Source organism: Fusarium redolens, assembly GCF_020744475.1.
Source record: "Fusarium redolens strain MPI-CAGE-AT-0023 chromosome Unknown BKA55scaffold_10, whole genome shotgun sequence".
Classification (NCBI taxonomy): domain Eukaryota; kingdom Fungi; phylum Ascomycota; class Sordariomycetes; order Hypocreales; family Nectriaceae; genus Fusarium; species Fusarium redolens.
The window spans coordinates 975,823-1,044,123 of record NW_025763673.1 but is presented as its reverse complement, the minus strand read 5'-3'; the positions used below and the strand labels follow the sequence as shown (position 1 = coordinate 1,044,123).

The 68,301-nt window shown below is 47.9% G+C and overlaps 15 protein-coding genes across 15 annotated transcripts; 3 read left to right on the top strand and 12 right to left on the bottom strand.

Moving 5' to 3' along the window:
• Window positions 1–4,787: 4,787 nt before the first annotated feature.
• Window positions 4,788–6,762, bottom strand: BKA55DRAFT_540773 (uncharacterized protein; the record flags this gene model as incomplete). Its single annotated transcript, XM_046190299.1, has 3 exons — window positions 4,788–5,002; window positions 5,069–5,205; window positions 5,300–6,762. 3 exons carry the CDS (start codon window positions 6,760–6,762, stop codon window positions 4,788–4,790), a joined length of 1,815 nt encoding a protein of 604 aa, XP_046048077.1.
• Window positions 6,763–10,245: 3,483 nt separating this feature from the next.
• On the top strand, window positions 10,246–11,199 carry BKA55DRAFT_514042 (uncharacterized protein; the record flags this gene model as incomplete). The annotated part of the gene is made up of 2 exons (XM_046187947.1): window positions 10,246–10,377; window positions 10,627–11,199. Coding segments are annotated over 2 exons (705 nt in total), but the record flags the coding sequence as incomplete, so codon positions are not given.
• A 479-nt stretch (window positions 11,200–11,678) lies between these two features.
• BKA55DRAFT_540770 (uncharacterized protein) lies at window positions 11,679–12,081 on the bottom strand (the record flags this gene model as incomplete). Its single annotated transcript, XM_046190298.1, has 2 exons — window positions 11,679–12,007; window positions 12,063–12,081. The coding sequence occupies 2 exons, from the start codon at window positions 12,079–12,081 to the stop codon at window positions 11,679–11,681; spliced, it is 348 nt and encodes a 115-aa protein (XP_046048075.1).
• Window positions 12,082–13,735: 1,654 nt separating this feature from the next.
• Window positions 13,736–16,327, bottom strand: BKA55DRAFT_67739 (uncharacterized protein). The gene has a single exon (XM_046198115.1). The coding sequence runs from the start codon at window positions 16,242–16,244 to the stop codon at window positions 13,833–13,835; it is 2,412 nt and encodes an 803-aa protein (XP_046048074.1). The 5' UTR covers window positions 16,245–16,327; the 3' UTR covers window positions 13,736–13,832.
• A 1,371-nt stretch (window positions 16,328–17,698) lies between these two features.
• BKA55DRAFT_572003 (uncharacterized protein) lies at window positions 17,699–20,266 on the bottom strand. The gene is made up of 3 exons (XM_046193112.1): window positions 19,242–20,266; window positions 18,458–19,111; window positions 17,699–18,395 (listed from the first exon to the last, which is right to left on the bottom strand). Exons 1-3 carry the CDS (start codon window positions 20,031–20,033, stop codon window positions 17,859–17,861), a joined length of 1,983 nt encoding a protein of 660 aa, XP_046048073.1. The 5' UTR covers window positions 20,034–20,266; the 3' UTR covers window positions 17,699–17,858.
• Window positions 20,267–21,629: 1,363 nt separating this feature from the next.
• On the bottom strand, window positions 21,630–22,307 carry BKA55DRAFT_486792 (uncharacterized protein; the record flags this gene model as incomplete). The annotated part of the gene is made up of 1 exon (XM_046186230.1): window positions 21,630–22,307. A coding segment is annotated over one exon (678 nt), but the record flags the coding sequence as incomplete, so codon positions are not given.
• A 4,367-nt stretch (window positions 22,308–26,674) lies between these two features.
• Window positions 26,675–27,570, top strand: BKA55DRAFT_572001 (uncharacterized protein). Its single transcript, XM_046193111.1, has one exon. It carries the CDS (start codon window positions 27,132–27,134, stop codon window positions 27,312–27,314), a length of 183 nt encoding a protein of 60 aa, XP_046048071.1. The 5' UTR covers window positions 26,675–27,131; the 3' UTR covers window positions 27,315–27,570.
• A 4,318-nt stretch (window positions 27,571–31,888) lies between these two features.
• Window positions 31,889–32,823, top strand: BKA55DRAFT_691575 (aquaporin-like protein; the record flags this gene model as incomplete). The annotated part of the gene is made up of 3 exons (XM_046199656.1): window positions 31,889–32,255; window positions 32,324–32,563; window positions 32,621–32,823. The coding sequence occupies 3 exons, from the start codon at window positions 31,889–31,891 to the stop codon at window positions 32,821–32,823; spliced, it is 810 nt and encodes a 269-aa protein (XP_046048070.1).
• A 282-nt stretch (window positions 32,824–33,105) lies between these two features.
• BKA55DRAFT_514049 (uncharacterized protein) lies at window positions 33,106–34,888 on the bottom strand (the record flags this gene model as incomplete). The annotated part of the gene is made up of 2 exons (XM_046187949.1): window positions 33,106–34,629; window positions 34,682–34,888. The coding sequence occupies 2 exons, from the start codon at window positions 34,886–34,888 to the stop codon at window positions 33,106–33,108; spliced, it is 1,731 nt and encodes a 576-aa protein (XP_046048069.1).
• Window positions 34,889–40,025: 5,137 nt separating this feature from the next.
• Window positions 40,026–42,179, bottom strand: BKA55DRAFT_691571 (uncharacterized protein; the record flags this gene model as incomplete). The annotated part of the gene is made up of 1 exon (XM_046199655.1): window positions 40,026–42,179. One exon carries the CDS (start codon window positions 42,177–42,179, stop codon window positions 40,026–40,028), a length of 2,154 nt encoding a protein of 717 aa, XP_046048068.1.
• A 1,100-nt stretch (window positions 42,180–43,279) lies between these two features.
• BKA55DRAFT_571984 (uncharacterized protein) lies at window positions 43,280–45,136 on the bottom strand. Its single transcript, XM_046193110.1, has one exon. It carries the CDS (start codon window positions 45,074–45,076, stop codon window positions 43,400–43,402), a length of 1,677 nt encoding a protein of 558 aa, XP_046048067.1. The 5' UTR covers window positions 45,077–45,136; the 3' UTR covers window positions 43,280–43,399.
• On the bottom strand, window positions 45,030–47,114 carry BKA55DRAFT_513956 (uncharacterized protein; the record flags this gene model as incomplete). Its single annotated transcript, XM_046187942.1, has 3 exons — window positions 45,030–45,056; window positions 45,128–46,924; window positions 47,049–47,114. 3 exons carry the CDS (start codon window positions 47,112–47,114, stop codon window positions 45,030–45,032), a joined length of 1,890 nt encoding a protein of 629 aa, XP_046048066.1.
• A 1,945-nt stretch (window positions 47,115–49,059) lies between these two features.
• Window positions 49,060–52,770, bottom strand: BKA55DRAFT_540763 (ankyrin repeat protein; the record flags this gene model as incomplete). The annotated part of the gene is made up of 7 exons (XM_046190297.1): window positions 49,060–50,902; window positions 50,953–51,525; window positions 51,581–51,605; window positions 51,652–51,825; window positions 51,875–52,144; window positions 52,198–52,390; window positions 52,438–52,770. The coding sequence occupies 7 exons, from the start codon at window positions 52,768–52,770 to the stop codon at window positions 49,060–49,062; spliced, it is 3,411 nt and encodes a 1,136-aa protein (XP_046048065.1).
• A 2,882-nt stretch (window positions 52,771–55,652) lies between these two features.
• BKA55DRAFT_464707 (heterokaryon incompatibility protein-domain-containing protein) lies at window positions 55,653–57,064 on the bottom strand (the record flags this gene model as incomplete). The annotated part of the gene is made up of 3 exons (XM_046186107.1): window positions 55,653–56,775; window positions 56,810–56,838; window positions 56,879–57,064. Coding segments are annotated over 3 exons (1,338 nt in total), but the record flags the coding sequence as incomplete, so codon positions are not given.
• Window positions 57,065–58,032: 968 nt separating this feature from the next.
• On the bottom strand, window positions 58,033–59,559 carry BKA55DRAFT_571972 (uncharacterized protein). Its single transcript, XM_046193109.1, has 2 exons — window positions 58,698–59,559; window positions 58,033–58,640 (listed from the first exon to the last, which is right to left on the bottom strand). Exons 1-2 carry the CDS (start codon window positions 59,487–59,489, stop codon window positions 58,230–58,232), a joined length of 1,203 nt encoding a protein of 400 aa, XP_046048063.1. The 5' UTR covers window positions 59,490–59,559; the 3' UTR covers window positions 58,033–58,229.
• Between the last annotated feature and the right edge of the window lie 8,742 nt (window positions 59,560–68,301).

The window sequence follows — 68,301 nt, the reverse complement described above, 5'->3', positions numbered from 1 at the left end:
ATCTTGGCCGCCAATCGAACACATCAACTGTTCTCAACTAGATTTGAATCCCCAGAGCAGGCCACGTTCTTCCCAGTTCTGATGTTTCTCGGGGACTACGCAACTCTGTCGTTGCCAGGTAAACAATACAGCCTCTCGTTCAGCGCGGTAAATACAGAATCCAGAGCTTTTGACATCCCTTGGGCTCTGGGTCGAGCCTGGGGTGCGCCTCCTGATTTGCTGCCCAAGACGAGCACAAGTACGCTCTATCGCTTTATGTGTCGCGTCCTACGACGCACCCCGGGGATAATCACAAGCTCTCTTTGAATCTAGAAAGGGACCCACGAAAATCCTTCGAACCCTTGAATTGCGGAATCCAGATGACGTTCTTCACACAGCTCCACCACTTCACCATGATACAGAATCATGGTGGGGAATCTATCTATCGATGTAGACAAAATGTAGATAGACGCCAAGATGAAGACGGAAAGGAGAGGGACTTTTTTTTAGCTGCGCAATTCCCTTCTAAAGCAAGGTACCGGTACTCCCACCTATTACCATCCAGGACCACCTAATGCATAACCAAAGTTTCGCTCCTCCCATACAACATCCAAATTTTGATGTCTACAAAAATAGGTCCCATTCTCAATTAATAAATTAGGGTTTGGAGAAAGTTTCTAGAAAACTTTTCAAATTTTACTGTCTGCGTGGTTTTTAACCTCCCAATCGCTCCGTGTGGCGCTGCCAGTGCTTTGTTACGACCATAAAGTCATCACTTTCGTCCTCTGATCCGACACCCACCTCAATCACCGACTCGACCTCCTCGTCTACATCCACCTCTATTTCTGCCTCCTTTGAATCAGGAAGAGCTTCTCCAGCCGCCGGAGTCTCTGCTAGAGTCATGAATCGTCGGTTCGGGTTCGGTACCGCCTTCCTTTTACTACCTCGCCGCACCTGGGCCATCTGCTCTTCGAGGCCAGCAATCCGCTCATTCTGAACGCCCACCTTCATCTCTGAAGCTTCTAAGCCCTTTGTGATCTTACTGTGCTTCCACCTGGTCGGTCGACTTCGGTGTTTGGCCATATCCCTCACTTGCCGGCTCGTTTTCGGCGTATCATCTGAGTGCAGTGGAGGAGGGCTCGGCGTCTGGAACTGTTCCTGCAGTTTTTCTTTGTCCGGTTGAATTTCCGGATGTATTAAAGCTTTGTGACGGTTTAGAGGCGAATTTACAGTATATCTCCAGCCGGATAAGGTAATCTCCTTCCTCATGGCCGCCTCCCTGGCTTTCGCGTATGCCCGAACAAAGTTGACTTTGTCAACCGGCGCAGAAGCGGTCAAACTAGTCAGCTTTTGGAGTTCTTTCCGATACGCACCTTTGATGACATTAAAAATTCCATTGTATAAGGGTTGTAAACCATGGGAACAATGTGCTGATAGGTAACAACAGTAGACGTTGTTCAGAAAGCACGTAGCCATCCATTCATCCTGGATGCTTGTCAGCGATCTTATAGCGGGAGTCTTTGCTGTTGGAACACCAAAGGTCTCACCTGCGCATGGTTCCCGTGAACGTCAAGTCTCGCATCCGATGCATCACGAGGCTCCGTTTGAGGTATATAAACGTCCTTCAACCACTCGAGAGCTATGTGTTGTCGGTCCAGCCGTTCAGGGATGTGACGTAGTGCCAGTCCGTTATTAATTCGAACTCGTAAAGGAACCACTGCTTCTGCAGCTCTTTTCCTTTAAAGATAATTCTCAGTTTCAAAGCACGGCCAGTTGTCGTGACAGCGTCGATAAACGAAGTCCAGGTGCGCGACTGGACGACTTTTAATAACGCCTTCTACTTCGAGTCGGAACTCCTAATTACGAGGTTGTCCAAGCCTTATGGACAACCAATTAGTTATGGCGTACAAAAACCCATAGGGAACTAATAGAGGACTTACCGACACCCGCCATTATGCCTCCCTCGTCCACGTTAACCGTATTCTCAGGCTTGGTCCAGCCATACTCGTTCTCCCGGATATCGAAGTACCAATTGACCGCCTTCGGGGTAAACCCGTCAAATCTGGCAGCTTCCTGGCATTTTTCAAGCTTTGTAGATAGTTTTGAATGACGCTTGATGAACTTGGTAGTCCGGTTTTTACCCAACGGCTTGTTATCTCCCCGTTGACGGAAGAGGGCTTCGACGCAGCTTCGAAGTTGGCTATGTGTGAGAGCGTAGCCCAAGGATTCCTGCCGCAGAAGCCAACGAACAAAACGGCCCTCCTGACTCGAAAAAACACGTTGGTGAGGGTGGTAGACTCTTTCCTGCTCTTCTGACTGGAAAGTCTTCTGGACAGGACTGGTTGAGGCACCCCGTACTTATCGGAGGCCTGATATTGTGATGGAGAACCTTCAGTAATATTGAATATAGCATCAATAACGCCTTTTTCGGTATAAACATAGCGATCCATTCTGGAGATATTTTACGCGCGTAAACTACGTAGAGTGTCTTGTTAACTTTACGAGAGTCGAAGGATGAGAAAGCGAGAAATGCACCTTTTTCAATATCTTGAAACCTCCATGATCCACAAAGTCAGAAGAAAATTGGCCCAGGATAAGACACCATGTAAAAAACAATACACTACAGTTTTTTTTTCTCGAATGGCTTCATTATGCCAAAATGCGGTGCAAATAAAATGGTAGGATTTGTATGGAGCGGTGATTTTTTGTACTGTGCCTTAAGTGGTGGGGAATGGTAATGTAAAGTCAACTCTACACCCTGGCAATAATCACCCCTACTAGGTTTAAAGTGGGTCGGTAAAGGCGGTCAATAGGCGGACGGGTACCCGTCCTTCTAAAATTGGACGGGTCCCGTCCCTGTTTCCATATTTGGTATAGTTTTCTCCGCTATCGGACTACCTTACGCCTTTACGTTCCACTGCCTCAGGTAGTTTAACAAGTCCCATTTACCAGCTATTTCCATGAACCACTAGCTTGAGGTGAAATAGCCACGACATATCTGAGTTCCAGAATTACTCCAATTCTACTAGAGCTAGAGCTGTACCAAAATACAGCTTTCTTCCTCTTCCACGGCCCGAGTACAAGGCTTGTTCATCGATATCCTGCTGGGCTATTTCCCAAAGCTCACCCATGCCTCTTCTGCTTGTGAACAGCCGCCCGTTCTCGGTCTCTCGAGCTACTTTTGCTTCGATGCGATTAGTCTCTTCTTTGCCACAGTCTAAATAAGCCATCATCTCTTCTTTGGTCCATTCTCTTAGGCTCGTTGAGGTTGCGCAGCACCTCCCCATCTGCTTATAATCAAGACACCAGCTGTAGATTGCTTTTGGATTTCCTAAAGGCAGGCCCATTGCTCTTCTATACTGGCGGTTACCCAGTGAGGTTCTCGGTGGCTGGGCCTTGTACCAATTATCTCTTGACGGGACGTATCTGTGGTGGATCATCGTACCTCAGATGCGTAGTTGAATCTGGAACTGGATCTTGCAAGTGTAAGGGTGATGATACCGACGATCCGACAGCGGAGAAAACTATACCAAATATGGAAACAGGGACGGGACCCGTCCAATTTTAGAAGGACGGGTACCCGTCCGCCTATTGACCGCCGTCGGTAAAATCAGCTTTAGTAGAGTTGATTTAGGAAGCGGGGCCATTCTGTGACTCGAGGCCATTGGGATTGATGTCTAGGGTCGGAAGAAAGAAGGTTTATGCCAAAAACAGACTGGTTTGATATCGCTGAGTCCTCCTTTTCTTGCCGGGTAAGCTGAAGGTTTATAATGTCCTCGAGTCCAGTTTGGGCAAAGGCAGGGCTGATATTGGTCGCGTTACTTCCTGCATCAAATCCAGAAGGGCTTTCCTCCAAGTCCTCGTGAACTTTGCGGGCCTCGACGATGAAGTACCTACATCGTAGGCCGTGAAAAAGAGTTTGACAAGAGACTGGAGTCAGACCGGCCTGGGCAAACCCTTGATCCCTCCAACCTCTCCCTTTCGTCGGCGCCCCGGCTGGCGCAATGGTTGTTTATGAACTTTTTTGAGATGATCTTCTATTGCTGTGGGACCTCGGCAGACATACCGGTCTCGATCATCTTGACAAAGGAGACAGCAAATCCCATGGTGGAAAATACCAAGGAACTGAATTGGATGGGCGGTCGGCAGCGGTCGCACCCTCCTGAATATCTCATCGGCGTCTCGTATAAGAGGTAGATGGTCAAAACTTCGCTCAAATAGCTTGATAGCAGCAACCTTGAAGGCACGCATCGCATTGTGGTGCTGTCGGACATGCTGGGCGATGTTGGTTTGCTGTACAACGCTACACTGTTTGCAAACAATGATATGCCAAGAAGGATCGTAGTAAAAGAGATCTTCAAGTTCCATTGTGGAAGGCGGCTATACTCTACGAGCCATTCGATGACACGAGCTCGTAAAGAGCGTTGGAAAGAAACCTCAGATTGAAATTACAGTAAAGAGGATAACGTATGAAAGCTAAAGTACGCGTTCACACGCGTGTGACGCGCGTGTAGATCGTCGACCGAAATGGGACAAATCAGTCACCATAGTATGGGTTGAAAGGGAATAAACCGGATATAGATGGGTACTTGAGAAATGGACAGGGGTACGCGACAATTAGGGGTACACGACAATTAGGAATAGAAGAGTAGGGCAGCTAATAAAGCTGTAAGCACTTTCTGAACTAGAGATATCGTCTTTGATCTTTGACAAGTCGACGTGTGGATGTACGCCAAACATCAACTAATCGCACAGCGCTTCTGCCTGTGTAATAAAATGGTTTGCGAGTTTGCGGAAGTTATTCATTATTATTTAAAGGTGGCATGAGATACCGTCTCACTATCGTTGCTCCAGTGGAAAAGCATAGATGGTGGTTCAGTGCGTGCAATGTTGCGTCCGAAATCTCGAAGGCTTATCAGCTCTGCCAATGGGTATTGTGAACCCAGAACCATATACTTGGCTCGGATTTGATTAAAGCACTCGAATTGCCCAGCGTCTGGCCGTTGTGGGATACCGATAGACCCTATATTCGCGTAGAGGCAATGCTCGCTCCAGGAATAATATACGCCGTATATAGATCATTGCTGACAGTTTTGAGCAGTACTGTCCAGCGAGTTGGAATCTCTGACAGTCTGAGGAAAATCCAAGGATGCCGCTGAAATATATGAGCAGTGTAAAGCTTGGTTGCCCATCGAGATAACTTTCGGTGCTGAGCGTAACACAAAGCTGAAACAAAAGTTCAAGGAATTGGTCAAATGCAGATGCAGCAGAATCACCTGATATCCCTGAGGATATATGCTGGTGAGTTCCAGCCGCATACTCATCAAAGTCGTTGTAATGTCCAGAATCGTCATAATCGCTCTCGCCATCCTCGTCATCTTCGTCATCATCAAGCTCCCAAGCCTCAACATTCTCGTCATCTGTCTCGCTGTCCTCGGTGCCGTTTTCCGCATCTGACCCCTGACAAGGTCGATTATTAAGAGAACTACTAATACATTGGCCGCCTATGAGACTAGAGCATGTTCCTGCCAGGGGACTTCTCTGCCTCTCTATAACTGGCCAAGTCCCTTTCGCTAGGTCAAAGTAGTTCCAAATGCTATGCTCCCAAATGCGATCTAACTGGGTAATAATGCCAGGCTTCATCTTCACGTTGACCATTTCTCGAAGAGAGTCATCCGGCATTCGGTAGATTCGCAGGACAAAAGCCAAGAATTGCTTCTGAGTCCTTCGGTATCTAATCTCGCTACTCCTCTCTACAACAAGCTTGAAACCAAACTCCCGACGGCTCTGGAGTCTTGAGCTAAGCAGCCAGCAGAGAAAATTGCGACTAGTAGCGCAAACCGTATCCTCACAACGGTTTATCACAGAGCCAAGTGCTTTCATAATGAATGAAACCTTCTGTTCATCCTTTCGTGGACTTATGAGGTCCTGCGCACTGTCCAAGATGCCCTGTCCCAGAATATAGTCGTCGTCAAGGGAGTGACGGTCAGGTGATCTGGTTAACGCTCGCAGAACATCTCGACGGGAACCTCGATAGATCGACGGCCATTGTGTCCTGTCTAGCCACAGGCTTGTAGCAGGGAATGTATTGGTGCCTGCGTCATCTACGGTTGCTCGTGGCTGCTGACTCAAAGCTTCCCGATATTGAGTGTCCCGCTCTATGACTTGTTGTAGATGTATAGATGCCTCAGATGTTAGGGCCTGGAGCGTTCCTTGTGGCTTCTTGGCACTAGGTTTTGCTCCTGGTCTGTTCGCCTGTTCCTTTATCCGTATGTTGACCTGGAACCATTTGCTACCTTCACGAGAAGGAAAGAATCGTTGACACGCGACATGTTCCTCCCATGGTAGCTCGTAAGCGGATACGTGGCAATTCGGTGCTGGTCTTCCCCTGCCTCGTGGGTTCATCCATTGATGCTTTTCAGCGCAATGTTTTTGTATCTTTTCGACTCGACGAACAATATGGCCGCAAGCACGACATTTCAAACCATCTGGTTTTGGCGGCGCAAGATACGGGATGGGTTGAATTGTATCCGTTGGGTACTGTAAATAGTGACGTAGGTCGTCCCGACTGTGGAGAATATTCGGGATCTGTTTTATCTTCACTGCCAGCTCCTGACGACGCTCTGGCTGTATATCGCGATGTCGTGTTCTCAAATGCGTAGCAACCTCATCGGCTACAGAGGCGATCGCACAAACCTGGCACAAGAGAAGACGGTATGTGGACAGAAGAGCATAGGGATAAATTGCACTGCATGGTTCAGATTGCAAGTTTGAAGCTGTCATAGTGACTCGGTGACTAGTAGTAAGATCTGAATAATGATAGTGCTTTGATCAACAACGAGACTGTCTATAGCACTTTACGCGAAAGGACGTGTCGCGTTCTGTGGCAAACCCCTGACAAACCCCTGTTCTGATCAGCACTACTATTCCTATATGTAGAACAATGTCAAATCAACTCTACACCCTGGCAATAATCAACCCTACTAGGTTTAAAGTGGGTCAATAAAATCAACTCTACTAGAGTTGATTTTGGACTGTAGAGCATTTCCTCTTCCGATGTGTAAAATGGATGGCACAGCGCAAGGAGATGATGCTTCAATGTGTAGAGGAAAAGCGCGGCAACCTCTCCTTTCATTTAGGGGGCAAAGCTGCATCAGACGGACAAAAGTGGACACCGAACATGGAAGCAGTACGAGCCACAATCCGTTTCGCGATCGCCACAGGTCGCCTGGAACAGAGATGACAACAACATCACTACTAACCTATCGGCCATAAACTTATACTTACTAACGACTGCCCCGTGCAACCAGAAGCAGGCACCGCTTCAGCCGCCGAAGATAGGAAACTGAACACTTGGAGGAATTGGGCTTCAAGTTGACCTGCTATTACTAACAATTACGGGGACCAAGGAGACAAGCGATGACCAGGCTGGAAAGAACAAGACAAGAACCACATGGGCTTAGCGAGATCAAGGCAACAACTAGCGAGATGTATGTATTTTTAACTCATAGAGCCCTTTGGGCAATGGCCTACCGGGCGTAATAGACTTGTGTGTGTGTGTGTGTGTGTGTGTAGTACTAGGTTTGTCCGATTGTTCTTAATGGCGCTGGATAGGGTATCGATGTCTTCGCAGCGTGGGCCTCTCCAGCGAAAGGATTTAAGGTTTTTGAAATTATCCAGATGGATGGTAGATCCTTGATTGTAAGCGTGGGGGCACCATGTAATTGTGCTGTCGTCATCGATGAAGCAACGACGATCGGTCGTGAGAGATATGTTCTCGACTGAATCCTGCCGCAAAGTGATGATCCCGCTCGGCCCTAGGATTGTTTCTGGGATGCAGGTCCCTAAGTCCCAACTAAGGAACGTTCGTTAGGATATCTCTTCGGATTGGTGGGTTTCTGTCGGACGCACCTGAAGCTTCGGAGTTGTCTATGAGAGAGTCCATTGACAACAATCCCGCTGGCAAAACTGAGGTAATCGAGATTTCGAGAGTGCGTGCCCCAATCTACTCCATTGAGATAGTCTAGTTCGTCATCCTCTGAATTGCCATCATCTAGATCGTATAAGTCATCGTCATCCAAATCGTATACCACCAGATCTGCCTTGCGGGGTCCGTTGGAATGAGGACATTGATAAAACCGCCAACAGACTCCTAGTCTTTCTCGGAAATGCAGGTGTTTGATGTACTTCGAAGATACCGGGGACAGATAGAGTAGTGGTAAGCCGGGGAGGTCTGTATAGTGTGAGATTCCTTTAGGTCTAATCTCGACGGACTGCCAAAAAATTGGTAGACAAACGCTCCGGATTCTTTTCGAGACTTCAGTCGCTGATTTAAGGTCTCTGATCGAGGTGACCTAAGTTCTGTATCAGTGGAACCTTATTAGATAACCTTCTGTCCCGCTAGTACCGTTGACGATGCACTAACAAAAGGAGATAAATTGGGGGAGTACCCAACATTTTCCATAATGATTCGTAGAATCTCGTTTGGCAGTTGCGAGATTATGTCTGACATCTTCTTTTCGGTTCAGATAAGGCTCCTCGCGTCTTTTGGCAGCTCAAGCAATGAACAGGAATCAGGCTCTGTGTTGGGCCGGTTTTGAAAGCCAGAATGCGGTGTGTCGATCCAGGGTGGCCGGCGGTGTCGGCATTTATCCACGGCGAGCAGTTATGATAGATCTCTGATATTTAGGAATCGAGTGCTTAATTCATAATGAAAATATGTGGGAGGTTGGAGCACAAAAGAAAATTTATAATGAGATTTGAAGATATCCGTTATGTAAATAGGGATAGGGCTGGAATGGCCGTAAACGTCTTTGTCAAATTTCAATGCTGGCCAAAAAATGACAATCAAAATGCGTCCAAAATCGACGATAGTAGAAGATGCGGATAAATAAGGCGTAAGGGTAGGCCAAAGCGTGAGGAATCTGCTGATATGCATCAATGCCATTTTAATGCTCGTTTGCGTATTGCATCCTACTTTCTTTAGCATATTTCACAGTCGCGTTCCAGCCCAGGCTATCAGCGATGGGATTGCCGCTAATTGAGCCATCAGTGAGAGTCTTGCTAATTGGAAAGGCAGCTGAATTCCCGTGACTGAAGCTTCTCGAACAGATAGGACAGTGTATTAGGACTAAAGGTTAATGGGAGTAAGAGTTGGGCCAGGCGAGCCTTCGAGAGGGGTGTGTGGGTTCGAAGGGAGGAGCGTGACCTTTCCGAATGGGAGGCCGAGCTCAAGACGAATTACAATGACACTGGATTGAAAAAGTGGCTGATGAAAAAGGAATCTCTATGTTATTTTGTTGGGTTTGCGGATTAATCATGGAAAGATGTCCAGACTTCTGGGAGGTATATGAGGCCCTCGGCCGACTTGTCTCAACCAGCCGCCGTGCTGAGATTGCAATGGGCGATCACCCGTAGTCCGTGTGCTCTAAATAAATTTTTACTTTTCTCTCTGTGTTCGCAAAAAAAAAAAAAAAAAACCATATCCTTCTGCCCTTCGTAGACTGCATTATTGTCATATAACGGACAAACTTACCCCGACACTGACGGCAATTGCGAACTGCTTCTGTAGATAAGCGTCATACAGAAAAGTTTAGTCCACTCTTCTCTGTGACTACCCTATACCAAATCTTGTTCCCCAAGGCTCATTTGGCAAGCGGTTTGCGGCTTCTGTAAAGCTACTCAACTTACCTAATATGAACTCTAAAGGTTGGGCTCTCGTGTAAGAAACGCGCTGCATTTTGGGTTTCTGTTAAACGCGCCCAAACTGGAAGTGCGACGCATTTCCACTCTATGTGCTTGGGTAGGTGCACAAGTCTCCCTCGGGCCGTATGATATCGGAAATGCACCGCACTGACCCTTCGGATGACTTACTCGATAAGCGCGCCTTGCCAATAACGAGAGCCATTCGCTAAACCATGGAGGAAAGAGAGGATGCAAGGCCCCAGCGACTAGCCCATGACCTGTCCAACGTCCAGGCTGTGACTCGGAACTTCTCCCCGGCAGCCCGGACCCACGGCCCCCTCGTTAGCGCTCAAACAAACCCACCGACACAACCGCTTTTAGAAGGTAGGTGTGGGTGACCTTATCGTAGCTCTAAATGCTAATTCTTGTCACGAATACTCGCCCGCATGTTGCTTCGAGCACATCTGAGGATCCCCGTGCTTTAGTTATTGATATTGATAATTGAATAGATGTCTTTCAGGATTGAGCAATGTTTCAGGTAGTTGTGGCTTAGATCTCTCGGGTCTGTTGGTTCTTGCAAGAAGGCACCGCCCTGATAAGAGCGGGGGGCACAGTTTCCCTTTGTTCGACCCAACGATTACGTACGACGATGCTGCTACTACTACGTTCTGTTGGTTCTCCCCTGCTCGTCGTCGGTTGGCGAAGACATTGTTGGTGATTAGTGGGTCTTGTGTGATTTCTCATACGACAGGTAGCCAGTAACTAACAGCATCCCTTGTTGATCAACTAAAGAGCGCGCAATTGAATTTCGCGCCCACTGAAACAGAGTCGCCATGAAATTTCGAAAGGTCCTAATCAATAGCTTTTAGGTTGAGTAGATAAGCAAAGAGCCCCAGCAGCCAGGCCCAAAAAAACGCCCATTCCGGGCCAAAATCTTTTTCTGTTTCACTTTACCTCACTCAGTTTTTCACGATGTGTTACTTCGACCAGGTTGTTTGGGCTTGCGGCAACTGGAGGTGGGGCAAGTTTCGCGAACAATGCAACAAAGAGCACCGCATCGGAGAGACCTGCGGATTGAAGCTTGTATATGAGCGGCAAGACGAAGCCAAAAACTGCAAAGTATGCGATCAAGTGACGAAGAAGGAAAACTGGATTAGAAGGACGACCGAAAGAATGGCTCGGCTTCGTGAATGGAAGCATTTGGCCAGCCTTGAAAGATGTGAAGAAGAGGTGGCCTCCTTGAAGGGTGAAATTCTGAGACTGCGCGAGCAACACAACACAAACATGTCTGGAGGAGCCAGCTTTGGCCTCAAGTCCGGAAGCCCATTCGAACTCCGTACTAGCATTGGCGGCCCATTATCTTGCACGTCGATTCCCATCGGCCTTACGGAAAGACAAGATGACCTACCATCAAAAATGCTCTTCGAAATCTATGCAGCTAGGCGTCAGACGCGACCTAAAGATAACAACAATCATCTATTACGTCTCTCAAAAACCTCAGCTGGAGTCAAAAAGCATCGGAAAACTTTGGCTTAAACTTCCTTGTCAGTCAAGGATTGGCTCAACGCAGCCGCTGGTACTGGCTACTCTCCCAAGTTCATGGAGAGGAGGAAGCTGGGGAATTGTAACGGACCCAGAGGCAACGCTGAAGATGCCGATATGATGTCTTGTTGAGCGAGTACATTAGATTTTCATCTATCGAACTATAGGTTTTTCACGCTTACATAGTGAAGTACGAATATGCTATTGGCGCTAGGGAAACAATAAGAGCTTACCACCATGCTCTCCATATTCTCGCGTTTACACTTCGGAACAGATCAGCCTACGGCTTTGCGGACTTTCGATGGCGACCTGTCATCGACTTCATCCATGTTGATAGACATCTCCTACACACTGGAATGATATGGTGCTTCCAGTTTGATGTGCAGATTTGCATAAAGCGTGTATGATGAAAGGGCCTGGAACAACAGGTTTCAATGTGGAGTCGACCGGAACTGATTAAGAACCCGACCAACTTAGATTTCGCCTACAGAATACTGCCTCTCTAACTGGCGCAGGATCTTTCCAACCACCTCTTCCGCCAGTTTGTCAATATCCTGAGCATCAAATCCTTTCTTGAAAATGACGTTCTCCCAACGGACGTTGCTCCCGTCACTATCCTGGAGAGAGTATTGGTCTTTATTCACAAAGTGCAGGTACACACGTCCGCCGGGATCGCCTGCAGATATTGATTGGCTTGAAGTCTTCAGAGTTCCAACTACACATCGCTCGTTCTTCAACTGCAGTCGACGACTGCGCTGTTTGGTTATTCTATGCTCTGAGCGTCGTGAGCGAGCCCGTTGTGCTTTTATAACGTAAGTTTGGATGTCCATTTTCAGGTTATGACTTTGGAAACTCACTGAGTCGATAGCGAGCCATCTTCGTAGGGTACTTAGTTGCGGTTCCAGACATACATACATTCGAAAGACGTGTCGTCAAGGTCAGACTCAAGCAGCTGCTGTAAAGATGGTGGTGCGATGCGGGGTTTCCCAAACGACCCGCGACGCAATGGGTAGCGTGGCACAGACCATCTGCCGCAGGCATTTTTTTCACAGCCTTAGGAAACACCTGCTTTAGTAATCTAGCTGTATACTGTAAGTAACTCTGCGGAATGGAATACCTTTCACGAAAAACAACAACAACAACAACAACCAATAGCAATCAATCAACACATTTGCTACTGCTCATCACATTCACTTTAATTCTTTAAGCAAGCTCAATGCGATACCATCTCCCTTGATAAACATTCACGTAAGAGTGGGCAGGGGCAAACGACAGTCTAGGATACATTATGTTATGTTATGTTATGTATATTTTTCGTCCGGGGGGCCAAAGGCCCCGAAAAGTCTCCTACTGGAGCACAGGACGTGCTGAGCTAAACTATCTACAATTGCTGTCGCGCTGGACTCCTCCTAGAATACCCGCCATGTCCACTCGCATCAACGGAGAGCCTCTCGAGCTCCTTCCCCCGAGGGCACCTTCCTACTCGTAGCCAGCCCTACGGTAGGTTCAAGCACATCATCTTGGATGTCAAAGCAGGTGATTCAGGACATATCCCCATGCAACTGCGATTCCGTCTAGTTCATCCAGCATATCATCGGCACGAAGGCGCATTACTTTCAAGAGGTCATCCCGTCAGCGGGATCTATTCCTCTCCAGCCTAGAATTCTCTTGCACAGATAGATCAAGTAGCTTTCCATACCCAAAGGCAGGAGAACCATAACCCCTAAGATCGCCAGTAGCTGTAACCCTAGAACTATGCATCCTTAGGGAAACCCCTCGCAGGGGAAAAACCCAAGGTGGCCAGAACGCTGCTCTGTAGACGAGGCAATTGCCCCCTTCCACGGTCTCCAGGTAAGCTCTGTACCATTTTGACCCAGCGGTTTGTGTCTAGTAGTCTCATCCAGTGAGACATATCGTCGAGGCCCGGTTGTGTTCCGGGCAGCAGCCGAGGCTGCAGAAAGAAAGAGGTCTCTGGGCAGTATGCGTACTGCAGAGGTCGGTCATGCAGCGTTTGAGCTACGAAAAGGGCAGCGAGCCATTTGAGGCCCGTGCGTCGAAGTTGGGGGCAACTGAGGGCCCAGAAAGTCGCGCAGCTGACGGCTGCTGGTCTTGTTTGGCAGCCGAAGCCACAAAGGTCGGTCGAGGCAGCGTTGGGCTGCAGGTGAGGATGTGGGTGAGGATGCGATGACCCTCAAGTGTCGAGCGGTAGAATGCCGCAAGTGTCGTCTGGGCAGCCGAGGCTGCAGATGTCGGTTGTGCGGGAAATCGAAGGGGCGCAGAGCCCGGAATGTCGAAGGCTCGCGAAGCCGTAATGTCGAGGTAGGAAGAAGCCGCAGATATCACAAAGGAAATGGTGCCCGAAGGCGATGTCAAGAGCTCGCGGAGCTCAGTGTCGTTGGAGACACATGTCACGAAGAAAGGTCAACTCTCTGAATCCCTTTCTTCAGGCAGCTGTTAGGGTCCCGCTAAGCCCACAGCTGTCTTTGCTGCCATTTTGGCCTGCAAAACCTTTCTGCCCTAGCAGCGCGCTAACAGCGGGTGCCAAGGAAAATTTTTACAGGAGAGAGTTGGTCTAGGATACATGACGATTTATAAATAGAAGTGTAGGGTGATTGGCTGTAGATTTACTAGCAAGGCGCTCTCGCGACTTGTGTCCATGGGTCAGCATTCCACTCTAAGAACGCCGTCTTTGCCAACCAAATATCCTCTGAAAAGCTTTGACTTGGCCGACTTCGCTTGCTTGAATCACCAATTACCTTCTTGGCATCCATCGTCTCCGACTTCCACGCTCGCTTGTTCGGCACCAGCTGCGCCAACGGACGTCGAGGCGGGTTGAGTAGCAAAGCCCGTTCAAAGTCGATCACCATAACCCCGCTGGTCTCAGGATTGAATAACATGTTTGCAAGCCTCACATCTTTGTGGACCACGCCCTCTCGATGCATGGCTCTCAAGGACCGAATGGCCTCGTCTTCGAGCGACCTGTCCATGTCGCCAATTCTCTGTGCTCTGTCGATGCTGCAGCCTCCCCAGGACAAAAATGACATGTGCACCACGTAGACCCGGTGGTCATAGTAGTAAGTCTTGTTCATCGACCGAAGGTCAACCGCACCCAGGAAAACAGGCACGTGGACGCCTTGGATTGGTTTGAGACGCTCGTAGACAGCAGCCTCGTGCTCGAGATCTTTGATGAAAGCCCGCACCGTGCCCTTGCTGACAAAGGTGTAGCCATGCGCAAGTAGGGTCACTTGGAAAAGCACACCCCGCGCACCACCTTCCCCCAAAGGCCTGATCCCGTCGTCGAGAGACTGTTTCAGCTGCTTCCTGAGTAGGCGAAGCCATTCCTCGTGATTGACAGGATGACGTGCGCGGGCGGGAGCGCAGCTCTTGCAGTGAAGTGCCACGTTCGGGCACTTTGGGTCAAGAAAACCACCCTTGGCCATCCCGAGAAGACATTTCTGCGTACAGTACTGCCGACCCTGCTCGCCGCCTCCTCCGCGCGGCCGTAACGCCAGTCGCTGGCTCCGCCTAGTTCCTTGTCTTATGTTTCGTCCGGTTGGCGTAGGCGTGTCCGGTGGCCTGGATGCCGACTCGTCATCAGATGGTTCCTGCCTGTCGTCCTTCGTCAACGACCCCTCGCCAATCTGGCACACAGCAGTTCGACGTGTCCTTTTGCGGGGCAAGGCCGGCGACCGATCGACATCCTTGTAGGTGGTAGGTTCATGACCAGGTGAGTAGTCTGATGACGCCGATCGTTCATTTTCTGGGATAGAACGCAATGTCGATTCGAAGTCCTCAGCCCACGTCTTCAAGTTCTTCATAGCTTTTAGACGTTCCTCCTGCCTAATCTCCCGTCGTTCTCCAGGCGAACCGAGAGCGATGAGGGTGAACGCTAGATATTGACCGACAGCCGTGCATATATGGAGGTTGTTTGGATGTGCCGACACCTCCGGACCAGGCTCTGCTAGATGATAGTACAGAGTCTCAGGTTCGTCCCAGTCAACTTTGAGAAACACAATAGCCTCGCCAGTAGTAAGAAGACCATATTCAAGGCCACTTTCGATCATGTAATGATATGTCTGCGTGATGGCAGATGCCGTCAGCTTCTCCGCGTGGTACTGGAAACGCGTATCAGGGTCTACAGAAGTTGGGATCGTCCTTCGGTTCACAACTTCCCTGTGGATGTCCATGGCGCGGAGACCGAGACGAAGATGCGGAGTGGTCAACTTGTGCGGCGGCTTATACTCGGAAACGTAAACCATAGTGCGCCGGGAAGACAGGGTGTTGTCGGATCGATAGACGCAGATTTGATCCGGCCGCAACTGGTTGAGATCTCTTCGGTGGTCTGGCGTCCGCGGTGGTGTCGATGGGGTCTCCCTCTCAACGACTTCTTCGGCCACATCGCTGAGGGCATGGGGATGGTTCTCAAAGACGACGCCATCTCCGATCTGAAAAGCCCTGCTGACCTCTTCCACCTGTTTGAGCTGTTGTATGATGGCTCTAACCGGATCTTCCACGCTATTATGTAGGAAATATTCGAGCGTCTTCTCGTCTGCTATCGGTCGTTGAGAGATCCTGTTCCCCAAGCCGGCCAGGAAGTTTCGGTTCTCGAAAACGCGGCTTTCGGTAGGAAATGAATCGTAGAGTGTACCGAAGGTGAGCTTCTGTTGATCAAGGAAGTCGGGCCATGGCCTGAGGTTTTTAGGACACCACTTGTCACGCGGGTTGGTGATGGAGCCCCTCGAAGTCAGTTTTGGATCTGTTTCGATTGCGAAGCGAGAGAAAACGGAAGCATGGCAAGCTGCAATGTATTCGTCAAGTGTCGTGAGTCGTGTTTGTTCCTCTGACGCTTCGGCGCGTTGCTGTTCCCTCTCGGCGCGTTGTCGCTCTTCCTGTCGTTCTCTCTCTGCTTCCTCGGCGCGTTGCTTTTCCCTCTCGGCGCGTTGCTTTTCCCTCTCGGCGCGTTGTCGCTCCTCCTTCGCGCGCTGCTCAGCTTCTCGTAGCAGTCTTGTCAATTCTTCTACACTCAATGATCCATCCATGATATGTGGGATTGATGTCGTGGTGAGGATCGATTTCGAAGAGTGGATATTTGCATTGCAAACGTGTGTTTTGTGTTTTGATGCTTGGCCTAATTAAAGTGGAGCCTCATTACGTTGCGAAGGGTTACCCGCCGGAAATCATATCGAGGCAAGTTCTTTGTCAGCGTGCGGGGCCCCACATCGGCATATCTCGGCCATGCCCAGCGTAATAATCAGGGTCCCGCAAAGCCACTGATCAATGAAATCTACGGTCGGCTTTCTGGCTTGATAACACTTTTTTTGACCATAAATCTTTTTTATCTCTTTTTTTTTCGCTTTCGTTGAGGCTTGAGTCCTGACGCGACGGATGAAACTTCCTGGCGGACTACCATGAGTTGCGACAATCGCGTTGCCTTCGTGCCCTCGCTTCCGGCACAGGAGGGACTAGGGATGGGGTCCATGCCACTTCCTGAGGTGGTATTGCCGTCCTAAACATTGTACTCTACCTGTGTATGTGACTAACGTGCCATGTACCGGTAGTTAGTGGTTTCTCGAAATTCAATTCTACCCCCCGTCAACAATCAAGTCTACCCCCTGTAAAGCGGGGTAAAAAAAATCTATTGTACAACAATTGATTTTGGACTGTAGGACTAGGATACATGATAATCTCTTAATGAACCAAGTGGCCCCTCAAAATCATATTTATTGCATCTTGAATTCATGCTATGTTGAGTGATGAGTCTAGGTTGTGCGCAATACAATGATGTCTGCAACTATCCGGTCGTTTAGTCTCGACAGTGCTTGCTTGACTACTCGCTCGGCCAGTTCTATGGGCAAAACGAAACTTACCTTGTTTAGGACATCGTTGTGGAGCCTACCAGGATACCGTCCGGCCCAAGCCATGCTATCATTAGCTAAAGTCATGATAGACGATCAGTGTATCGACCTGCCCCTGTTCATACTCAGTTCAGCTAGCTGTTTCAGGAAACCACTGTGGAGTCAACAAGGATACCGTCCGGTCCAAGCCCTCCTTTCATTGGTTTGAGCTCTAGACCAAGCGACCAGGGTGTAACGATATTTCGTAAGCAGCCTCTGAGCTCAGACCATGCTTTCGTCTCGACACCGAGTTAGATGCTTTCTTTTCCCGTGCTTTTTAGCCAACGATGAATAAAAAATGGGTCTATGGAGATTGATCAATTAATTGCTTTATTCTCTATCGTTTTATATACATATCGCTAGATGCATCGTTGTGGTTGAATTTTGACAAAATAAAATGCCTCTGTCGACTGCCCGCGCGAAGTCCACTAAGACCACCAAGGACCCAAGCCTGGGGGGAGCCCGATTCGCATGTCCTATTTATCACTTGTAACCCTAACCAGGACCCCTTCGGCGTGTTTTTTGACTGCAATGGTTTATATGACACGATCTCGACACTAATACTGAATTGAAACAATCAATGCGAGCGTCAAATGGGATTGATTGAATTGATGCACGTGACTTCAACTTCCATAAAATTGACGGGATTGAGTTGATGGTTGAATTAATCGCCAGCCTAGTTTAAAAACAACCACCCTCATGCCCTCACCCCATTTCGATAGATATTTAGAAATGTACAGATGTGCTGGGAAATCTGGCTTAGCTGAGATCCTTCCACTTAGGCTCGCAGTCGCCCTTTGCGGCGATCCAGTCGTTGATTCCCTGGACGAACCAACCGCTCGTCCACTTCTCCCCAGGCTTCTCCTCCTTCTTGGGCTTGCCGTTCTTGAAGCTTCTGGCGATGCAGCACACGTTCTTGTGGTAGCGCCACTGGAAGCAGCGACGAGACCCATGAAACGCCTTATCATCTTTGCGTAGGTCGTACCTCGCCTTGATGAGAGCGTTGCGCTTTTCGTCGTTGCTAAGGCTGAAATACTCGTCGTTGGTGATGCCGAGACCATCAGCCTCGCAAACCTTGGCGCAGTGCGCCTCATCATGGTGAGCGCGTTGCTCAACCGCGTTCTTCTGATCTTCCTTCTTCTGTCGGCCCTTCTGGTGGTCAGAAGCCTTGTTCTGGGCCTCGGGCTCGACTCCGATGTAGCAAACGTCGTCGGAAAAGTTGTCCCATTCATCCTGCTTCTCCTTTATATTTGGGCCGAAGAATGCTTCGTATATCTCCTTGATTTGGAGGGGACCCTGCACTTCAAATTAGTTTGCTTCATTTCTTGGATACCTAGCCATCCCCTGTGTGCACAAACCTTCTTCTCTCGCGTCTTCTCATATTGCCATACTGAGCTGACCTCCTCTGCATTCATGTGATGCATGGTCAAGAGAGGTTCACACCAATGTTCATTTCCAAAAGGTAGCGTGACGGGTTTCTCGCCGTTGAACATCGGGTGAGCCTGCCTGACCTTCTTACCCGTCTCCATGACGGCTAAGGACATGAGATAGTCACCGCAGCATTCATGTGTAGCCATCTGATCGTACTTGGCCACTAGATCTGGGATCTCCGCCATCTTCTTGACGGTTTCGCCGTGAATAACATAGCCACTACCTCCGTGGGCGAAGCGGGTATTCTTGAGCATGGTCACACTTCCGACATACGGTGTCTCTTGCCCGTTGACCTTGTTGCGTAGCCACCAGACCAGATTTGACCAGAAGACATAGCTATCGGCTTCGGCAAACACATACCACTCCATGTTGGGGCGCATCGCCCAGACACGATCGATCATGTGAATAAACTTGTACTTGTCAAGTTCCCAACCACCCTTCATGTCGGCCGTGCAGTATTGCTGAGGAATGGGGCAATCGACCTGCGTCTTGTACAGATCAAACTCCTTACGTCCCTGCTTGACCTCATCTTTGACATCTTCGAGGACGTTGTAGACGTGATAATTGCCAATTTGTTGCTCCTGTCCGAATTCGTTAGCTGCAAATCTTAATATAACTGTGGAATGGAAACAGAGTTCTGTCAATAGCACGAAGCATGCGCCCGCAATTATCCCAACGCACGCTTCCTCACCAATCGGTGTCGCTACTCACAAGGTCAGAGAAAAGTAAAAAGTTAGGCAAGCACTGCAGACTCGTCAGGAGATGGGTCGGGAGCTTCGTGTATGCTTCGGTAGCACCCGTCTTCATTACTAGCAGGATACCGTCTGTGTTGGGGAATCCGTCACAGGCACTGTTCAGGTTCGACGGCGGACCTGAGGGGATCTCAACGTTTACCGGTTCACTAGGCTTAGTCTCAAGGACGACACTGATGGTCTCCTGGCTACCAAAGTACTTGGTCACGGTCTGGTCGTCGTCGTTGTTCTGACTGCCCGTGTTGCCCTTACCTTCAGAAGTGAGGACTCCTTCAGGCTTCTTATCCTCCTGAATTAGGCTACCGGCGCCTTCAGCGGCGGTCTCCTCGTTCTCAGGCTTACCATCACTGCCTCCACTCTTATTGGGTTCCCCTTGATGTTTTTTGTTGTCGCCCTCGACCTTACCATCATCTTCAAGTGGACCACCGGCGCCCTCGGCCTCCTTCCTCAGGGTACCGTTCTCCTTGTCTTCTGCTTTGTTGTTGTCGTTCTCTTGGTAGGCGTTGCCGCTTTGTGGCTGCTTGTCTCCGGCGGGTTTGTTGTCGTCGTCTTGGGCTTCTGTTCTACCCCCGCCGTCGTAAGCAATGCCTTCATGGCTGGGGTATTCGGTCAAATGGCCGTAAATACCCGGGGAGTCGTCGTCTAGCTGATGGAGGGGCACGACAAGAAACATGGTTAGGGCATAGAGAGTGAGGGCAACCAGCTTCCGGCCTCGAGGGGTGCTCCAGGCGGAGCCGAATCCGAGACCCATTGGGAAAAGCTACAGTACAAGCCAAAAGTACATAAAAAAGAGAGGAACTAGAAAGAGTGAAGTGAGGGTGAGAGGAAAGGATTGCATAGAAAGGAAAAAGGAGGGAAGCTAAGGCGAACAAGTCATCCTTGACAAAGTTGGAAAGGAGCCGACAAGAAAAACAGAAGGAGGAGAGATGGTCACTTGATCTTCTTGAGGGATTTTTTTAAGTTTTACAACGTGCATCATGTTCAATACAATCAATGGTCAGACGCACTCCCCCTGACGGGGATTGAATCTTAAATAAAGGGCTAGGAGGGTAGGTTGTGGCGTGGTAACACAGGACAAAGTTTACCGTGCATTGAGGATGCGAACCCAACGAGCGTGCACGGAAAAAAAAGGACGTAAATTAATGAAATTACAAGGGAACAGGGACTAGCGCACGGACGATACGTATGTATTTTATTCGAATCCATGCAGTTCTTAGTACAGTAGTAGTAGGTATAGGTGTTGATGACGATGGACAAGGTCCACAGATTTTTATCCAGCCACTTTCTCCACTGGATAGAAGCATAAATGTTATACATTATTAAAGGAGCGATAGACCCAGACTCCCTATCTCCCTCGGCACTTATCCCCAGCTTAGAACTATTGTGAGAAGCAGCCTCCTCTCCGCTGCCTTCTTATTATCTGTTGTCACGTGCCCTGCTGCCTAATGTCGCCACACTTACTACGAAGCTATTTCAATGTTGAATCAAAAAAGGGTTACCCCCAGAAGACTGTTGAGGCTTATACTTCAACATTCAATACCGATACAATGTAAAGAAAGTTATATGTAGCATTCTCTTTTTTAACCACTTTTATCTTCAACTAGATAACATCACAACCAAACAACAAAGGCCCATAAGGATCGTATACGGGGGCACCCGGAGATGGGCTCGCGCAGAATATCAAGAAAACAGCCGTCAATCCTCACTACCACCGCTCTTACACTTCCCCGTGTAAGCGTCAAACTTGTTCCCCTTAAGGCACCTGCACTTCTGCGTGTAGCTGCCCTAGATTAGTTCACTCTTGTATTTGCATATCTTGGAGTATTCGTTCTACTCCATGGCCTTCTTCTTGCAGACGCACTTATTCAAGTTGCAGACGCATTTGTAGCAGTCGGGCTTGCACTTGTCTGTGGTGCTAGAACGTCGGAATTTCAGTTGTGGGGATTTCAGTTGGGACTTCCGTGGGGATTTCAGTCGTGGGGATTTCAGTCGTGGGGATTTCAGTCGTGGGGATTTCAGTCGTGGGGATTTCAGTCGTGGGGATTTCAGTTGGGACTTCCGTGGGGATTTCAGTTGTGGGGATTTCAGTTGGGACTTCCGTGGGGATTTCAGTCGTGGGGATTTCAGTTGTGGGGATTTCAGTCGTGGGGATTTCAGTTGGGACTTCCGTGGGGATTTCAGTTGTGGGGATTTCAGTTGGGACTTCCGTGGGGATTTCAGTCGTGGGGATTTCAGTTGGGACTTCCGTGGGGATTTCAGTCGTGGGGATTTCAGTTGTGGGGATTTCAGTCGTGGGGATTTCAGTTGGGACTTCCGTGGGGATTTCAGTTGTCGGCGTCGGTGCATGACACTTCTCGTCCTTTCGATCCCACTTCTGGCCGACAGGACACTTGCACTTCTCGTCCTCTCGATCCCACTTCTGGCCGACAGGACACTTGCATTTCTCGTCCTTTCGATCCCACTGCTGGCCGACAGGACACTTGCACTTCTCGTCCTCTCGATCCCACTTCTGGCCGACAGGACACTTGCATTTCTCGCCCTTTCGATCCCACTGCTGGCCGACAGGACACTTGCACTTCTCGTCCTCTCGATCCCACTTCTGGCCGACAGGACACTTGCATTTCTCGCCCTTTCGATCCCACTTCTGGCCGACAGGACACTTGCATTTCTCGTCCTTTCGATCCCACTTCTGGCCGACAGGACACTTGCACTTCTCGTCCTCTCGATCCCACTTCTGGCCGACAGGACACTTGCATTTCTCGTCCTTTCGATCCCACTGCTGGCCGACAGGACACTTGCATGTTTTGGTGACTGGGTTGAACTCCTGGCCTTTCTTCTTGCAGATACACTTGCCGTGCATCAAGGAGGCCTCGCCGCCACAATAGCGGCGGGTGATGAAGTGACCCGAGGGATCAACATCGTCAGCCCTAGCCTTGAGACCTGGATTCACGGCCTCAGGGTTGGGGATGGCGGTGACTGAGGTTAGGGTAAGAAGTGCATTTAGGAGGAAGTGTTTGAGAAGCATGATAGGCGAGTGGTATGTCCCTTATGGAGGAAAAGCTGTGGTGGGTAGAGAGGGGAACGTAGAGTTTCTTTGCGTTGACAATCGAGAATTAGAACAGTTCGTAAGGTAATGCCCAATATCTTGGTTGGCGAGGATTCTAGAAAGGGTGCCAGAGAGGGTGATGAGGAGAGATTATATAGACCACTGGGTTTAACCCTATGCTGGACGCCCTTCCTTCTCTAGAAAATGGACTTACAGTCCCGTCCCTGTTTAGAGGCTGGTCCAGGCAACCTTCTGCCTCATCGAGCTAGAGTCTCTTAACTCAAAGCCAAACTCTCTTAGAATCTCATCGGTTTATGCATGCCTTCTTCCAGCCATACTGGACCAGTCACCTGAATAGACCACCCTCCAACAGCCAGCCTCACATACCGGATACGAGCTGGGAGAAATTCACTGACGCACAGAGAGATATTCCTAGCAAGATGACTCAATATTGACGAAGACCTTTGCTAAGGATACTCCTCTAAAAATTGGAAGGCATAAATCATCATAATTAGGAATAAGACCCGCAGTCAGAGATTCCCATTGGTACGTCTTAACGCAGCGCCACTGGGATGATCGGCAAGAAAACGGCTAGACGGGCCAAAGCGGAAGGGGATTAAGGTTATATGGTGTTGCAATGTATCCATCGGCCAGGGGGTTGAACCATTCACGGAAGACAAGCTGAAATTAATGACGAGAGATACGACGAACCCAATTGTTCTGGCGTCTGAGCACCCAAATTCTGTAACTTTGATAAGGATATGAGGTTAGGATTCTGCATAGATATTTCCTATACATTGTGCTCGTAACGTTAATTGTGAGCTAAAATATGTACGCAGGGACTACGAGTTTCGGAGAGACGGATGAGCCATAAGGGATCGACAAGCAATTCATCTGACCATAAGAGGAATACGCGGAGAAGAATACTTTTAAGGTTGTTGAGATAAAGCGAATTCAAGCAGCGGTAAACTAAATAGAGACATCATAGTGGCCACGGCAATCCAGGGACATGCAACCACATATTGCCGTAGAAAGTGTTCTGGGCCGCATCTGATGCTTATCCTCGCGTAGGTACCAACATTCGGTAGCCGATATCCCGGAGTCTTAGAATACAAAGCATCCTCTCCATCGGTTTGTCGTCAGCGCTCTACACCTCACCTGGTAGCAGTATTGATCGCATCCAAAGTTGCAACAAGGCTCGACCTCTAGCGACTTAAACGTTGGCCATGCATGTAGGTGGGTTTCAATATAGGTATAGGAGGGAGCCACAACGGGCCTACAAGACGGTTGAGCTTGCGGACAGAGCGGCCTCCTCCGACTTTCTACACCCTGCACTATCACCTTAGCTCTAGCGCAGAAGCGAATGGCCGTCGAACTATCCTTCGAGATCGCGTTTCGGCGTTGCCGTATGGAATATCAAGGTTATCCTCACAGAACTCCCCGCTTTCAGAGAACGAATAGCAGTTGAAGTTGGAAAGGAAAGGAGATGTCAATAGTTAACCTGGACTAGCATGCCTTTGAAAAGGTGGAAGATCTCTCTCTTTTAGAGACTGACTCCTGCCGATTGATTGTTTGTTGCGTAGCCACGACCCGATCATTAGCAGCTCAGATACTGCATGGACGTGCAGCCGACTTGTTTATTGCTCCAGAGACTGTTGTGCGAGTCTCGTTAATCTCCTAACCCCTGTTAGACGAACTAACGACCGACAGCCTTGTCATCGATTGCAAAATTTAGCATGTGAAAGAGAGAAAGTCCATGGAGGTAGTGGATTTTTTTCTTATTTTAAATTGCATGACACTTGTTAAATTTCTATTACAGTGGGAAGTATCGCGCAATAGAGTGAATGACCCATGCGGAGCTCAACATGCCGCCTGTTGCGTGTAATAGGTACCGCGACCTAGAGGATCTACATTTATAAGATACATCACGAGGTACATAATTAGGGATACGGTTAGGAGTAGGACTCGGTTACTGTAGGAGTGTGGGGCTTGATAAACTTATAAGCGCCTTCAAAACAGTAGCGTTAAATCCAAGTACAGATCTAGAAACAAAATCAGGAGCAGTAGCATACAGCGTAGTAAAATTCTAATAAGGATCACTCTGGGAGCACTCGGGTGCTAGATTATGCAAACTCTCAGAACACCTTTCGAGGTAACATCGTGTTTGTTCATATCAGGGCAAGATCAACTCAATGTAACCATCCTAGAGTGCAGAACAGCTATCCATTTAACCCCTAACAAACAGCTCTAAGGTACTGCCTCCGGACCGAGTTCCGAAGTTTTGGCCATCGCTAACTTTGTTGGGGTTTTGGGGTCGCATCTCCTGTGGCCAACCCGAGATAGACCGTTACATCATCTTCCGCCCCAGCTCCGTTGCCCAGGAACCACGACGTTGTTGAGTGCAACTCCCTTAGGATTGCTGCAACCTTTGGTTATCTCTTCTCATGCCTGGTTTCCCCATCCCTCAACTGTAACAAAAGTTGCTTGTAATTTGATCCAGGGTGGTCATCAATTCAATTCAATCGCCCCTCCGGTGGACAAAAGATCGCTATGTGCACCGTGCGAGCGTGCGCGTGCCATAAAACAGACCGTGCCAACCCTGTTTCAACTCAATCAACGCCCCAGATTGAATTGATCGCCACCCTGTAATGTGGTGAGGCAAAACAGTCCCCTTTTCAACGACGGCGGTATAATTATCACATCCCGCAACTGTTGTTTATATTGCGCAGTAGTGCTGGGTGAAAATATATTTTGCAAAACTTGGGTTTTTTTTTTTGAGATGCGAGTTCTTCTCGAGTTTATATCTCTAGATGATTTCATCTAGGACTTTGACCTTTAAATCTAGGACTTTCAGACTAACAGTCTGAATCCTGAAGGGAAGGGGGATCCCCGGATTTTCCAACACTGGCGCCGCGGATTTTACTCCAAGGACGGGGAACCCAGAACGATTATATGGCCTAAAAATACCTTAGTAATTTGCGAGTAATATTGGCAACAGACCGGGAATGTTAACTGGGTAACGTACATGATAAGCATGTGCACCATCCAAGTATGTGCACCAATCTTATTTCCACCTTAAATCAGGGTTTTAAAAAGTTCTTTAAAAATTCAAACTAAGCCTAAAATGGCTATAATTTTAATAGCTTATATATAAGTCTTAAATTAAGCCACATTAAATTTCTTAGATTTTTAAAAAAATCCTATATAGCTAGTATATAGAAAATCTATTTACACTGTGTATTTAGAGTTTTATATATAATATAAAATAGTTAAAAGTCTAAGAAAAATATATTATAGTAAAACTAGCTAACGTATGCGATAAGCGAGCGGGTCAGACAAGCGAGCGGGACAGAATACTGTATAGCAAAAAGTGACTTACCCTATAGTACTTTAAGACTTAAATAAAATAGTTAAAAATTTAAAAAAAAATTCTTTTTAAATAGTATAGTTAACTATATAAGAAAGTATTTTTAAAAGATTTTTAATTATTTTACTTTATATAGAAAACCTTAAAATACAGTATAAAAAAATCAAAATAGCTTATTTAAAGACTTATATATAAGCTATTAAAATCTTAGCTATTTTAACACTAAAATGAAAGTTTTATAAGCTTTTAAAAACCTACCTTTAAGGTAAAAAGTGGGGTGTCCCGCTCGCTTGTCTGTCCCGCTCGCTTATCGCGTACGTTATACTAATTTAAAAAATAATTTTATTAGATTTTTAGCCATCTTATTTATAATAGGAAATTGTTATAGGGTAGGTTTTTTAATACTATACAGTGCAGTGGTGCACATACTTGTCTGGTGCACATGCTTATCATGTACGTTATCCATTATTTAATCGTCACGATTTATGAAATAGCATCCAACACCAATCTTCCATCCCACCTACCCGACGCTCAGACCTTACTGTGCTCGTAAAAAAGTTGTTGAATTCAATACTGCTCTCTGAGCGCTTGCCAAGATACTTTCCCAACACTTCTCCCTTCCGACCAGGGTTTGTATCGCCGAATAGCGGGTTGGCTTCTTTAATGTAAGAGACACCATATTTTCTCTACATACTACAAAAAGCTTTTCATATGATTCATAAATCTGGCCGCTTTTGCACCGAAATGCAGAATCCTTACTGCCTTCCTTCCATTGTCTCGACTAGGCTTGTGTCGTGAGGCCTTTGTTGCTTCTAGCTATCATACTGGCGAGGCCATCAGCTGCAATATCTGACGGTGAGGCTTGAATGTGACGCAACAGCTATCTCATGTTGGAAGAATTGATGGTTCCCCCTCAACTTCAGGATTAAGGTTCAAGATTAAAGTTAAGGTTTAATGTCCTAAAACTCAAATCGTAGGACTTCCATCTAGGACTCTAGGACTTAAGTCCTAGACAGAAACAGTCGAAGATATAAGGCCACAAAGGTCCTTCGGCTGCAAGGAGAGAAATAAGAACAATCAATTGTTAACTGCACTCAGCATCCCTGCGTGATCCAACAACATCTCATCATGACAGATCGAATTTCCCATAACGGAAACAATGCCACCAAGGATAATGCTGATCGGGAACTTTTGCAATCGCCATTATTACCAAACTATCCAAAGTTTGAGTGGGATTTCGGGATGCAAGGCTGAGGGCCTCAACCATCAGTCGTAAAAGTGCACGGGCTTTCGCCGACCACCACTGCTTGTTTTTTTGAACTGTTTTATTTTAATTCGATCAAGTGCCTATCCAGCGACGGATACAAGATCCATTCTGCGTAAGGTCATTAAGATCACGTCCAGAGATAAACATGATTTTACCGTAAGCAGCTGCCATGAAAAAATGTCCTGATATGCCGACGGCTGTTATCGTTAGTACTGATGTCATAAGCACATCTGCCGAAAATGAAACTTACTTCAACGCCGGACCCGAGATAATTATGCAGCTGGGCGATCGACCGAGCAGTCTGACGCAGTATGAGGAGATATGGTTTCATGTAGGGCTGGGCAGATTTTGACGAGACTCAAAATATGTCGTTGATAGACCGGGATTGGTGATGCTTCAAAATCCAAAACCCTAAAATGAATAGTCTTGCCGATCAATGTTACTCTTCAGGCACAACAGCTGGTAGCGTTGAGAAAGGTCTGTATATCGATCGCTACTATATTGGACTATTTAGAGTTAATAATCCATACTGTTTCGTAATAATCGGAAAATTAGCCTTGGCAGAATCTGTTTGAGTCTTCTTGACTCATTTAACGGAAGAACTAGAGCAATGGAAATCTTGATATAGAATCACTTAATGACAACCACTACCGTACAACTTGAAAAGTCCGATTAGATGTCATAAAGTATCCTAAACGCTGGAAAGTATAGAATTAACCATGACTAAAAACGGTCCCTGGGAGCTCTTCACTGTTTGTATTATCAACTGGGACGTCATAATTAATGTACTGGCCTCCTCTCGTCAATGTCAAGCATGACTGCAGACATAGTAGCTCCATACCTCTGAGGCAGAGATGATCGGCACCCATTGTGCCAGCCACCAACGAGGGGCTACAGTAGGTACGCGCCATTGGCCTAAGCTGCTTGTTGTTTCTGCTTGAACTTTCGCTGTAACCTTCATGCAATGCAGTCTTGTCTGAGCAAACTGTTTCAGAAGATGACGGCAATATTACAACATTCAGTCATTGTCCGCCACTCCGTTGAGAACACAGCAGCGCAGTGAGGGGTCCGTGATGCTTGGCAGCTCTTTGTTTCCTTGGCGGTTATTCCAGTTTCGTCTTGATCAACAGATATGCAGAGGCAGAGCTCCTCAGTCCACTACAGGTATACTTCAGTGTAATTGATGATCCCCAAGCGCGAAATCGTGATCCAGCTGGAGTCATAGCAACTCAAGATCGCCCAGCTCAGCACAGCAATAGCCGGGAAACAGCCCAATTGCCGTGACAAGATATGTACGCCAAAAATTCGTTGATCAAATGTTGCACCAAAGCTCGGCTTTATAAAGAATTCCCCGGTCGACAAACGCGGCTCGTTGCATATGATGTGATATTTGCAAAACACAGATTGAACAGTGATCGTCCGATGAGCTGATCTAAACGGTCTAGTACGACTGGTTGCACACTTTTCTACATTGGGCTTTGTGATCATCATTCCCGGACGTAAAGTCCGGCTAGTCCAGAGATTGTTCAATAAAGAAGTGGTCATAATCAGCCCCGTCGACATTGGCGATTCAATAGTCTGAGACTCGACAGGCGCCAAGCGGATGGGCTTGATGTCAGCTGTGGAATTGCCAACGGCCGTTGCAATCCTGACGTTGTCATTTTCGCATTTTTCGCAGCGTAGCAGTCTCACAGACATACATGGGCAAACCGTTTAAACGGTCGAATATTTCCTCAAACGTTTGAACGGTTCAAAAATATTGCAAACGGTTAAACGAACGAATAAACGATTTAAACGAACAAATGAACGATTTATGACGGTGAGAAATATCCACCGCGCCTGCTCTAATACCAGTCGAAATAATGGCCACTATCATCGTCAACGTCCTGAGAGTCACCCTCCGGCCGTGGGATTCCGATTAAACCCATCCCGTTCTCATGCAGAGGCTGTATGAGTCCTTGACGCAACCAATTGCCCGTACATTCAATCATCTCGATAGTTTTGCATGTGATTCGTAATCTATCCCATGAACATGTTCTTCTTGCCCCAGAAAACGTCCTCTCCGGCTCCGATGACTCTGCTGGGATAGAAAGAATGCAAATAGCCATGCGGCTAAGTTTCGGATACTGCTTTCTCTGCTGTGGTTGACACCACCACTCCAGAGGCGTACAATCCGGAGGGATATCTGTTGCATCAACGTTGATGAAGCTAGTGAAATCATCCCTAACACTCGCGTTAATACTCCTAACCTCCAGCTTCTTTGATAGTATCGCGAGTTGATTTGGCTTCTTTGCCAGCGGTGGTGGCATCGACGTCGGGGTGGAGGGATGGTCGCTGGGTTGCTCGTAATTAAATTCCTTTTGCCAGAATGCTGTGGCCGAGGCAATAGTATCTTCATGCCATTCCTTTGGCCAGTTCTGCTTGATATACGCGATGCGTTTACGGGGATCAAGGAGGAGAGCGGCGGCGTATACGGGAACCTCGTCAGTTAGGCGGTAGTATTTAGAGAGGATAAACCATCCCATATCGATGGCTCGAACCATCCGTTCGTCGGAGTGTTCATCCGACTGATATAGCTTCTGATACAATGTTAGTAATCGACTTGATGTGGATAGATTGAATGGTACCTGTTGTTCTTCGTAATGGAGTAACAACATATCCATCAGCATCAACGATTGTGAGATAGACGAGTCATCTCCCTCTGCATACAATGTTGCTGAAGCAAATGGCTGAAGAAACGTATGTACTTTGCCTAGCAACTCCCAATCTCCAACTAATAGCCGATTGTCTCCGATGACCTCTTCGTGATCAGACATGAAGGACTGGATTCTGTCCTTCTTCCTAATCACACGATCAATGACCTGATACCAGGACGACCAGCGGGTACGGTTATCCATCCCTAAGCGCAGTCCCACTGCCTTATCCCACGCATTCTGGTGGAGGCTTGATGAACTTAGCCACACAGCTAAGCCATGAAGCTTGCGTAATGCAGGGACATTCTCAACGCCGCTAAAGTCGTCAGCCGATATCACGGACGTATTGCTAGCCGTGCTGCCCTTGCGCTTGTGCTTTCTGGCCGGCTCTCCGTTCTTTCTCTTTGCTGTATTTCGTTCGGCGGCAGCCTTCTTTCGATGAGAGGTTAGGACCTCGGAAAACTGGGAGAGAAGCTCCTCTCCAGTGACACCGGATGCTGACTCGAGTGCTGCGACTAGAGCCTCTTTAGAAGATGCGAGAAGGAAGGCTTGAAGGGATAGATTAATGATATGCGCGATACAGCGTATACGACGTCCTTTTGCGTTGAATTTAATCCACTCAATGTCAGCCTATAGCCTAAACTGCGTAGTTAACTAACCTTATGTCTACTCATTAGCTTGCGTTGTATAGACTCAAGACATGTGTCGTTTGAAGTCGCGTTGTCACCCGTGTGCCAACCAAGTTTTGACTGTATCCCGTACTTCTCTAAAGTATCGATAACAGCCTGCGCTTGAGCTTCTCCAGAATGACTCTCTGCACATTCTGGTAGAGATAGTAGTGCCTTACGAAGCTTTTAGTCTTTATCTACCCATTGTGCACACACAGCAAGTAGAGAATGTCTATGCGGTGATGTCCAGAGGTCTGTTGAGATATGAATCGGACTTGACGCGGTGGTGAGACTGTCCTTGATCTCGCTGATGTAAAAATCATAGTTTGCTGCAATATATCGGACCATCGTACGCCGTGAGGTAATGAGGGAGTCTTTGATGTATGGGTTACAAGCGAGAGCGAGTTGTTTAAACTCGTCCCATTCAATAGCCGAAAAGGGCACTCTCCGACGCGTGAGTATGCTGATCAATGCTTCCTGATATGCTTGCGGGTTGAAGGCATTTCGAAGTGCGTCCTCGCTTGCTACAGGGCGAAAATGTGCGGAGATTGAGCGCTGGGTGCCCGATACAGACCTGGTGGATCTGGATGCGACGGGGTGGTTGTTTCTGACGTGATTGGCAGCATTTGCCTTATGGTCGTATCGTTTATCTCCACACGCAGTGCAAGTATAGATGGTTTTACCTCCAGTCTTGCGTCCGCGTGTATTTGAACGGTCCTTCGTGATGTCCATAATTGAGAGGAAGTTTGACGGCAATCCATTGACATCTGGGGGGTTTTCTGTAGCACCAATAATAGACGATGTGTCAGATGACATATTGATAGGTAAAAGGCGAGATTTTGAACTCGGTATCATGGATTGAGACCCAATATCAATGGGTTTTGTGTCGGCCTAGCACCGATACACGAATGCAGACATTGAACAAAAGATCAGTGTAGATTGAGGACCATCTCTTCTATCTAAAGAGCGACGAGAGTCGGTCTCTTATACCTGTGTTCAGTCTGCCGATCTCATAGGCAGCAGGCTGTTACCTGACGCTAGGTATGGTGTAGCGTTCACGCTGACCGTGAAGCTATTCACAATGGTCGTGATCCTTGCCCTTGACCTAAGCGAAGGTCTCCGGAGCTCGACATTTTGAAAGATTTTTCGAGTGCTAGGGCTGAAAAATCGTTTAACCGTTCAAACGGTTTTAGGATGCCCTTAAACGGTTAAACGATTTAACATGCTTAAACGTTTTAAACCGAACGAACGAATGAACGAACGAACGAAAGTGCCCATGTATGCTCACAGAGGCCAGCTTTGTGCGCGTCATACCTGCAGCCACGCCAATATGAAAGAATTGAAAAGTGATGAGCATTTTATCTAAGGGAGGAGGCCATGGTTACTACGTCAGCCGTTGAGCATTCCCCGGGTTTACACCATTACCTACACCATCCGTTACTTTTGAGTTCCCTGTTTTTCCCTCACACCGGATTTCTTCTTTTTACCTAATCTTTCCTTTCAGGGTCCAGGCCACGAAGAAAACTAACCAGTCATCGCGCGAGAAATTTTACGACGCTGCGAAAATGGCATCTGCTGCAGAAGCTCACGGTGCGAATGGCTTCAATGGTCACCACCACCACCACCAAAAACAGCAGAGGACTCATCTGAGCGAAGTCGGTACTCATATGGTAGCGGCATCTGGTGAGTTTGTCGGTACTTTCTTCTTCTTATACTTTGGCTATGCCGGCAACGTCATTGCTGTTCTTCAAGAGCCTGCCGCCGCTCCCAATGGCACATTGGCCAATAACACTATCATCTGGATCGCAATGGCATACGGATTCTCACTCCTGGTCAACGTTTGGGCGTTTTACCGAATCAGCGGTGGATTGTTCAACCCAGCGGTAAGCTATTATACTCGTGGACAAGCTCGATGTGCTGACGGCCGTGCTCGTAGGTCACCTTTGGTCTCTGTCTCGCTGGCTAACTGCCATGGATGAGAGCGCTGTACCTATTCCCAGCCCAGCTCATGGCTTCAATGTTCGCAGGTGGTCCAGTTGAAGCCATGTTTCCCGGAAGCGCCTCGCAGGCAAATACTACGCTCGGTCCCAATACTTCGATAGCGCAGGGTGTCTTTCTCGAGATGTTCTTTACAGCTCAGTTGGTCTTCGTTGTCTTAATGCTTGCCGCAGAGAAATCCCGTGATACGTTTCTCGCGCCAATTGGCATTGGTCTCTTTGTTTTTGTGGCCCTCATTCCAGGTAAGGAGCCTCCCTTCTCATTACTTCTTCGAGGTTGACGATGAAATCGCATCATAGGTGTCTATGTTACAGGCGGATCGTTAAACCCTGTACGGTCTTTTGGCTGCGCTGTTGGTGACAGAGACTTCCCTGGCTATCACTGGCTTTACTGGGTAGGACCTCTTCTTGGTGGTGCTCTTGCTGCTGGCTACTTCAGGCTTGTCAAGATGATGCACTACGAGGAAGCAAACCCGGGGCAGGACAGTCCAGTCGACGTCTAGGCGGCGGCCACAGCGCATCAGCATGTTTGAGCAATACTGGTGGCTCGGGAATGTGTCTTGGAAAGCAATCTGCCGCTTATCATTTACATCAAGGGCAACTTCATGAAAGGTTATACACGATAATAATTTGACGGCACGGCAGAGTTGGTCATCAGGCGTAATAACATATTAATCACTGAATGATAAACGAAAGACTCGTATCTCGCTCAAACCCAAGAATTGCCATGATTAATCCTTTCTAAACATTTAATATACAGCAAATAACCCATTTAACTACCTAAATCACGCTTTGAGTACCAATGGTCCTTGGTCATCTTGGAACACTACATCCCACCAATTCTGCTTCTCCTTCTTCGCCCAACTTGACGTGCAAACGGTGTCAAAGTCCGTCTTGACCATACCACGCTGAGCAGGCATGAACCGTCTGATAGTTCGGTATGCCTCAAGACCCCAGTAGACAGCCCTGCCTTCGGGGATATCGACCCTGCCCAAAGGCTGCTGTCGGCGCTGAGTGAGCTGCGCATTGACAAGCTGGCGAAGGTAGGGGAAGAACCACATGCGGTCCCACCACAAGACTCGTCGGGTCTTCAGGTTGTTGATATGGGCGTTGTGATGGATGTTGATGGGGATGGCGGTGGTGAAGAAGTCGGCGTACAAGGTCATGTCGCCCCAATTCAGTGTGCGTCGGTCCTCTTCTGAGAGAATGCGCTCAAGAGGATTTGTCGCATTGGCAATTTCCTCGGGAACAGCAGTCAGACGAACAGGCTCAATCTCAAGCTCACGAGATCGCTCGGCAATATATGTCTGGTTGTTGAGTGTCAAGATATCACCGTCATCTTCTTCAAAGACAGTTGGGATGGAGATGGTCTGGTTGTAGTCGAGGCCGACGTGGAACTCGAATTGATCGCGGACCATAGTGGAAACATTGTAGGAGGGATCAATGGCATCGCCGAGCTCGCGTCGCCACGTGCGCCACATCTCTTGCTCTCCCCATATCTCGCCGAAGAAGCCTTGGTCACTGTAGAAATGGTCTCCCTGCTCAGCCTTGCCAAGCTCGTAACGCTCTTGGGCGCGACGGAAGTACTTTCGCATGTCACCGACAGGTCCGATGAAGGCACCACTGTTGATGTACTTGGGTCGGACATCGACCATGCGCAAGTTGGGATCTTGGTCTGTCTCGGGTCCGTAGAGATCCTTACGAAGGGGAGACTCTGGGAGAGCATCGCAATGCAGGTGGAAACCAGACTTGGCTCGAGGCCAGCACCTCTTCTGGGCGGACACCATGATGGTCTGCTTCATGGGCATCTCAGACTTGTGTGGCCATTGCTTGCGAAGACGTTCGTTGGCCTCTTCGTTGAGAGCATGGTAGCGCCAGAGGAGTACACTTGGGGGAAGCTGGAACCATGAGTCCGCGCTGTCGGCGACCATGATAAGATCATCCTCGTTCAAGTGGTCCTTGCTTGAACTGCCTTGACGGGAGCTCCAGTCAAGATAATCAAGGACACCGGCGATCTTGGCAAGATGTGAACCACTCTTGCCCCAGTTCAGGATGACGGGGGCGGGATATCCAAGGGCAACTGCTGTTACAATGGCTTTGCAGACATTGACGCCGGGGGCGTTGGCTGGGAGGAGGATGACGAGACGGCGGTTGAAGATGTTGCCCACCTTCTTGGGAGGCTTAACCATGACGGGGATGCCAGCGGGCGAAACGGGCGAAGCGGGTGAAGCGACAGGTGGAGAGACTGCATCTTGAGTTTCGCCCATCTCGAATACGTCGGCGGTTCCATCGGAGAGGTATTGTCGACCCTACAATTGTCAGTTAATTGAAGATCCCATCAGTGATTGCGATGTCGCTTACCTCCAGAGGCGCAAGAGCCAAAAACGTAGGAATGAGAAGAATAGTCGCCAACATAAGCAAAAAGCCTCTCGTTGACAATCGCAGGAACCTCCTCGGCATTATCTGAGTATTCTCAGTCTTATCCTTGACATTGGTCGTCGGTAATTCTTGGTATCCGCCGCTGAACATTTGGCGGAACCAGCCAGCACCCTCATGAGTGCCCGTCATAGCTGAGAGAGAGGAAGCAGAATGAACTAGATCAGTAACAAAACTGACCAAGCTTAACCTGCGCTTTCAAAAGAGTGTTTAAATGAATGAATGAGCGAACGAAGGACGTCGAGGGGCATGCTGAGGGGTTCCGCTGTGACATGACTATATACCAGGGAGTTCAACAGTGCTAGATGGGGGACTGAGTGGCGCCAGCAACAGCGTTACATCAGCAGTTCACATTCTTTTCCCCTGGGATGAGATCAAAGCGAAATCGAGTGGTCAGGGTTTCGGGTAAGAGGGGGTGGGGGGGTCAATGCGCATCAAGTTCCATAACCCTGGTTTCGAGACAGATCTCACTTGCTAGCGCTTTCACAAAGCTTACATGCATTCCATCCCGATTAAGTTGAGGCCCATAGTCCTAACTGTTGGGGGAATCGATGTTGTTGACTCGCGGCCTGGAAACATTACCATACTTTGCTGCCGGGGTTTCCGCGTGACTATATGGGTAAATGAGGAACCCGATCCATACACACTTCTGATGGTGGCATCCTCCCCCGGGCTAGGATCTTTTGTTGCTCGTAACCGAGATATTCCAGCTGTTAGCTGCGCCATTTTCGAAGAGGTGTCCAGCCCGTCTATCCCCATAAATGACCTATTTTTAAACAAGACAATAGACGCGTAAGGCTGGAATAGCTCTAGTGGTGCTGGGAACAGTATGTTCATATGATAATGCGTTTTCTGTATTGAACGGCACGATGTCGTGCCCCATTCTTGGCTCAATTTCAGGTCTTAAAGTTCTCGCTGCTGTAGGCACTATATGCCTGCGTTCCTTCGAGTATTCAATCCACATTCATCAATCAAATTACGAAAAATTTGTTTGGGGATTTGGTTGAAAATACTTTATGAAAATATTTAATCCTCCACGTACTCCTCGTGTGCTGACATTATTACATGACACGAGCGGTGTGACTGGCTTCCCCAAAGGTTATGCCACGTAAAGGAATAGAAAGAAGCGCCACATATTCTAATAAGAAAGAAAGTCGGACAAGATGGTGGCCCGGGCATTGCAGTGGTTAATAAAGAAATTCCATACCAGAGACGAGAAAACAAAGCTAACGCCAGCCAGAACCACGTAGATATTGACTATTGGTCTGTTTACTCACATCTGCGCATTATGTTGCTCAAGTTTATAATGTAACGACATAATGACGTATGGAAAATAGGTAGAGAGGCAGAATTTCGGGGGGACGACTATGTACTCCGGGATCTTTTTTTCTCTTTTCTTTTTTTTTTCTCTAAGCGGGGAGGGGTCCTCCTTTACTGAATATTATCAGCCGCGGTAAATCCTTGCTGGCTGAAGAGGCGCTTCTCGCGTGTGGGTTATTTGCTTCTTCAACTCTTGATGTTTCCGCGGACCCTTGTAAAGCAAGGCCACATTGGTAGTTGACAGATCGATTCGGTTGTAATGCCTAGCCAGTGACATCTATCTCATCTGAAGCCCAATATAAGAGCTGCCACAACATCCTCTCTTGATTGTTTCAGTCACGCCCATGATAACAATCAGTTCGCTCACAGATCAGTACCATCTCTAGACAAACCGTCTTCCTCAACCATACCGTTACTCGTATCATCGATATCGCTAGTCCATCTCAGGCGAATTTTTCTGCAGACTTTATTAGGCACCCTCCTACTACGGTTACAGCAACCTTTACTACACCGACCACTCACTATAAAACAGAACCAGCTTATATTCGGACTATTCTCATCCATCGCCCGGTGCTCAGGTCTCCAGCATGACATCTTCTGTTGTACCCCGAAAGCATGCCGACTACCATGTGTCTCCGAACAGGCAGCCACTGCCCTCCATCTCAGAGTTCATTCGAGACACTAAGCCAGCCACTTGTACTCATACACCTCTCTCCAGCGTCCAGACTGACTCCAGACTTTCCCTGCCTCTCGCATCTGTCCGTCGACCGCTACCTAAGACAGGGAAGAACCCATCTTTGCATCAACTGCTCTCAACTTCATCCTTTCCTCCCCGACAACATACCCTACCTGCCTTCTCGGATACTCTACCGCCACCTTTCGCCAGCCTTCCATCACCTCTTCCTGTCTCTGACTGTTGCCAGAGTCCCTCAGTCAAGGCGGAGATTCCATCCCAGCATCGCCAATCCCAGCAGCAGAAGACGCAGGAGCCTCATCGTCCTTTCAGACAAGTACATTCTCACTCTGCTCCACCATCCCCCCTCCAGATCCGATTTACTCTCAGCCCCGCCCACTACCTCCTGGCCAGATACCTCTTGACCCTTACCATCCAGGACCACCTAATGGATAACCAAAATTTCGCTCCGCCCACACAAAATCCAAATTTTGATGCGTGCACAAAACACCAGGTCGTCAATTAAAAGGCGAAGCTTTGGAGAGAAACCCTATAAAATTGATCAACTTTTACTCTCTGCGTGGTTTTTTGACGTCCCGACCGCTCCGTGTGCGCTGGCAGTGCTTTGTTACGACCCTAAAGTCGTCACTTTCGTCCTCTGACCTGACACCCACCTCAATCACCGACTCGACCTCCTCATCCACATCCACCTCTATTTCTGCCTTCTTTGAGTCAGGAAGAGCTTCTCCAGCCGCTAGAGTCTCCGCCAGAGCCATGAATCGTCGGTTCGGGTTCGGTAGCGCCTTTCTTTTCTTCCCTCGCCGCACCTGGGCCATCTGCTCCTCGAGGCCAGTAATCCGCGCATTCTGAACGGCCACCTTCATCTCTAAAGCTTCCAACCCCTTTGCGGTCTTACTGTACTTCCGCCTGGTCGGACGACTGCGGTGTTTGGCCATTTCCCCTCACTTGCCGACTCGTTTTCGGCGTATCATCTGAGTGCAGTTGAGGAGGGCTCGGCGTCTTGAACTCTTCCAGCAGTTTTTCTTTGTCCGGTTGAATTTCAGGATGTGTTAGAGCCTTATGACGATTTATAGGCCAATTTCCAGTAAATCTCCAGCCGGATAAGATAATCTCCTTCCTCATGCCCGCCTCTCTGGCTTTCGCGTATGCCGGAATAAAATTGACTTTGTCAACCGGCGCAGAATCGGTCAAACTAGCCAGCTTTTGCAGTTCTTTCCGATACGCACCTTTAATGACATTAAAAATTCCATTATCTAACGGCTGCAAACCATGGGAACAATATGCTAGTAGGTAACAGCAGTAGACGTTGTTCAGAAAGCACGTAGCCATCCACTCATCCTGGATGCTCGTCAGCGATCTTATAGCGGGAGACTTTGCGGTGAAAACCCCGAAAAACCCACCTGTGCATGGCTTCCGTGACCGTCAAGGATAATGAGTCTCGCATCCGATGCATCACGAGGCTCTGTTTGAGGTAGATAGACGTCTTTCAACCACTCGAGAGCTATATGGCTGTCGGTCCAGCCGTTCGGGGATGTGATGTAGTGCCAGTCGGCTATCAATTCGAATTCGTTAAGAAACCACTGCTTCTGTAGCTCTTTTCCTTTAAAGATAATCCCGGGTTTTAAAGCGCGACCAGTTGCGGTGACGGCCTCAATAAACGAGGTCCAGGTGCGCGACTGGACGCCTTTTAATAACGCCTTCTTCTTTGGGTCGGAACTCCCAATTACGAGGCTGTCCAAGCCTTATGGACAACCAATTAGTTATGGCCTATGGAAACCCATAGAGTACTTGTGGAAGACTTACCGAAACCCGCCATTATGCCGCCCTCGTCCACGTTAACCGTGTTCTCCGGCTTGATCCAGCCGTATTCCGTCTCCCGAATATCGAAGTACCAATTGACTGCCTTTGGAGTAAATCCATCAAACCTGGCGGCTTCCTGGCGTTTCTCAAGCTTGGTAGATAGTTGTAGGTGACGCTTGACGAACCTGGTGGTCCAGTGCTTGCCCAGAGGCTTGTTATCACCTTGTTGTTTGAGGATGGCCTCGACACAGGCACGGAGCTAGCTGTGCGAGAGAGCATAGCCCAGAGACTCTTGTCGCAACACCCAACGAATGAGGGTCTCCTCTTGGCTCTTTGAAATACGCTGGTGGGCCTGGATACGTTCATTCCTGCTCGCTTGACCAGAAAGTCGTCCAGAAAGGGTCGACTGAGGCACTCCACGTTTCTGAGACGCCTCATTCTGTGAGAGGCCTCTATCAGTGATATCTAATATAGCCTCAGCTACGTCATCTTCGGTATAGTTACGACGAACCATTGCGGAGGGAGTTCCGTGGAGTAAATTAGGTGAAAACTCGGCTTGAGTAGATGGAGTCGCGTAGGGTACATGGGGTGAACTGCAAAAGAATTCAAAGGGCTATGGAACCAGGCCACGAGGCGGAACGGGGAAAATTTAAACCGACATAAAAATTCTACGAAAAAAGCAATATAGTACAGATCTTACTTTGCAAGTATCTTTATTCCTGGCCGAATATGGTGTAATTGAAAATTTGGATTTTGTATGGACGCAGCGAAATTTTGGTTATCCATTAGGCGGGGTTATCCATTAGGCAGTGATCGGAATGGTCTGGTATGGTCTGGTATGGGGGGTCAAACCAAACCATACCAGATGCTTACATAATAACCGGTATGGTATTACCGGTAAGACCAATAATACCATTAAGGATGCCAAGACTTTTAAGGACGACGTCAAAAAGCTATAGAAGGGTGAAAGAAAGTGTACTATATATGTGATGAGCCCAGACGGGCTGCTTTCTTTGTGGCCTTTTCGCGGTTCAAGTACGTGATGTTGTCTTGTACAAATTCGTCCGGAGGCTCGGGATACTGAAGGGGAGCAGGCGACGGTGTAGGAGTCTTGAAGGATAATGGCGTTGAGCCTGTAGCCAAAGAGGACGGTGAGATTGGAACTGGAGATTCCATAGGTGATACCTCAATACCGTAAATGGGCCAACTACGTGTTGTAGGATTGTAAGTTCTAAGCCGAGAAAATTCTGGACCTTGAGGCGCTAGCCAGTTTGGTCCATAACCCAGCCGCCTAGCGCCACCAACTCGGCCTATTTTTAGCCCATTTTAGCCTTACTGGTATGACTTGGTATACCGGTAATACCATGGTATTGAGATTTCTTCAAACCATACCAAGTCTTGGCGGTATTTACCATACCAATACCAACTCATACCAGACCATTCCGATCACTGCCATTAGGTGGTCCTGGATGGTATTGGAGATATGGAGTCTGTGAGGACCTCTGTAATGGCTCGTTTCCCGTTGGCTGGGAATAACTCGGGAGCGATGGGTATCTCGTTAGGTACAGAACGTAGGTTTTTGCTTGACTGACGCAGAAATTCATGCCAACGCAATGAAGCCCATTCATAGCACTGTAGAAGTGGTGGCTGAAGTCTGAATGGATACGCTCCATTAAGTCCATACGTGATCCCACGCTGAAATAGCCGATGACCACTTTGCCAAGCGAATATGGAGTTGATATCAGCATCATTGCTCCAATCGTCGTGCCTGTTGAAAGGGGTGTACATCTCGCGAACATGTTTCTCGGTGATTGCTATAGCCAGCTGGCGATACGTCCGTACATTGATCCTTTGTTGCCACAATTCTAAAGTGGTCTTCGTAACAACGTCTGTCAGGCGAGAGGTAGGCCAAGGCCTCCCGTTATTTTGGAATAGTAGGCGTATCTGCAAGCACTGCTGGGCGCTTCTATCGGCACCGAGCTGCTCGCGACGTAGTAGATCAGCCACACGTCGAACATAGACCAGATACTTAAACAGAACGTGACCGAGTCTGACCGGAAGGAATCGGACCACATAGAATTCGCGGTTCGTTAGTCGCTTTGCTTTATGATGGCGGATGACGTACACCATATAGCCGCCCCACGCATATATTCCGCAGCTTGTGTTCGGACCATTCTCATACTCAAGACTGAGAAGCTCCCTAATTCGTGGTGTCTGGCCACATGCAGTATAAAGACCGCCAGCAAGCTGCTCCTCCATCCTACTAACGAGTTTTAAGTATGCTGTCACAGCATGCCACTTCCAAAGGCCGTCTTGAGCTAATCCGGTTCTTCCTGCAGTGTAGGCATGGACTAGTAACTCCAAATATGCTGACTCAAGACCATTCTCGGGGTACTTGATAAAGCTGTGACCACTTTTTGAACTAGTGATATCGTCTTTGACTCTCGACAAGTCAATATTTGGCTGAATCCCAAACATCAACCGATCGCATAGTGCTTCTGCCTGTGTAATAAAATAGTCCGGGAGTTTGCGGAAGTCGTTCATTGTTACTTGAACAGTCGCATGAGACACTGTCTCATTATCATTGCTCCAGTGGAAAAGCATAGAGGGTGGTTCGTTACGTGCAACATTACGTCCGAAATCTCGAAGGCTTACCAGCTCCGCCAACGGGTACTGCGAGTCTAGAACCATATACTTGGTTCGGACTTCGTCGAAACACTCAAACTGCCTGGCTTCCGGTCGTTGTGAAATGCCAATAAATCTATATCCACGCAAAGGCAATGCTTGCTCCAGGAAAAATATGCGCTGTATATAAATCATCGCCGATAGTTTTGAGCAATACTGTCGGGCGAGTTGGAATCTCTGATAATCCGCGGAAAATCCAAGAATACCGCTGAAATGTATAAGCAGTGTAGAGCTTGGTTGCCCATTGAGAAAGCTTTCGGTACTGAGCATGATACACAGTTGAAACAAGAGTTCAAGGAATTGATCGAATATAAATGCAGCAGAGTCCCCTGATACGCCTGAGAACAGATCCTGATGAGTTCTAGCCGTGTACCCATCAGTATCGTCATCATAATATTCAGAGTCATCATAGCCGTCGTCGTCTTCGTCTTCAAGCTCCCAAGCTTCAACGTTCTCATCGTCTATCTCGCCATCCTCGACGCCTTCTTTTCCATCTGACCCTTGACAAGCTCGAATGTTGAGAGGAACATCAGTGGATTGGCCGCCCATAGGACCAGAGTGTGTTCCTACCAGGGGACTTCCCTGTCTTTCCATGGCCGGCCAAGTTCCCTTCGACACGTCGAGATGGTTCCAAATGTCGTGCTCCCAAATGCTATCTAGCTGTGTGGAGATCTCGGGCTTTATCTTCACATTCATCATTTCTTGTCGGGAGTCACCCGGCATTCGGTATATTCGCAGGATAAAAGCCAAGAATTGCTTCTGAGTCCTTCGGTATCTAATCTCGCTACTCGTCTCTGCCATAAGGTTGAAAGCGATCTCTTGACGATTCTGGAGTCTCGAGCTGAGCAGCCAGCAAAGAAGATTATGACTAGTATAGCGAACGGTATCCTCACAACGGTCTATTACCAAGTCAAGTGCTCTCATGATGCATGAGATCTTCTGTTCGTCCTCTCGTGGGCTTACAAGGTTCGGCGCGTCTTCCGAATTGCCCTGCCCTAAGATATAGTCTGCGTTGAGAGAGTGCGGTTAGGTAATCTAGTCAACGCTTGCAGGACGTCTCGGCGGGAACCTCGATAGATCGACGGCCATTGTGTCCTGTCTAGCCACAAACTTGTAGCAGGAAATGTATCTGTGCCCGTATGATTGACAGTGGCTCGAGGTTGACTCATAGCTTCTCGATATTGAGTTTCCCGATCTATGACTTGTTGTAGATGGATGGAAGCCTCAGATGTAAGACCCTGGAGTGTTCCTTGTGGCTTCTTGGCACTAGGCTTTGCTCTTGGTCTGTTCGCCTGTTCCTTTGTCTGTATGTTGACCTGGAACCATTTGCTACCTTCCCGAGAAGGAAAGAATCGTTGACACGCGACAAGTTCCTCCCACGGTGGCTCATGAGCGGATACGTGGCAATTCGGTGCTGGTCTTCCCCTGCCTCGTGGGTTCATCCATTGATGCTTTTCAGCGCAATGTTTTTGTATCTTTTGGACGTGACGGACAATATGGCCGCAAGCACGACATTTCAAACCGTCTGATTTTGGTGGCGCAAGATATGGAATGGGTTTAATCGTATCCGTTGGGTACTGTAAACAACGACGTAGTTCGTCCTGACTATGGAGAATATTCGGGATCTGTTTTATCTTCTCTACCAGATCCTGCCGATGCTCTGGCTGTATATCGCGATGTCGTGTTCTCAAATGCGTAGCAACCTCATCGGCTACGGAGGCGAACCTACAAACCTGGCATACGAGAAGGCCGTATGTAGGGAGAAGAACGTAGGGATAAATTGCACTGCATGGTTCAGATTGCAAGTTCGAAGCCGTCATAGTAATCGTTATAGTGGCTTGGTCCTTGATAGTAAGATCTGAATGATGATTATGTTTCGATCATTAATGAGACTATTTAGTAGTATGATATACCCCCTTATAGCACTTTGCGCGAAAGGACGCGTCGCGTTCCGGATGAACCCCTGTTCTGATCAGCACTACTATTCCTGTATATAGAACAATTTCAAATCAACTCTACACCCTGGCAATAATCAACCCTACTAGGTTTAAAGTGGGTCAGTAAAATCAACTCTACTAGAGTTGATTTGGTTATTGTTTACTAGGGTTCTAGTCATACAATTCCCATTTTCCCATATGCCATCTCTATCTTTCCAAATCAATGCTTTGGCTTTTCCTCGCTAGTGACTGTTTTCTTGACCGACGGAAGTCATACGCCATTATAAGCTGATCTAGCACATAGATGAGCCTTGAGACCCAGTAGTCGTCTTGAGACCGTATTCTCTGCTCTAGCCAGAGCCTTGCCTGGCTCTCTGAAGTCAGATCTATGCCTTCGTGATCGAGTGCCATCTTCGTCAAAGCCTTGCCGAGAATTTGATCATCGTACGCGCATAACGCCGCGATTATTCTGCGCACTACTGGTTTATTCATACAGTAGCCATCAGGGTCAGGCGCAGCATCATACTCTTTCATCAAATTTGCCTTTCCGCTGTTGCTTCTTTGACTGCGTGCTTCACGGCGGGCGAGCTCTCCTTGTCCCATCTCATCACACACGAGCCATCCGTGCCCACACATGCTACATGCCCCCCTGACATCATAGTATCGTGGAATCTTGAGGGTAGTAAGCCACTGCAGAATACGCTTGGCATGCTTGCTAGCGGGCCACTGTTCGCAGCTGTCTAATCCATGATTGGGTTCCGGCCCACCCTTGATTATGAAACAAAGCTCGCAGCCGACAAATCTCCAAGCCTCAGTGGTCTGATGGATCCAGTTAAGTCGATCGATGAGATCGAGGCACGGATCGGCCGTGAAGATCTCGTTACCGGTCTCGGTCGGGATGACGATCTCTGCTTCTTTCTCGTTAAGTAGACGAATTTCAGTTTGTTTCCCGTTGAGATAAGAAATGATCCTTTCCTGCTCATCTGCCATAGTAATACTCTCAGACTCATTCCTCTTGCCAAACACAGGAGACATAAACCCTCCCCATGATCGGTTCGGTGGATCCAATATAGGAGATGATGATCCCGCGAATTGAACCCGTCTTCTTTTCGCCGGCGTTTGAGGAGATGTGATTATGAAGCGACACTTCAACAGGTTCTGCCCCCTATCGTTCCTCGTGAAGGACTTAGCACCATATGACGGAGCCTGTGGAGAAGATGGAGGTGGTGACATGAACAAGCAATTATGAGAGTCATCATCCAGACTCGTTGCACTAGGTGTACCGAGCCATGGAGCAATAGGATCAGGTCCAGCGTGCACAAGCCTAGAGGCATATCTACTTGGAAGGTGCAAGAATTCGTGCCAACGAACTGACACCCATTCGTAACGCTCAAGTAACTGAGGCTGTAGATGCGTCGGGAAGGCCCCATCAAGCCCGTATGTCCTCGCTCGCTGTAGTGGGCGGTGGCCGCTCGACCAGGCGAATACAACTCCTCGATCCGCATTATCCGTCCGGTCATCAAACCGGTTAAAAGGACGGCTCACCTCACGGACGTGCTTATCAGCGATCCCAATACAGATCTGTCGTAAGAGGCGCAGCTTAATCCCTTGGTCCCAAACCTGTCGTGTGAAGCGTCTCACTATCTTGGTGAGGCGTTCAGTGGACCAATGGGGGCTGTCAGACTCGGGCCGGCTCCGGAAGAAAAAAGGGGAACAGCCATCGATATTCGGCAATTGCTCTCGAGCAAGCATATCCACGAAAGGACGAATATATACAAGGTATGTATACATCAAGTGACCGACCTGGGAAGGGAAGAACCGAGCAACAACGAATTCCCTATTGGTTGAGCGCTTTGCTTTGTGACTACGGGTGACATAGATCATATAGCCGTTGTATATGTAAAGGCCACGCTCGCTAGTCCTGTGATTACTCACTCGGACACTGAGCAGGTCTGGTGAACGGGGCTGACCTCCGCACGTCATGAGCATCAGACCTGCCAGGTTCTCGCGCAATGCTTCTTCCTTCTTCAGGTATTCGAATATCGCCTTCTGGTTCCATCGCCCTTTGCGGGAAAGGGAGTCCGCTTGGCTGGTGCAAGCTTTCAAGGTTAGTTCCAAATAAGCCTCTGCCAGCCCGTTCTTCGGGTGACTAACGAATGAAAATTCGTGTGTCGTATTTGCCATATCGTCTTTGACGGAGGCGAGATCGCATGGAGGTTTCCACCCATACATCAATAGCTCACAAAGAGCCTCCGCGCGCGCCAAAAGCACCTTCGGGAGACGTCGGAACTTTTCCATGTGAACCGCAATGTCGTCTCTGTATGACACAACCTGACCGTCATCGCTCCATTTGAGGAGGAAGGCAGGTGTTTCTGAGCCTGCTATTGCCCTTCCAAATGCGAGTAGGGAGAATAACTCCTCGAATGGTGACTGTGATCCGAGGACTAGGTATTCCTGACGAACATTCTGCAGGCGTGCGAGCTGATTTGTCCGAGGGCGTCTCGAAATTCCAAGACGAGGGTAGTCCTGCGTTGGTACAGCGTACTCGAGGAAGAGAAGGCGTTGTATGTATATCAGCGCGGCGAGGTTAGACGTGTATGACCTGGCAGGAAGAAAACCAGTGAGATCAGCCGAGAATCCAAGGACACCGCTATAATACACTAGCAGCGTTGAATCTGGGCGACCATCCATGACTTCCTCCGTGCAGAATGCCATGATTAGCCCAAATAGGAATTCTAGCACCTCTTTGATCCATGGTGGGAATTTTCCCCCGCCTGAATTCCTCATCGCGTTAGTTTTCCCGCTCTGATCCTCGTTCCGGTTGTGATCTTCCTCTTCACTCTCCTCATCTTCATCATCCATATCGTCGGTCTCAGAGTCGTCAGCACCCATGACACTACTCTGATCGTCGCTGTCGTCTCCGTCTTCACAATCATCCTCTCCATCGGTGCTCTCTACATCGCAGTCAACTTCAACATCGGCCCCATCAGATAGCTTGATACTTCGCCAGAGCTGCTCGGTTAAAGCATCATGCTGGGTCCAAGCCTCATGGTTCCACAGTGTTGATATCAAACGAAGCTGTGACTTCTTGAAACGGATGCCCGCCCGGCGCTGTCGAATGTCCGCAGGTAGGCGATAAGCTCGAAAGACCAAAGCGACGAAGCGCTTGAGGACACGGATATATTTCCTTCTACTTGCCGCCTTTCCCACAAATGTGAATGGCTTCGCATAGCACCCGTGAGGGCGTACACTACGCAACCAACATAGAAGACTTCTGCTTGTTGTCCGTGCCGTTTGCTCGCAGCGGTCCATTAGCATGTCCACGGCGGCAAGGAGAGCAGTGATTTTGCGTTCGTCATCCGCCGAGCTTATCATCCATTCATCGGAATAAACATCGCTAGATCGATTACTACTCTCTTTCAGTATCAGGCCCCGGTGTGAAGTCACAGGAGAGGGCGCGGTAGTTAGGTTTTTTAGCAGTTCTCGGTCGATTCCCCCAAAAGTCCGTTCCCAGCCGGTTCTCTCTAGCCATGGTCTGAGATCTGTGAATGTTGTGGTTTGTGAGCTCCTAGTAGTACCAGCCCCGTTCGCCAAGTCCCCACCTGAAAAGCCTTTCTGTCGGCCTCTCTCACGCTCGAAAATATCTTCAAGATGGTCGTAAACTTCCTTGCCTCCGACTGGTCTGGTCATAGACCCGCCATATTCGACAATCCAGTAACGTCCCCCGAAGGACTTTTAGTCCACGCTTGCAGGAACACGGGTTCATACATGGCGTTCCTTCGCACTCCTAGCTGGAGTCTTTGCTTCTCGTGCGCCGAAGTTATGTGACGAGACATGACCTGGGAGCTGCCCGTACGTTCAATGCAGAACTTGCACGTAAACCCGTGGACGAGATGTAGGTTCGGGTCTGGGGATGAGCCATCTTGTCGTACGGGAGCTTCAGAAGGGTTCTGTAGTGGTGAGGTGTGAGCCTTCAAAAGATCGGTCACCAGACGTCGCTCAGCAGCAGGTATGTTATGCTTCGTTCGGAGATGCTGACTGACTTGAGCAGGGCTGGGAGAAAGGGCAACGCGGCATATGTCGTGGCAACATATGAGCACTCGAGCATGGACGTCAATGGAGAGATTGACCCGTGAAAACACTGCATCGTCGGACATGGTGCCCTGTTTGTCTCGTGACCGATTCCGTCAGTAAGAGGATGATGCAGGCGAAAAAAGCTTTGACGAAGGACACCAAGTGGAATGGATGCCGGCATCGGGTTTTGAGGTCTCATGAGACCATGGAAATAGGAGACATGGCGCCAAAGCTCCCAAATTGCATTCATTACAATTGAGTTTCCGGCGCACCCTTTCCCATACGAAAGGTGCTTTTTATTCGCGTTGACAGGGAATCAGCGCTGGGATCCTGGGTAGTTGGAGAGAGGGCACGGACCAAATATTCTTGTATTGACCCAAACTCCTAAAGATCCAAAAGGGGAAGGTGCACGGGCCGCAAAAGTTGGTATTGGGCCCATTACCCGTGGTAATTGGTACAGTAGGGTTGAATCTCTCTCAGGCCCTAGTGCTTCGTTCTCTGTCACCGTATCAACTATATCTGACAATAGTTCGCCCTAATGGTTTATCGTGGCAGCCTCCTTCCTTGCCCTCTGGCGCTTCCGGTATTTCCTTATACGATTCACTTGCAGAACGCGTCGACGTAGCGTAGCGCTGTCCTGTTTCTTTGTGCCAACAAATCGAACCTTCATTTCTGCTCTTATCGTATAACTCTCCTGAGTGGCCCTGATAAGTGAGATAAGCGGTATTTGGTGATTAAGACCCTTTATTTCAAGATAGTGCGGGTGCGAGGAGCCAGTCATGAAAATTCCATACCTGGAAGCGTACCGAGTGACGCGTTATCAAGCTGGCGCTAGCTATTTTGGGCGATGTAATACGTCACTGATTTGTCGAAACGCGCCTTGTTTTTGCTACCCTATACGATTCATTTTGGTACCAATTTATCTTTATTAAGCGACTTGACCGCCCGCATACTATTAGCTTTATTCTTGGATTGTAAGTAAATGGCTGATAGTTTAATTTGGGGCAGCATAAATGAAAGATAGGCTTTTCTGATGATAGTACAACTTTCACATTTTAGCTATTTTAAGCGTATCTCGGCTTTATATAAGTTTTCAAATAATTGCTTCTCAAATGTAGCTTAAGCTAATCGGCTCGCTTATCAACCACTGTGGGTTCTTAAATTACTGTTAGGTTGAGCATTGGCATGTGACACTGCAAGCATGACTAAGCTGACTGATGAAATGTACTAATCCATAATAGGAAATGTAACGCTTGACAGACAAACTTCACTATTCCGTAATAGGAAATGTGACGCTCGATCGAGAGTCCAATCTTCGCTATATTGGATGACATGCCACGACTACAATATTAATCAAAATTAAATAAATTTGGCTCGGAATGCTAATTCACGCCTTAGAAAGGGGCCTGTAATTTAATTTAGCCGAAAAGTGTGCTGGTGGCTTTGAACCCAAAGTCGAATTTGCCTACTGGATTATATGTCTGGGTTCTGACCCATTTTGACAAGTTTTTGTTCTCAGAACTCGCGTATCAACCCTAACATCCATATCCCCATATGAAAGTTCATTGCTGAGATGAGAGTTCTTCTCCGGTTTATATCTCTAGTTGATTTCATCTAGGACTTTGAACTTTAAATCTAGAACTTTCAGACTAACAGTCTGAATCCTAAAGATAGGGGGGACTCCCGGTTTTTCAACAGACAATGGGACGGGATTTAGTTCAACCTGCGTACAGTAGGCATATCAGGCTCTAATAGCACCGAAACAGCTGTGATTTAGTTCCCTTCGACTGAGTTTACTTCGCTCCGGCTTTAAGAAGTCGCTTCGCAACCTGGATATGGCCACCTTCTGATGCCGCCTGGAGCGCTGTTCGTCCCCCATAAGTAGCAGCAGCATTGGCTTTAGCTCCAGCCTCGAGTAGTCGCTCGATAACCTGGATATGGCCACCTGCTGATGCCGCCTCAAGCGCTGTTCGTCCTCCAGCAGTAGTAGTAGCAGCATTGACATCAGCTCCGACGTCGAGAAGTCGCTCAACAACCTGGATATGGCCACCTTCTGACGCCGCCTCAAGCGCTGTTCGTCCTCCAGCAGTAGTAGTAGCAGCATTGACATCAACTCCAGCGTGGAGAAGTCGCTCGATAACCTGAATATGGCCGCCTGCTGATGCCGCCTGAAGCGCTGTTCGTCCTCTATGTTTATTAGCAGCAGCATTAAAATCGGCTCCGGCGTCAAGAAGTCGCTCGACAACCTGGATATGGCCACCTTCTGATGCCACCTGAAGCGCTGTTCGTCCACCGTTATCAGCAGCAGCAGCATTGACTTTAGCTCCAGCGTGGAGAAGTCGCTCAACAACCTGGATATGGCCACCTGCTGATGCCGCCTGAAGCGCTGTTCGTCCTTCAGTAAAAGCAGCAGGGGCAGCTTTAACATCAGCTCCTGCGTAGAGAAGTCGCTCAACAACCTGGATATGGCCACCTTCTGATGCCGCCTGAAGCGCTGTTCGTCCTCCAGCAGTAGCAGTAGCAGTATTGACATGGGCTCCAGCCTCGAGAAGTCGCTCAACAACCTGGATATGGCCACTTCCTGAGGCCGCGTGGAGCGTCTTGTCGATGCAGAGCATTGTACACTCAGCATCTAGGAAAATTGCAATGGCTTCGTCATCACCTTCAGATGCTGACGTCCTCATTAGCTCAATCCTCTTAAGCTCAGGTAATCCCGGAAAACTATTAGCATAGCGCAAGATAGCATAATGATGCCTTTGGTGACTCCAGATGAGAATTGTTTCTTCGTTTCGGTGAAGTATTGATTCTTGCCAGGGTACGTGCGCTAGAACGTGACCATTCGTGATAATGTGATACCACAAGTTCCAAGAACTGGACCTTGCCTTTTGAAAGTTGGCAGTGTGGGAAACCCAATGCTTCGAAGCGTACTTGAGGAATGGATAGTTCTGTTGAAGTTTTTCCAAACCATCAGCTCTGTCGTAACCGACAAGGGTTCCAGCAAGATCCGGATTTCCTTTGCCCTTTGGATACCCAAGAATATCTGCAAAGCGCGTCGTTAGCTCAGTGGCCTTTGTCCCTCGGCCAAGAGCAGTACCAGCCATAGCCACAGGGTTTACTCGGAGTGACTGTGATCGTCGGGCCAAAGTCGTCTTGAAGTTATTGAGGTGAAGGTATGTAACACATATCTCACCAGCGAAATGATCTGCCGCCTCCAAGTCAACGTGAAAATCGGAAAGCTGAATCGGCAAGTCTCCCCTGGTTATAAAGTCACGGATGGAGCTGTGAGCGAACTGAAGCGATTGAGGCTTCTCTTCGGTAACCTGAAGGAGATTTTCGCACCACAAGATGATAGGGCTCATTTCGCGAACTCGCCGCTCAGTGTTCAAGTACGGCTGTCCAACGGAGATGGAGATGGCTTCACGAATCTCATCGAGTGTCAGGGGCCGTTTTGCTACCGCCACCCACCGAAATACTTTCTGGACCAATTCGGGCTTCTTTTGCCGAGATAGGATACGTGACAGTGCCCGGGAAAAAGTCTCTTCTAAATCTTTAGGAAGACTGCGTAGAGACTGTCTGATGTCGTGGTCGCAGCTTGCGATGCATACCTCGTTTATTAGAAATGTAACCCAGAGAAACCTTGGAGAGTGAGTTTTTGTTTCCTTCAAGGCTAAATAGAAGTCACTCACATCCCGTCAGCGTGACGAGTTAGGGTATCTCTGATTTCGTTCAGGAGATGGGGATCTTCGCACACTAGGTCTTCATCTCGCATCCGCTCTTGGACAGTCGCCTCAACATAGATACGGATGTCCGAAGAGAGATTAACAGGTGCCATTGACACGTGCTCCATGTGCGAGAACCTGCCCTTCAGGTCTACATAGACGCTATCACGACTTGCAATGAATATCCTCAAGCCTAAGGTAGTAGTAGCAAGCGATGATAACACGTCAAGGAGGGCCCGTCGCTCAGCGGTACTACATTCGTCAAGGCCGTCAATGAAGACGAAAAATATGCCTGAATGCTCGATTCTTTGCCGGAGAAGGAATGCCCAGTCTTGAAGCTGAACAAAATGCTTCCGGTCTAGTTCCTGCAATTGATATTCGACGTGCTCCGGCACCGTGATGGCGTCCATGGATTGTCGGATGATCGATCGAATTATCGTTTCCGCCGTCAGGGAGTCCGAGTTATCATACTGCAAAAAGAAGAACGCGGCGCGGTCATCGCGGCTCTTTTTTATGAGGACATGGTTGATGACATTGGCGCTTAATGGCGTTAGCATTTGAGTGGGAATAATCAGGAACAAGGCACTTAGTTTACCATAAAATCGTCTTTCCTGACCCGACTGTCTTATATTAGCACGGTCCGCTGAGAACTATTGTGTGGCATACTCTTCCCAGAACACCAGAGCAGGACCGGTCCCGTTCCGTCATACCATCGAGTAAATTCGGGAGTAGTAAATATCCATTCCGCTGTACTATATTGGTGCTTTTTTCGAGCTTCCTGGAACGGAGTCACGTAATCATGTGAGGAGAGAGACTTGAGAAGTCGCTGTCTCTCTTTCACTGCAAGCAGGTCAGCATTAGTTCAACTATCGCGATGGGGAACTCTGACTAGATCGGCGTGTGGATCGTTGTATCTGCAACTCCTTTATTGAGTCCAATTGTCTCTCGACCTTCGGAATGAATTTCCTTAGCCTCGATCTCTGCTTTAACGCATCCACTCTTTCTTTCTCCTGAAGCATCTGGTCCTGGCGATCGGTCTGTGCTTTTGCCAGTTTTATCTCGTCCTCCACCTCCTTTCCCAGTCTCTGGATGTCATTCGCGTCTGGTTCGAACTCTTGCTCGAAGGACTGGAAGAAGGCGATCCTCAGCTGTTTCTGCCCTACGACAGGTAAGCAATTGCTCTTCGGACAACGATGGTAAGAAATGACAAACAAGGTCTTTGAACGGCTTCCACCACATGCTTGCAGCAGCGAATGATTGAGGCGTGGAAATCGCAAAGTGCCTTCTGGAGTCGCGTGGACGTCGTGTAGAGGGCTTGGTATTCAGCAAAGCGCGGGCATTGTTTGCTCAATTCCATAAACAAAACAGAGAGTGCCTCAAAGTACGACGTGTAGTTCACCGCTATCTGCAGCAATCAGTCAAAAGTTATAAGTGCAAGGACGGATCACTTACAAGCATGGCAAGCTTGATGCTTCCCCAGACTAAGGCGGCAATTTCCGGATGGGACGCAACGAAGGTGTCAACCACAGTGGAGAACGTCTGGACAGATTGAAGAACGGAAGAGAGCCGGGAGGCAATGCCGCGACCTTTCTTCAACTGGTTATCACGATCCAGCTGAGCGGTAAATATCATGACAGTGTCTGGATCTTGGATGGCACCGATACTACCGAGTTTTCGCCGCTGATCATCTGTCAATATGGCCTGGAAGTCCTCAATTGCATCTTCCAGTGATTTTCGAGGACCGGCAGGTGCGCCGCTCGGAATCGGAGCTCTTACAACTTCCATTGTACCGTCAGGAAGCCAGACATGACGGGGCTCCGTTGAGTTTCAGTTACCCCTCTTCAGCACAGGTCTAGGCTGCCTGCGCTGATCAATGAAACGGCTTTTCGGCTCTGCACACCACAATCAACTCAATTAATCCGACTATGCGGTAAAGTAAAGGGTAACGCTGCCCTGATATACTGTGAGACGGTCGTTTGGTTTGTGGGTTCACGGTGCACGAAGAAGAGATGATGAGGGGGCAGAGCTGGAATCAGGCTGCGTAAAAGCGATTGTCATCTCTACGTGGCTTTTGCACAGCCACAAAACCTTAACGTTTCGATACATAACGTCAATAATTCCTCGCGAGCGTCTTGCTGGAGAAGGACGGTATTGACAATCTCAGGCATAGTATGAAGGTTATTAAACTGCTTCCCTCTTCACTCGATTTAGATCATATTGAGATAGCTTGGACCTTGACGAAGGACTATTATCGCTAAGCACTCACCGGAGATGTTGTACGATACGTTACACGAGACAATCAAAGAGGCTTGGAAATCCATCCCGCTGACTTCTTCCATGGCCTTCTGGCTTCAATATAAGCCCGTTACCAAGCTGTTATTGATGCCAATAGAATGTATTCGAAATAGTAGGTTGGAATAGTTTCAATTAACTAAGCCAGTCACGAGAGGGCCCAAGCGCATCTGTGGCTTGGTGTTTGTTTCGCATCTTCGTCCCGCCCGTGCAACGAAGTGAGTCACCGTGCTAAACATATGTTTTCATGTCTTCAGGCTTGCTTCATTTTTGTTTTTTGGCCGTCTGTTTCGCAATATATAATTAGATGCCTGGTGCCCTCGTAGTCTCTTTAAAAATAATCGGCTCCGTGGATCTAGAAGCATTAACAAGGCTAATCCCATTAAGATGACGATAGCTTAGTGGCTGGGGTCAGCTGATCGGTTACATGAAATCTTAACCGATGCCTTAGCCAGGCAGGCTTACCCGCCGCTCTTTTTACATAGGGCTAGAAAAGCAAAAATCATACAGAGTTGGAAGCAAAAAACCAATCAGGCTATGAAGCGCCCGCTCTGTGACTAAAGTGGAGCTGCGGCTGTTACATTGTGCTTTTTCAAGTGAAAGAGGACAATGTAACAGGGGTAATGGCCCGCCCAATCGAGACCCGTAAAAGTCCTTTTCAACTTGAATCTATCGTTTCCGATACCTGATGCGTCAAGATAGATTGAATGAGATTTTCGTGGGGAGCTCGTTGAGGTCTCGAAGTAGTTGTTTGAGTTAATTCTTGTATCTGATGGATACAACTGAACGGCCATCTTCCTCGCCCTCATCTTGAGGGGGGTGAGAGAGAGGCTGCTGGCTCATGACGAGAATGAATGCTGCTGAGCGATGATCCGTTCAAGAAGGCAGAGGGGATAATAGTATGTTGTAGTATGAATTCTTTCAAGTCATTGATGCAAGCTTCATATCCAAGGAGTGAAGTTTAATACATCAGAAAGTATGAGATAAGTTGCTTTCTATAATATTGCCACGAAGTTGACTGGTGATAATTTCCTCGTCTCACTAGATTGGGCTTCCGACGTTGCAGCCTGACGTTGGGCAGTCGGCCTTCCGCATTCAGCCACCATGCATTGATGCCGAAGAGACCTCAATGGTGTTTTTCAAACGTAGCATATTAGAGAAAAGATTATCAATTTCAACATTGTTCCTCTATTCGCCTATCTGGTTAATACGTCTGGGGCGATACCTAAAATCAGCTTTTAGTGTTGAAAAGACACTGTTATTAAACCATCTGATCTGCCGTTGCGTTGCGTGCACGGGCCACAATTTCGTGTATCAGGACCTGATATGGAGGGTAATTGGTACAGTAGGATCCCCGGATTTTCCATCAACATCTATGTGAACAAAGGATGCTAACCGCGAGCGTTTGCCAAACCATGTCCTAATCTTCTTGTTAATAGCAAAATCCTCTCTCATGAGATAGGTTGACAAACAAACAAGCCATAGCGATGGGAGTAATGCGAACAAATACGCACCTTTCCCCAAATAATATACTCAACAGCCGCGGCTGCCGTATTCCACTCGCTCTCGTCCTTGAATGGAACCGGCATTTAGTCTAAGTTATCTCTCTATAATGTTTATCGAGATAGGAATTAATAAACTTACTTCTTACCCTTTCTTCACTCAACCAGAAGAACGAAAATGGTCCTTGCGTCCAGGAAAATACTCAGTTTCAACTTGTTCTCAGACCAGTCTGGGCGTTGAAAACAGTCCAGACGCGGCTCTCTCAAATCTTCAGCGACAACTGCCGTGCCCACTACCTGCAACTTCCACCGATACGTCTCATCGTATGCTCGCACTATGATGGCTCTTCGCGGCCACCCGAGCCAGCAAACGAGATCTCCAACGCGTACATCGCTGGATGAAAGACCCAGTTTCCAGGGTGCCTGATATTGAGCAGACATTTGAAACAGACGTGAATTATTGTCAGAAGACTGTGCTGCAGGTGAAGGGTCCTTCTCAGCCAGACCATGAGACTTGCTTTGCAATCGTCGAATCCAGCCTGATGTTGTGTTCCCGGTGTGGTTGCTGTTTTCCAAAAAGCTGTAATCTCCTTCTCGCCATTGTACAATGCTCCTGCAGTCAAAGCATTTCTTTGACAGGCTGATATCATCAAGTTCTATAATTGTATGAATCATTGTATCGCTCTCTCTGTGGGCATTACCAAGATCATTCCTATAGTTCTCTTGAACTTGTTCTATCCACGTATCCACCGCTTTAAGATTTCCAACGATTTCGAGGGGACGCGGACCAACACATATGACACACCCTAGCACCGCACCTTGCAGCTCAAATGCTTTGTAGTGGTTCGTGTCTGTGATGATTGTGTCGTCTCCATCTCTAGGTGCGTATGGCCGCAGGATCTGTTGCAAGGGGTCGCATTCCGCCCCCATGAGTAGAAACTTAACGAGGTGCCCGATGGATATGATATCCCTGTCAAAAAATAGGCTGTGTCGATTCATAAATTCCATCACGTCAGTCCAAATCTCAAAGACCGACTTATTATAATCGATAGAAAAGCCGCGGGCGTCTGAAGCCATTCCTACAAGGCCATATACCTTATCTTTCCTGTCTTGGCAATCTGCTTCTTTATGGTCCTGCAGTAGCTGAAGTAAGGTGTTTGACCCGGTATATTTCTCCTCTCGCTGCCGTTCCAACCTTATAGGGCCTTTAGATCCAAAGTTGTGCATGGTGATGAACTGCGTAAACTGTTTCCATTCTGCCGCCGAGTCTCCAAAGCATACTTTAATCTTCTGGGCTAGCCCAATCTCCTGGATTATCCACAGGCGCTTCCAATAGTCGTCATTGTACAACTTCTCTGCGAAGCTGCGTTCAGCAGAGTCGGTTCGGGGTGAATCTGTTGGCAATTCCGGATTGACTTGTTCATTGGAAGGTTTATCATGGCCAAGTCTTTGCAAGTCAGGCAAAGCTGCTTCGTATTCCGCATATCTCTTTCCCAGCCATACGACAACGGTCTGAGCTCTGAAGTAGATATGGTGCATCATACGGACCTGTCTATTCCGTTCGGGTATGTCTTTCTGGTTGATGCATATTGCGTCAATCCAGTAATCAGTGTCAGGAGCGTGTTTCCGGAGGTAGTGCAAAGCGTCCCAAAGGTTTTGCCGGACGTTGAAGCCGACGCCATTGAGGGTAATAGTTTGCCCAGCTTGACCATCTCCCCACATGTATGAGAGCGCGTCAAACTTGGGCCTGTCACCGAAGATGACTTCGAACAAGCTGCAGGTGATGGGATCACCATCCTTAGCTGCTTCGATTCGCAACAGCCGCGTGCAATCTCGATGTTGGCTCAGAGGCTTATACGGAGACCAGGATTCGCCCAGGTCTTGCGTTTGATTTGTCTCGTCCTTGGATTGACGCATGACCATGATGCTATCCTTCATTCTAGATGAAATGAACTTGAACAGTGTAAGTTTGTCGCAGGAGGGCGGGGTAATTGTCCTGCGATATTAGGCAGCGCAGGCAGTTATTTCACCAGCGCTTACATCCCTGTTGTTTCAACCGCTGAACCAATCAGGAGAGCATATCGTCAGTGCATATTTACAACTGTTAGCTGCATAAAGTATGAACTTGTTGGTAGGAAGCGCCTAGGGAAAATATGACGCAGCAATGTCAGCTTGTCACCGGGGATGAGGATATTGAAGAGAGTGCGGAGAATCGGCTCGACATCGGATATTTCCATGCACCGAGGAGTTCCGAAGCCGTCGTCGGGCGCGTTTAGCAATGACATCTTGCTTTGTTTTCTCCTCTGATATAGGGTATTTCCGTGGTCGCCCGCGCTTTTTAGGTGCTTCGGGCATAGTTATCAAGATAAAGTATAACGTGGTTGATAAGCGAGTGAGTCAGCGCACTGTACAGCTAAAAATAGCCTACCCTATAGTGCCTAGCTACCTTAAATAAAATAGCTAAGAATCTAGAAAAACTGTTTTTACATAATATGTAGCTATTTATTTATAGAAATATTTTTTTTTAAATTTTTAGCTATTTTATTTTATATAGAAAAGCTTATTTACACAGTGTAAGTAGTGTAAATAAGCTTTTTTTTATTTTACTTATATAATAAATTAAGTACAATTCTTTAATTTAGTAAGAAGCTTTTTTACATAGTTAAATATATAATACCTTAATTCTAGCTATTTTAGGCTTAGCTTGAATTTTATATAGGCTTTTTAAAAGTAGCTTTTAAGGTATAGGTTAAGCTGACTCACTTGCTTGTCTGACTCACTCGCTTATCAACCACGTTAGTTGTGATTGATTTGGGCTGTTTCGAAGCTCCTACAGCTTGATGAGATGAGCTAGCCCCTGGGTTGACAGCGAAATCCTGATTAGGCTAGTACTTGACCGCTAAATTCTAATGAAGTTAGTATATGACCGCTAAATTCTGATTTGCTAGAAGCTTGGAGAGCTAAGGCCCAGATAGGCTAGCGCAATGACCGCGAAACTCGCAACGGCAATTTCGACTGACCCGATGGCTTCATACACAAGGGACATCACGGGGTGTAGAATTGTATGCTTTTATCTAGTATTAATAATAAGTTTTACATCACATACAGTGTCTAGTTTGAGTCGGTTAATTGATGATGTTGATGGTAATGAATATTGTTATTTAGGTCTGGAGTAGTCAAGTTGTTGAACTTGACAAGGGTCAGCCGACGGAAACGCGACGCGTTTCAATTTTTAGGTTTTCTGATTTCGTTAGTGCGGTACGAGAAACGCAGTGCGTTTCCGTCGGGGGAAATATGGGGCGAAAATGCTAGATGGTAATTGGTCAAAAACAGGAAACGCAATGCGTTTCTGGCGATAATTCTTGAGTAGGGCATCATTTATTTTTCTTGCATGTCCAACTCCATACTCCCAATATTCCTCTAAGAAAACAGCGGAAGAGGCGATACCCACTAGGCACGCCGCTTCGCCGCTCGCGGTCTCAAGTCATGATCGCGATAAGTGACATTGACATCACCTAACCGCGGTTTAAAGTCATCATCGTGATGATTAGCCCTGGTATCAACCGCATTTTCCTGCTTTTTAAACCTCTCCTCATCATCCAAGGCCAACTCCTCAAGCGAGCTGGATGACACTTTGCGTTTTCTCACCTTGCGAGTTGACCGGATACCTCTAGCATCTTTGGACTCTCTGTCCTTCTGCCCCTTCTCAGCACGATCCAAGAACTCGCAGATCTTGGCAAAAGAGATGGATATGGGGATATTTGGAATGTCTTGACACGATTGATCTGGAGCGAAGTCGTGAAGATATAGAGTCAAAGTGCTCTCAGGATTTAACGGCTTTCCATCGGCTGTCCGGAAAGGCTATGGTAGAAAAGTCAGCTGATGTTCTTCTAAACCAGTGCTGAGGGTACAACAGACCTGTGCTTCGATGGCTTGCTCGTAATCCAATATGTAGTCGTCAGGGTCATTACTTTCCGGGTCCGGGTTGAATTGGGATTTCCACAGTGAGAGAGTGGACTGAGTATTCCCATAGTTGATGTCAACGCAGATGACAACTTTGATGTTTCCCTCCGAGTAGTTAATATACTGCTTGGCGAGCTTGGACAGTTGCTTTCCGTCCTGCGAGTATGACACTTCAATAACTACGCCAGGAAACTCAGCTCCCTCGAGCCTAAATTGACCATCTGGTTGGCGACGCAGACATTTCGGTATCTTGTCTTGCTTCTCCTTGTCGCCAAGGTAAATACGGGAAGAGCCGCCGCCTTCAATCTGGGAGGTAAATCCACGAACTTGACTGTTATCACGTCCAACTCTCTGAATTTCCTGATCTATAGATCTACTTAGAGAGTAAACGAATGTGTCGTGGGTTGGAGAAGTCATGCGCAAGATAATAAGACCTCGTTTGGGATCGTAGTCGAATCGTTTAAATGCAGAATCAATCTGCTCGCAGGCGCTGGCGTACTCTGCCGGGCTTAAGGGAATGTAAGTCAGAGGCGCGACGTCGCAAGTCTCAGCTTTGCGCTTAAAGTCAAGAAGACGCTGTGGTAGATTCGGAGGGTTTCGAATGCGTTCAACCTCGATCGTCGCGGGAGGTGAAGGAAGGGCGTTGCGCTCTGGCGGAGTGACTTTCCGAGGCGACTTGAAGTATTGTTGCTGGGGTCCTGTTTCTAGAGATGGTAGCTCTCCAGATGCCTCACGTCCATTTTCCATGACTGGGGCTGCGGAAAGAAGAAGGTTGGGGCATCAGATGGTTGATGTCGATTGCACTGTCATTTGTTGTTTTGGTCAAGTTCCAAGATGACATGACGCGCGAATGTTTAGGCAATGGCGCGGAAGAATAATGATGCGCTAGGTGTCCGTGGTCACTTATGTAACCGACCGGGTTAGCCAATCATTCATATACTGGCGAGATACTCTATGTGGGTCTTCTTCGTTTCAGTATAGAACATAAAAGCAGATTGGCACGTTGAGAGATAGACACAAACTTTTTCGGTTACTTATGTTGTTTCTTGTTGTTTGTAAAGTGGGTATATATCTGATCCCGTCGCATGTCGCTGCATGTGCTGCTTACTTGATGCTCTATGTCTCCATTGAAGAGCGCTTGCCCTCAAATCTGGACCCGTGATTGGCCGAGGACGAATTGCACGGATCCTTGCTACCAAAGTACCTCGCCATTGACTGTTTCTCTGGAAGCAGATAAATCATGCTAAACGAGTCATCCAAAGGGCTGTTCGTCAATCACAATCGTAGGAACAATATTGGTTAAAATAGACCTTGTCCGAAATGCACTGTTACCGTGTCATTTTGTCGTTCGTAATGTTTAGCGTCTATACTTCGACAGCCTGCATTAAGTTCAAGTCTTCTGGAGAACCTGGAGTAAACTTCATCTTCGCATTTGTTATAGAAGGACTTGCTGTTTTCTAAATGTACTAATGGCGGAATATCTTACTTGCCGAGGGATGGTGGTTTAAGTCAGATTGAGCAGCGGTAAGGGAAAAATAGTAGTGATCCTTATAGTACTTGCGAACGAATTTCGTAAATCGGTCACAAACATGGCTTATTAAGACATACCGTGTCGTTCCATTACCTATATTATTCGCCAAATATATGCCATTATAAGTCGATTAGGCCCGATTGTAGACGGTGAATAGATCGGATAGACTTACTGAGGGCTTTTGAGGAGCTTTTTCGTTTCAACAAATTTGTTAGCATTTGTTGATGTCGGCCGCGCCTGGGTCCAAATAGAACGTCTAAGCGAACTGAGGTATGTTTTCATGGAGGAAAGAAGGTTCTTAGGCTCTATATCATCTTGTTCGCCCTTGGCTAGGGTGGTACTTTGCGAGATAGAGCTACTTTCCGTGAGTGCCTGCAACTGGAACTTGTGGACGAAATTGTCGATGAAGGTATATTACCATAGTGTTGACGAGGTGACGAGGGAGCTTAGGAAGCAACCTAGTGGCAATATACGGGCCTTCAAGAGATCGGTTACCAGACGTCGCTCAGCAGCAGGTATGTTATGCTTCTTTCGGAGATGCTCGCTGACTTGGGCAGGACTGGGGAGAAGGGCGATGCGGCATGTGTCATGGCAGCATATGAGCACTTGAGCATGAGGGTCGGTAGAGAGGTTGAACTGTGAAAGTACTGTAACTTCAGACATTGTCCCTTGTTTGTTTTGTGGCCGGTTCCGTCAGCAACAGGATACGGCAGGTAAGAAAGCGTTGATCAAGGACGCCAAGTGGAATGACTGCCGGCATGTGGTTTTTAGGTCTGATAAGATTATGTGAATAGGAGGCACGGCGCTAAAACTCCCAAATTATATTCATTACAATTGAGTTTCCGGCGCATCCTTTTGCAACATGAAAGATGCTTCCTATTTGCGGTAACAGGGAATCGGTGCCAGGGGTCCTGGGAAGTTGGAGAGGGCGCACGGACCAATACAATACAAGTCTATTACGCCCGGTAGGCCAACGCCCAATGGGCTCTGAAGCTAAAGGTACATACACTTCGCTAGTTATTGCCTTGCTCTCGCCAAGCCCATACAATTCTCGCCTTGTTCCTTCCAGTCTAGTCGTTGCTTTTCTTCTTGGCCCTCGTGATTGTTAGTAGTAGCAGGTCAACTTGAAGCCCAATCCCTCCAAGTGTTCAGTTTCCTATCTTCGGCGGCTGAAGCAATGCCTGCTGTTGATTATTTGAGGGCGTCATAGGTTATCGGTTAGTGTTGATAAAATGTTACTAGGTTAGTAGTGTTCCCGTCATCTCCGTTCCAAGCGACCTGTAGCGATCGCGAACCTGATCGTGGCCCGCACCGCGTCCATGTCTGGCTTCCATTCCTGACCGTCTGATGCTGCCTTACCTCCCAGATGAAAGGAGAGGTTGCCGCGTTTCTCATTTATACTCTGAAACATCTCTTTGCGTTGTGTCGTCCATTTCACGCATCGAAAGAGGAAATGCTCTACCGTTTCCTTTGCCCGCCCGCACGGACATTCATCCGTCGGTGCTGCCCTGATCTGATATAGGTAACCGTTCAGTCGCGCCATTCCGGTTCTCAGTTGTGCCAGCACGCTGGCCTCTTTCCATGATAATTGATCGTACAACAGGCGGGTATGTTTACCAGGCAGACAGCGCTCATCATAAATCAATCAAATCAACTTTGAGGTAAAAGTTGATTTGTTTGATGGGCCTTCGGTCCAAAGTTGATTTGTTTGATTTGATTGGCTCGTCTCAATCAATTGTATGGGAGGCCTATATATTGGGTATATGAAGGTATTACGCCGGATCCAAAGCCTCAATTACCGACCCAACTGCCCAGCTTTACCCCGCCGTGTCGGACCCAGTTCCTCAGACAATGAACTCGCTCCAGCGTGTCGGCGCCCATTGCGAGCCTTTGCGATGTTAGTGTCAGCTTGGCTAGGCTGAACTGCCTCTCGCAGTCGGTTGCCATAGCCGGAATGGCAAAGACATCCAAGGCAAAGCTGCTTAGCACCGGGAATGAAGGCTTGTGGTCCCTCCACCATTGGATTGGCTCTTGCGTATCTTGTGGCTCAAGGCGGAGGTATTTGTCCATCTCGCTAACACTGCTGCTCGTTGCAAATGCCTTTTTCGTTCTGCTGTTGATCCATTGCGTGTAGTGATCATCCTCTTTACCCCTGTTCGTTAATGATGAAGCAGACTTCGACTGTAAGTCGTCCGTCCGCTGGTTCGATTGATACCACCGCGCGAAGTAGTCCTTTATGCCCGCCTTCGCATCGCGAACCCAGGCCATACATGGGCAAACCGTTTAAACGGTCGAATATTTCCTCAAACGTTTGAACGGTTCAAAAATATTGCAAACGGTTAAACGAACGAATAAACGATTTAAACGAACAAATGAACGATTTATGACGGTGAGAAATATCCACCGCGCCTGCTCTAATACCAGTCGAAATAATGGCCACTATCATCGTCAACGTCCTGAGAGTCACCCTCCGGCCGTGGGATTCCGATTAAACCCATCCCGTTCTCATGCAGAGGCTGTATGAGTCCTTGACGCAACCAATTGCCCGTACATTCAATCATCTCGATAGTTTTGCATGTGATTCGTAATCTATCCCATGAACATGTTCTTCTTGCCCCAGAAAACGTCCTCTCCGGCTCCGATGACTCTGCTGGGATAGAAAGAATGCAAATAGCCATGCGGCTAAGTTTCGGATACTGCTTTCTCTGCTGTGGTTGACACCACCACTCCAGAGGCGTACAATCCGGAGGGATATCTGTTGCATCAACGTTGATGAAGCTAGTGAAATCATCCCTAACACTCGCGTTAATACTCCTAACCTCCAGCTTCTTTGATAGTATCGCGAGTTGATTTGGCTTCTTTGCCAGCGGTGGTGGCATCGACGTCGGGGTGGAGGGATGGTCGCTGGGTTGCTCGTAATTAAATTCCTTTTGCCAGAATGCTGTGGCCGAGGCAATAGTATCTTCATGCCATTCCTTTGGCCAGTTCTGCTTGATATACGCGATGCGTTTACGGGGATCAAGGAGGAGAGCGGCGGCGTATACGGGAACCTCGTCAGTTAGGCGGTAGTATTTAGAGAGGATAAACCATCCCATATCGATGGCTCGAACCATCCGTTCGTCGGAGTGTTCATCCGACTGATATAGCTTCTGATACAATGTTAGTAATCGACTTGATGTGGATAGATTGAATGGTACCTGTTGTTCTTCGTAATGGAGTAACAACATATCCATCAGCATCAACGATTGTGAGATAGACGAGTCATCTCCCTCTGCATACAATGTTGCTGAAGCAAATGGCTGAAGAAACGTATGTACTTTGCCTAGCAACTCCCAATCTCCAACTAATAGCCGATTGTCTCCGATGACCTCTTCGTGATCAGACATGAAGGACTGGATTCTGTCCTTCTTCCTAATCACACGATCAATGACCTGATACCAGGACGACCAGCGGGTACGGTTATCCATCCCTAAGCGCAGTCCCACTGCCTTATCCCACGCATTCTGGTGGAGGCTTGATGAACTTAGCCACACAGCTAAGCCATGAAGCTTGCGTAATGCAGGGACATTCTCAACGCCGCTAAAGTCGTCAGCCGATATCACGGACGTATTGCTAGCCGTGCTGCCCTTGCGCTTGTGCTTTCTGGCCGGCTCTCCGTTCTTTCTCTTTGCTGTATTTCGTTCGGCGGCAGCCTTCTTTCGATGAGAGGTTAGGACCTCGGAAAACTGGGAGAGAAGCTCCTCTCCAGTGACACCGGATGCTGACTCGAGTGCTGCGACTAGAGCCTCTTTAGAAGATGCGAGAAGGAAGGCTTGAAGGGATAGATTAATGATATGCGCGATACAGCGTATACGACGTCCTTTTGCGTTGAATTTAATCCACTCAATGTCAGCCTATAGCCTAAACTGCGTAGTTAACTAACCTTATGTCTACTCATTAGCTTGCGTTGTATAGACTCAAGACATGTGTCGTTTGAAGTCGCGTTGTCACCCGTGTGCCAACCAAGTTTTGACTGTATCCCGTACTTCTCTAAAGTATCGATAACAGCCTGCGCTTGAGCTTCTCCAGAATGACTCTCTGCACATTCTGGTAGAGATAGTAGTGCCTTACGAAGCTTTTAGTCTTTATCTACCCATTGTGCACACACAGCAAGTAGAGAATGTCTATGCGGTGATGTCCAGAGGTCTGTTGAGATATGAATCGGACTTGACGCGGTGGTGAGACTGTCCTTGATCTCGCTGATGTAAAAATCATAGTTTGCTGCAATATATCGGACCATCGTACGCCGTGAGGTAATGAGGGAGTCTTTGATGTATGGGTTACAAGCGAGAGCGAGTTGTTTAAACTCGTCCCATTCAATAGCCGAAAAGGGCACTCTCCGACGCGTGAGTATGCTGATCAATGCTTCCTGATATGCTTGCGGGTTGAAGGCATTTCGAAGTGCGTCCTCGCTTGCTACAGGGCGAAAATGTGCGGAGATTGAGCGCTGGGTGCCCGATACAGACCTGGTGGATCTGGATGCGACGGGGTGGTTGTTTCTGACGTGATTGGCAGCATTTGCCTTATGGTCGTATCGTTTATCTCCACACGCAGTGCAAGTATAGATGGTTTTACCTCCAGTCTTGCGTCCGCGTGTATTTGAACGGTCCTTCGTGATGTCCATAATTGAGAGGAAGTTTGACGGCAATCCATTGACATCTGGGGGGTTTTCTGTAGCACCAATAATAGACGATGTGTCAGATGACATATTGATAGGTAAAAGGCGAGATTTTGAACTCGGTATCATGGATTGAGACCCAATATCAATGGGTTTTGTGTCGGCCTAGCACCGATACACGAATGCAGACATTGAACAAAAGATCAGTGTAGATTGAGGACCATCTCTTCTATCTAAAGAGCGACGAGAGTCGGTCTCTTATACCTGTGTTCAGTCTGCCGATCTCATAGGCAGCAGGCTGTTACCTGACGCTAGGTATGGTGTAGCGTTCACGCTGACCGTGAAGCTATTCACAATGGTCGTGATCCTTGCCCTTGACCTAAGCGAAGGTCTCCGGAGCTCGACATTTTGAAAGATTTTTCGAGTGCTAGGGCTGAAAAATCGTTTAACCGTTCAAACGGTTTTAGGATGCCCTTAAACGGTTAAACGATTTAACATGCTTAAACGTTTTAAACCGAACGAACGAATGAACGAACGAACGAAAGTGCCCATGTATGATCGACACGTTCATATGGGTGTTTTTCCCAGCCCTATGTCGTCAATACGTACAGGAGAATTCATTACAACAGACCTGTCTTCCCAGGGAGCAATACTCATGTTGGTACTATTCAACTTGAATAGTGCCAAAAGGAAGCTCATGGAAGTAGCTTGAAAAGCTGATAAATATTGTCATTAAAGATGACAGTTGCTACCTGTTGCCACAGCTTAGCAAGCAACTTCCAGCTGATTCCATATAGCACAGAAAAGGCATATAAAGCTTGCTTTAAACCTCAAGCAGCAAGCGGGAAATACAGAGAGGGAGAAGAAGATGAATACCGTATTAATTGAATAAATTGGCCACGCCCTGTGGATACCGCTAGCTGCGGGTTATGCCTGATTCGGAAGGTGAGGTCATGCGGCTCTTCCCCGCACATATCAGAAGGTGAAGCTGAAGATATTCGGCCCTGGAGGAGCTTATCTTCGAACCCATGCTTTGGTAGTTAATTGAAGACATCTACAAACCTGCAATACCTCAAAATCACCGCCGAGATGAGCTCTATAAGTATACCTGAGGATGAACCCCTGGTTCCTCCCCAACCCAAGCGGCGTGGCCGCAAGCCCAAGCCGATCCAAGATCGCGATTGGCAACTTCCCCGCCCGATCCAACGGAAAGAGGAGTCACATCCAAGGGCCAAGCAGCTTGCTGTTGTACTGTTTATGTATCATCATCAGGTGTTCGACCCTAGTAGCTCATAGTCAGTCAATAGATATAGGAAACCATTCCAAAGGGAGGCAGCAGACTATTTCAAGATTAAAAGAAGGACTATCGGCAACTGGGTCCTGAAAGATTGGGATAATCCCGAAATTACAAATCGATGCTATCTCCCCCGATGGCCACAGCTGGAGAAGCAGTTGTTTCACGATTTTATGGAGTTAAGGAAGAACGGCCGCCCCGTCACCACTGCTTGGGCTCGGAAACGGGCGATTGAGATATTCACCGAATCCTTATTGTCCAAGGAACATGTGAAGCTATTCACATTCTCCAATGGCTGGTGGCAAGGATTTAAATCGCGGTTTAACATCGTCAAAAGGAGGGTTACTAAACAAGCTACTCAACAACCTGAGGCATTGGCAGAGGTTTGTGGGTCTTTCAATAAATTCATCCGTCGCATACAACATAATGAACAATTATCGCCGTCAAAACCGCAATCCTTAATCAAAATGGAAATAAATAGTATCCTTGAGACGCCCAGAAGACGCTTTGAAAAACGGTATCCTTAAATGTTGATGAGACGCCTGTACCCTTTTCAATTGACTCTGGAAGCACTTGGGAGCTACAGGGGGCCAAATCAGTCCCGGTAAAGACCCCTCGAAGTGGGTGGGATAAGAGGAAGGCAACTTTAATCCTCTATATCTTCGGTGATGGAATCTGCCGATTGCAACCTACACTCATATTCCATGGGGAATCTGGGGAGAAATCAAGGATTTCCAAGGCTGAACAGCATCTCTATGCTCCGGGGATCAAAGTGATATATAACACTCATGCATACAATAATGAGGAATTATTTAAATTATGGGTTGAAGAAGATTTGCCTACCGTGGAGGCGGAAACGAGGGACTTCCTTTTGGTGATGGATGCTGTTGCTTTCCACCTTTCGCCTCCGGTCAAAGACGCAGTCTGCAAGCAAAATATTACAACAGCCCTTGTGCCTGTCGGATGTACTGGAATGCTCCAGCCACTCGATACTGCAGTTAATAAGCTTATAAAGGATTGGATTCGCGAATTAATTCTCGATTATGAGCTCGAACAAGAGAGAAAAGGGAAAACACGCTGGTCGGTCAGCGACCGGAGGATCATGACAACCTGGGTTATTGCGCGAGCTTTTGAGCGCCTAAAAACCAAGAAGGACCTCATAGAAAAGGCTTTTCTGGATGTCGGAATAACCGTGAGACCTGATGGAAGTCAGGATAACCTTATTCGCATTAAAGGAATTGATGAAATCGACTTTACGGGCTGGGAAACCGCTTCCGAGATCACGATCAAGTCCGAAGAGCTAGTCTCCCGTCTTTGCGATGAGGAGGAGCTTTCTTTCGGTCCAGAGGATGAACTTGATGAAGATATACTAATTTACTCATTGAAGAAGATGACAATCCCTCAATTGAAGCAATTGGCTTCTCGGAATAGCCTCACAGTCAAGGGACGGAAGGACGATATTGTGGAACAGTTGCAGCAGTATTATGCTAAAGAACGATCCCAAAATGACTGTATTACAGTGCAAATTGACGTTGAAGAGGATGTATTTACAGTAGATTAGCTTTATAGCTGTTCAAATTGATTATCAACCCAGAAAAAAGCCTCCCCTTCCTGCCACTCGCGATACAAGCCGGTCAACGGGTCATATTTATTCCACCTCTTTCTCTTATGTTCAGGCTTGCAAAAACACCTATTTCCCTGCTGTAGGACATCGTCAATGACCTTTCTACTTCTTATTCTAATCCAGCCGTAATAGGAGCCTTCTTTTGTAAGGAAATGCCTTCTTCTTGACCGGGCGACGAGGGGAGCCGGTATTCAAGCCGGTAGGTCTGTCCCACTTCGAAGCACGCGTCGTTCTCGAAATCGTCGGTCACATCTGTACAGCCTTTTTAGATGGATAAAAATAATTGCCCTTTTGCACACACATACAGACAATATCAATGAATGCACATACCGAATTTGAAGTCATTCCGACAACTGGTTGCCGAGAAAGAGTGGTGTTGACAGGAAAATCTTGGAGCGGGGAAGGATGGCTGGTGGTCAAGTTCTGGTGTGCCTACTAATTTGGTTACGGTTA

Coding starts and splice junctions, on each gene's coding strand:
- BKA55DRAFT_572003 (XM_046193112.1), bottom strand. CDS start 20,033: ATGGGTCTCGGATTCGGCTCCGCCTGGAGCACCCCTCGAGGCCGGAAG. Junction 19,112..19,241: donor TTTTACTTTTCTCTGACCTT/GTGAGTAGCGAC, acceptor GAATTCGGACAG/GAGCAACAAATTGGCAATTA. Junction 18,396..18,457: donor AGAAGACGCGAGAGAAGAAG/GTTTGTGCACAC, acceptor TTTGAAGTGCAG/GGTCCCCTCCAAATCAAGGA.
- BKA55DRAFT_571984 (XM_046193110.1), bottom strand. CDS start 45,076: ATGATCTATGTCACCCGTAGTCACAAAGCAAAGCGCTCAACCAATAGG.
- BKA55DRAFT_571972 (XM_046193109.1), bottom strand. CDS start 59,489: ATGGAAAATGGACGTGAGGCATCTGGAGAGCTACCATCTCTAGAAACA. Junction 58,641..58,697: donor AGCAAGCCATCGAAGCACAG/GTCTGTTGTACC, acceptor TTTCTACCATAG/CCTTTCCGGACAGCCGATGG.
- BKA55DRAFT_67739 (XM_046198115.1), bottom strand. CDS start 16,244: ATGGATGGATCATTGAGTGTAGAAGAATTGACAAGACTGCTACGAGAA.
- BKA55DRAFT_572001 (XM_046193111.1), top strand. CDS start 27,132: ATGAAAAAATGTCCTGATATGCCGACGGCTGTTATCGTTAGTACTGAT.